A 72,089-nucleotide genomic window follows, 5' to 3' on the forward strand; every position below is an offset into this window, starting at 1 on the left:
ATGCCACTGTGCCACCAGTCTTCTCCAAAATAAATGTTGCCGTTTTGTTCTAGGGGAAGGGATCAGGGGATAAGAAACTATGGGTCACTGTGCATGAAGTGTGCATATGAATGCGCCAAGGTCAATCGCATGCAATTTTAAAGAATAACGAGTACAAGCCCAGTTCCATACGACTATCAGCAGCACATTGTGGCAGATGAGTTCGTATCTCAACGGTACGCAGAATATTCGGCCACACAATGTTTCTCTTCTTGAAATCATCGTCTACCTCCATCTTTGGCATCACTCTCCATTCCGGATCATTAGAATTAAGGTCAGATAAGAGTATTTTTTTAAAAATATGAAAATGTTCATGATCCAGGCATTTAAGAGCTAGGGGAAGCAGCCATCAAAAGATAAACAGTTTTGGCTTTTCCAAAAAGAAAATCAGCAACGTCAGGTTACTGGTTTTCATTGCCTTTCCCTTTAATTTTGAAATTCAGTGAGCTTAAATCAACTCTGTGCTGCCTAAAGGACAACATAACAAGTGCCAAAAATTTCTGCTCCTGAGGTTTCGGAAAATGTTTTCATTCTGTTCTTGTCTGTTTGGTCCTCATAGAGATATCGTGATGATATCAAGTTCTTTTTTAATAAAGAAGCATCCATATTGTTTTACATATATATCTTTATTGCAATCAGCGAATAGTTACATGGATGCTTGATTCAATACCCATAACAGCAACGATGCTGGAGGTTTAAGTAAAAGACAAAGTCAAAATAACCAAGTTATAAGCGATTGTACAGAAAGCAACTCTTGATGCAACCTAATGTTTTTGGAACATTCTTTTGGCAGTAGTCACATACGACTTCTGGAAATGCTTCGATTTTCAACTTGAACAATTATTTAATATTTCAGCGACCATCATTCACAATTAGACAAGCCTACCAAAAACAAAAAAGATATTTTTCCAAATTAAAAAGAGATTTTAATTTGGAAAAAAATATGGTCACCAGAATGATTCGTGAGACTTTCTTTAAAATGCCGACACCTGTTTATTCGAAGAACAATAATTATATCAGCCAGGTCAGGTGTGTTGGGGAGTTGTTATACCATATATGTACTAATTGTATAGCCGGCTTAAGTCGCCTTCCATAAATCGTCCGTTTTTCAACATGTTTTCTCTGCGAAATGCTTTCTTTTAGACCGGGAACGTCATAAACTGGTTCTCATTACACTCCATCGATCTGACGCTTTGGTCAAAAGAGCGGCTAGCCGGAGCCAGAGGCGATGTCTGTGTGACCTAACAGAGCCGATCCGACGGGTCAAGATGATTTATGTCCTCCGTCTTGCCTTCTTTGTGTGTTCTTCCGAGTTTATTTCTTCTAATGGCCCAGGGAGCACTCCAATATCTCTCGAATTCCTCAACGTACTTGCAGGGCTTGGCGACCCCTAGCAAAGTTGACAAGGGGCCTCCTCTCTCCCTACATCCACGATGAAATTCTAAACAACTATTAGATGTTGTTGTCAATGGTAACAGCCTCGGTTACCTCCTTCCAGGACCGCCTATAGCGAATGGTCCGCGAACAGAGCAGTCGGCGAAGCCGTAAACTTGGAGGGTTCGAGTCACAAAAAAGATACCGCCCCTTTTCTGTCAGGTTTGGACACGGGTCACATGACTAGACAGCATCACTAGACCCTGTGTCATTGGTTCCAGCTTTTGTCGCCGTCTTAAGTAATCTCTCAGTCTGAGCCACGTTTTCAACAGGGTATTGAAGTTCTTTAATCCCAGATAAATAGCAACTCCAGACGGCGATCGGTGGTGACAGGTGGCGAAGGCAGGTTACCGACACGTAGATGTCACGGCTATTGATAGGACCCTACTTACATATCTGCTGCGCACAGCGGAAATCCCTTTCTTTCTTCCTCCTCTTTTTGGAGAGTTACGATCCGCTGCCTATAAGGGTTAAGTTTGTCCACTGCAGCCGTCTTCATCTATCTAATGTGTCCCCTTATTTATGAAGTGTCGCTTTCCCGTTCTTTGATTTCCACACATAAGCAAGCCTTCTCATTCTTTCTTTGTTGGAATTTCCTTTGACTACACCCTTCTCAAAGATAGATAATCATACCCACCTCTCTTTCCTTTTCTTTTACCTGACATTTTCATACGGAGGACAACTCTGCAAGGGCAACAACAAAGAACATTGGCCATCGTATCATCATTTTTGCTACTAGTTTTCTAAAAACACAGACCACTACTCAATCGATACTCCACATATGATTACAACACGACTTAAGAGCATTTGTTTTCACTTAAATGACTGCCAGAGCTCGCGAGGATCCCCTATTGTAAAACTGAATCGAAATCATCTGGTAATACCAGCAAGAAAAAAAAATTAGTCCTATTCTTTGTTGTGGAAATCGCTTTGGAAAAATAACAATCTAGGTTGGAATCCTTTTTAATATTTTCTGTTTAGTAAACAAAGCATTTATTTTTCGCCTTTTTCACCTTTTCTGATTATGTTGTTATGAAGTTAAACTGCTTATATCTATTTAGGATATAAGAGCTTTAACTATACTGCTATTTATTTATTTTTACTGTAAACTAAACTTATATAATATTATAGCTTATACATCGTGAAAATAATTCAGAAAAACTTATGATAAATGTTTCCTGTATATTATATATAAAAAAGGTTTTAATTTTTGTTAGGTGCTTCAATTTTTTGTCCACTGCTGTATAAATAGATTATTGTAATAGTAACAAAACAGTTTCAGCCCACTTAGCTCAACTAGAAGTAGCTTTGTGGATTTAAAAATAAAAAATAGAAAAAGAAAACGTTTGCCAGACTTCAATCAAGGATTTATATTCAAGGTTTTGTAACTCGTCTATCCTGTCATAAAAATGGTTCGTTGGAAAATATTCTAAATATACATTTGGAATATTTATAATCTAAATATTTATTTATTTTGTTCATTAATCTACGGCTGTAGAATTTCCAGAGTGGTTGTCCAATCTCCCTTTTGGCATACCCGGAAATCCGTGAATGGGAATTTACAACTGAATTAAATCTCGTATTCCATTGTACAGCTCTGATGGCTGACTAGATGACAGGCCAACTTGTTCATCCCATTTTGAAAGAGGAACTGAGGAAGTATATGACAGTAATATCTATTCTCGATAAATAGAAAAAGGTCTTTCATCATAGGTGTACACCTTTCTTTAAGATTATGAAAGAGACACATTACTGTTGCAAAAAAATATAGTCCATTTGCTTCAGCTCTGGTCATCCGGTTTCCAAAGAACGTGGATTGAATATCACATTTTTTTTTTAGCGTGAAGTTTATTAAAGAGTCCTTATCAATGACGTAAAATGGTATGGTGTAAGTTGTCAAGATTTGTATGGCAAGTGGCAGATAACACGCACCTGGAATAACACCGTCCACTTTTTATTTTTATCTACCCCTCTCCCATTAGTATTGAGCAAGCTCAGTGCTGATGGAATCTTCCTCTTGCTCAGACTACACGCATCAGGGGGCACAAATTCAAAGCTGTGCGGAAGTTTGCCTTTTAGCCTGTTGGTGATTTGATTGCTGGAACAAACTTTCATTTGTTGTACTGGAAGTTGGTGGCTTAAATAAATTCAGGAAGAACTAGACAAACTTTTGGAGTGAATGGATAAGTGAAATGGAAGTGTCTGTTTTTTTGACTGATGCTGTATAAGTCTGCTTTCTTGTATAATTTGCCACTGCTAATATTGCATTCCAATTTCAATAGTCAGTTTTACCAGTCTAATAGGTTTCCATAAGGACTTATTGATGCATGGTTTACGAACAGCGTCCATGGAAACGCCCACAATGTGCTTAGATTCCTCATGGTTTGTTTACCTTTTCCGCAATTATGTATTCTAAAAATATTGAACTTCCAGGCACAGATTTTGATGATGGAATGTTCTTTAAAATACCACTGAAATATTATAAATATTAACTCGCGATTAACTTCTCTACTTTACTTCATAAGTGACTGTCGCAGAAGATATGTTCCAAACATGTAAGTTTGAAAACCTCTCTTCTTTTGATTACATACATCATAAAGTAGGTTGTATGCAAATGAATACCTTCGAGACCAAATACGTCATGTTGAAGTCATTTATAGAAGTCATATGTGCTGCTTACTTACACGCACAAGACAATTTTTATTTTCAATTTAAGGGGTAGATAAAAAAAGTGGAGGATGTTATTCCAGGTGCATCTGCCACTTGACCATACAAATTGCTTGACAACTTATACCATACCATTTTAGGTCTTTGGTAAGGATTCTTGAATAAACTTCATGCTAAAAGAATTTGATATTCAATCCTCGTCCCTTAGAAATCTGATGACCAAAGCTGAAGGAAATAATGGACTAATAATGCGTAATCCTGTAAGAGAGTCCATCGTAAAAGAACATATCTGATGCGCCTGAAAGTTTGTTATTAATATACTAAATTCAAATGCCATTTCATGTGGAGTATAAGGGATTTATTCGTTAGGATAAAATTGGCAAATTTACCCTACATTTTGCTTTAACGAATTTTTATAAATATAAGATGTAGAGGGAGCCATGTTTGTGAGCGTAATAACTATGGTAGTATTTCTTCTGACAATTAAATCCATTTGTCATAAAATTACATTTGTTTATTCTTTGTAACAGAATTTAGTAGAGTACAAAGGGCATCTTGGCATATATATGGAGAAAGCTGTCCCACTTGCAATTAAGTAAAAAGTAACAGAGATTCTCTGCAGTAAAACTACCTTAATCGAATCCACTTTAAATCCATCGAACTTTTTTTTCTTCTTTAGTTTTATTCATGGTTTGATTTTTTCTCTTCCAACGGACATCTTGAAAGTTTCTTCTTCACAATGTTCAGTGAACCATTTAATACCTCTTCACGAAGACCTTCTTTGATTCTTGATGACGCTGTATTTTCTATCTTTTTTGGAAAATATACCTCCATGAGAACTTTGTTTAATGTTCCATTTTGGAAGACTTGGATGGGTGTTAATGAAAGGCCATAATTTCTTTCCTTTGACATTTTTTTGAACTTAGATGGCCAGCCAACTAAGTTCAAAGAAGCTATACGGAGCCATCACTTACAAAACCCGTTTACCTCTGCTTCGTTCTTGACGGTAAGGCATTATATTGAAACCATTCAAAGACCAGTGCTTCTGCCATTTTATGCTCCATCCCAAAAGTTATTTTCCAGCAGGCAATGCCTGCCCACACATGGCCCTCATATCCAGACAGTACTTGCGTGATGGACTTGCTTCCTTGGCCTGCATCTTCTATATCTGTCTCCCAACGAACGCGTTTGGGATGTATTGGGACTTTCAACCTCTGCTTCTTAGATCACATACCATCGTTGCTCAACTTACAGCCTAAACGCAAGTTCTTAATGGTTCACCAAGATGACAATCGCACATTATTACCGCGACTTCTGTACTGTTCTGCCACTCTTCGTGGAGGCCAAACTTTGTAATGATGTTCACCACATTTTCCTAAGTAAATACTGCTGAATTGACACACAAACTTAACCATTTCCAATCTACATTGATATCAGTCACTCTACTTATTTTGAGCTCAATGCATGCACTCCTTAACAAAAAAAAAAGAAAAAGAAAAAATGGTAAGCTACTTATTTTTTAATACACAACATATTATATTTAATCACTCAGTTTCCCAATCCAAATTATAGATAAAGTATTTGTCTGTTAGGCGCCAAAGCAACTAAGCCTATGAAGCGTCATTATATGTATCGTGTCTATAAGTTGCGTGTATTCTGTGGTCGATTTGCCTGTTTTCTGACGAACAACCCTAGTTTCAAAGCCCAAAATCGGTGTTATCCTCATCCGAGACCAGCTAATTCAGCCACGTTCTAAAAAAAAGCCCATAGAAATTCCTTCCGTCATTGACGGGATTCGAACCCTTATATATTATGTTATTTTATTTTTACTGCTATCCCTGTGCTTTATCAAAAATTTCGCGATCCACAGGTTGAGAAAAGCTGCCATTAACGAGAATCTTACAACTGCATTTGCAATTGTTGCAGTCCTCCACTTTTCCTAAAAGAGCGCCAAGTCCGATGATTTTGCGTCCTTTGTTGTAAACTAAAAATTCCACGATCTGTTTAGAATTGTTTCAGGAGTTTGAAAAATGTTCTGTCAAGTGTTTTTAGGTATTTTGCAACACGATGTCACTGTTTGTTGTAAACTCCAACTTTTCGAATTTTATTGGAATGCGACGTGCTTGTCTGCTAGGGCCCTTGTGGGTAGCACAGTTGGTAGAATTGCCGTCCTCCCGATACTTGGCCCATAAAAATTCTTCACGTTTTCAATGACGTGAAGAATTTTTATGGGCCTTTTTCACAAGATGGCTGAGTTAGTCGGTCCCAGGCGTGGGTAGCATGGTTTGCTTTCCCGGAAACTAGTAGTTGTTGGTGACGCTATTGTCAGGGAAACGGGGAACATGCTTTGTAAAAAAGGATAGGTGGAACAGGACCAGGGTATGTCTGCCAGGGGCAAAGGTTGATGATGTTGTAGAGCGGATATCATCTTTTAAGGGCACAAAGGGTGATATAGTTGTACACGTTAGCACTAATGACATTAAGAGTAGGAGACCGGCAGAATTGCTTAACAAGTACAGGTCACTGTTGAAAAAAAGCCGTGAATTAGGGTTGAATTTGAAAGTGTCTGCAATTCTGCCCAGACACGATAGGAGGGAGTATATGATGAGAGCCTTGTCGATCAATTCAGTCCTGGAGAGATTGTGCAAGGCTCAAGGGGTAGAATTTTTTTCAGCCTGGTCTGTGCTTGTTAACAGGAGAGACATCTTATACAGAGATGGGATACACTTAAATAGAAAGGGTGCAAGAATGTTTGCTGATGCTATCGAGGCAGTGTTAGGTGGGTCGGAAAACTGCTAGCTTGGGGGGGAATCACTTTCTCCTCTGCCAGTAGCCACTGGCAGAGGAGAAAGTGATTCTTGCACTGCTTCTATTGGAATGAGCAGAAGCCTGGAAAACAAGATGCAGGATATTTCAGAGACTGCTGGGAATCATTGGGGTACAAGTAAACACATGGGTTGTGTTAGGGTAGCTAAGAATAGAAACAGGTGCAGGTATACTTGCGTGTACACCAATGCTAGGAGTTTAGTAAATAAATTTGATGAATTTGAGGTATTGCTCAAAACATCAAAGGCAGATATTGTTGGGATATCAGAGACGTGGTGTCACACAGATATAAGGGATGCAGAACTGGAATTTGGGGAGTACAACGTCTACAGAAAGGATAGACAGGATAGGAAGGGAGGAGGGGTTATGCTATTAGTTAAGAAACACATAAAATCCAAGGAGGTGAAGCCAGTCGACATCGCTGGACAGTGCAGTGTCGAGTCAGTTTGGTGTGACATAAGCATTGGGAGATCAAAATTGAGAGTAGAATTGTCTATAGGCCTAATGACTTTAATGAGTATAATACTGATTTACTGGCCCAGGAGTGGGCCAGTAAATCAGAGAGTTTTATAATGGGAGATTTTAATTTCCCAGATATTGACTGGAATTTGTGGGTTGGTCACTTACACACTAGCAAGGCTTTTGTGGATTTATTGGATGACTCTTTTCTACATCAGCATGTTCGGGAGGCAACTAGAAGGAGTATACTCTTGATCTGATTATCAGTTGTGATTCTTCATGCATTAAGAATCTGCAGATAAAGGAACCACTAGGAGGCAGTGATCACAGTGTGCTGAAGTGGGATTTACTCAAAGAGGTAACTACCATCAGGGGTAAAGGGAAGGGTTTTGCTTTCGTAAAGGCGACTACAGTGGTCTGAGACAGTATTTAAATTCTATACAGTGGGACCAACTGGTGATGTTACCAACAGCAAATTCAAAATTGGAGGCATTGAAAGAATTAATCTCGGAAGCTTGAATTAATCTAGGCTTTACATACCAACTAAGAAATATTGTTCAAGGTTTAGGCCTAAATGGATGTCAGATGAACTCATGTGATTCGTAGCAGAGAAGAAAAATGCATGGGATACATATAAATTAATGGGTGACATGGAAGCCTATGATAGATATAAGCTGGTCTATAACCAAGTCACAAAGGAGATTAGGCAGGCAAAGGCAGATTACGAGAAATCCTTGGCAAAGGATGCAAAGAGAAACAACAAAGAGTTCTTTACCTATGTAAACTCTAGAAGGAAGGGATGAATCAGATTGGTCCACTGGATATTGATGGTTCAACAGTTGAGGATCCTGCTCAGGTGACTAACAAATTAAACGAGTGTTTTGCATCTACATTCACACATGAGGAGTTATTCAGCAAGGGGAATGCCAGAGGTGAAGTAAACTCTGGCAGTGAGCTAGATGAATTTGTAATAACTGAGAGTAAAGTGGAGGAGAAATTGTTGAAGATAAACATAAAAAAGGCACCCGGGGTGGACGGGATCTATCCAGTTATATTAAAGGAGGCAGCAAAGGAAGTAAGCAATCCTTAGCCATAATTATGAGAGCTTCTTTGGACTCAGGGGAGGAACCCATAGACTGGAGACGTGCAAATGTGACCCCAATTCACAGAGGAGGATCAAAGGCTGACACAAGTAATTATACTGTAGACCTGTGAGTGTAACTTCTGTTCCAGGAAAATTAATGGAGGCACTGGTGAAAGAAGCACTGCAGGATCATCTAGACAAGACTTCAGTTATAGCTCGGACACAGCATGGTTTTGTTAAGGGAAAGTCTTGTCTGACCAATTTGATTGGATACTATGATGTGGTCACAAAGGAACTGGATGCAGGGAATAACTTTGATATTATATATTTGGATCTTAGAAAGGCTTTTGATACTGTTGCACATGAAAGACTGCTGCACAAATTGGAGCAGTGTGGCATTGGAGGCAAATTGTTGCTATGGATAAAGGGATGGTTGAGTGGGAGACAACAGAGAGTGGTAATCAATGGATACTGCTCATCGTGGACTAATGTTATTAGTGGAGTCCCTCAGGGTTCAGTGTTGGGTCCGTTGTTGTTTTCTGTATTTATAAATGATATTGATGATAGTATGTCAAGCTTAATGTCTAAGTTTGCAGACGATACAAATGTTGGCAGGGTTGTTAAGGACACTAATGACAGTACGCTGCTGCAACAGAATCTGGAAAAGTTGAGCACATGGGCTGAGAGGTGGCAAATAAAGTTTAACATTGACAAATGTAAAGTACTACATATGGGAAGCAGCAACCCCAGAGTGACGTATCAACTCTGTGGTACTACACTGACAGTGGTAGAGAATGAAAAGGACCTGAGCAGGCAGATATGAAGTTTTCTGAGCAGTGCAGACGGTCTGCAAGAGTAGCTCATAGTGTCTTGTCAATGATATACAGGAATTTTTCTAGCAGGGATAAGGAGGTGATTATCCCCTTGTATAAGGCAATGGTCAGGCCACACCTTGAGTACTGTGTACAGGTCTGGAGGCCTCATTTTTAGAAGGATGTATAGCTGCTGGAACGAGTACGGAGAAAGGCAACAAGATTAGTGAATGGAACAAAGGGTTGCTCTTACGAAGAAAGGCTTAAATTTTGCAAATTACAGTGTCGGGACTAGGCACCGGCGAGGTGATCTGATAGAGGTGTATAAAGCCTTGAATGGTCTGAGCATGCTCAATGCGGATGGGTTTCTTCCTCTTGCTAAGAATAATCATTTGAGAGGGCATAAATTCAAATTTAGGAAAGACAGTTGTATGTGCGGAAGTTTGCCTTTAGCCAGCGGGTGGTTGGTTGATGGAACAGACTTCCATCCTTTGTTGTGTAAGCTAAATAAATTTAAGGCTGAGCTGGACATATACTTGGAACGAACGGAGGGGTGAAATGGGAGCGTGTTTTTTTTTTCTTTTTTCTTTTTTTTTTTTTTTTTTAGGATATTAAATTTAAACAGTCTACTAGAATCAATTAAAAATATCTATCCCACGTAAATCCGAGCACACTGTATAAATACAAGTATATATACACGAGAGTGTGGACGCTGCTCTTCGTGGACTAATGTTATTGGTGGAGTCCCACAGTTCGGTGTTGGGTCCACTGTTGTTTTGTATATTTATCAATGATATTGATGAAGGTATATCGGGCTTAATGTCGAAGTTTGCAGATGATACAAAGGTTGGAAGGGTTGTTAATGACAGTAATGGCAGTACGCTGCTGCAACAGGATTTAGAAAATTTGGGCAGACGGACTGAGAAGTAGCAACTGAAGTTTAACATTGAAAAATGCAAAGTACTGCATATTATGGGTAGAAAAGTACTGCATATTATGGGTACAACCAAACAGGCTATCAGGTCATGGGGTGTTGTCAATGATATACAGGAATTTTGCTAGTACGGAAAAGGTTATCCCTTTGTATAAGGCAATGGTCAGGCCACGCCTTGAGTACTGCGTACAGGTCTGGAGGCCTCATTTTAGGAAGGATGTAGATTTACTTGAGCGTGTACAGAGAAGGGCAACAAGATTGGTGAGGGGAACGAAGGGATCCTCTTACCAAGAGAGGCTTAAGTTCTGCCAATTGCAGCGGCTAGAGACTAGGCACTTGCGAGGTGATTTGATTGAGGTGTATAAGGCCTTGAATGGTGGCTGAATTCTGATAGGATTCTTCCTCTTGCCTAGATTAATCGGCTGAGGGGACATAAATTCAAATTGAGGAAAGACAGATGTAGAATAGATGTGCGGAAATTTGCCTTTAGCCAGTGGGTGGTTAATTGCTGGAACAAACTGCCATCTGTCGTTGTGGAAGTTGGTAGCTTGAATAAATTCAAGAAAGAACTAGACAAATTATTGGAGCAGATCAGCTTCATAAGTTGATCTGCTTACTTTCTTGCATCACATGCCTCCATTACTACTACTACTGCTATATACACATGTAACATTTTATTACATTCTTTATTTAGAGTTTATTTTATATGGTGCATCGACTAGACTCTGGAGAATCCATATGAAGGTAGAGTGTGAGAGTTGTTGTTACAATTGTTTTTATAATAATCGATGAACCGCGGTTTGTTTAATAGAAGTGGTACAGTACCGCAGCAACTCGTTGTGAAATGCGGCAATTGCACTATGGCATTACAGAAAAAATCTTCATTTTTTACTCTTACTTTCCCAAGAGAGGAAGAGTGCTCAATTACATGATTTACAATTGGTAATTTGTGGTAGCTTAGAGGTTCAATTTTGCAATGTGCTCGATCTTATGTTCAATTACGTTACCATGATGTCATATCAGGTTCATTTTGAACCTGATATGACATCATGAACCTGATGTCATATCAGGTTCATTTTTTGTCAGCATAAAACACGAAGGTTCAGCAGATATGATGACCAAAATAAGCCTAGCTTCAACAGAAGATTTTTATAATTACCATTAGGAATTTATTTTCTAGTTATTGAACTTTCTACTATATTATAGTTTTGTTCTTAAATTTAAGGAATTAGAAAAAATAAATTTAATAATTTATTTTTTCTAATTTTGATTTTTAAAGTAATTATTCTATTTTTAAAATTAACAAAGTTTTCTAACCTCTATGATTGTATTTTTCACGATATTTCAAGTCTGCTATCAACAGTGCTTTTTTTTTTTTTTTTTGAAGTGCATTCATTTTTAGAATGAAATGAAATTTTTCGAATTCTTCGTTTTTTCCAAATTTTTCAAACTTCATTTTTCCCTTCGTTTTGTTCCAATTTAAGCTCAAAGAGCTTAAATTGGCCATCTAGCTCGGCATGGCAACTGCATTGTAACTGATTTACAAAGGAAGTAGTCTTATGACGAGGCAACTTCAGAACTTCCGTTTCAGTTAACACTTCGTATTCTATTGGAACATAAAATCTATACATAAAGCATAAAGAAACAGCGTAATTATGGTAATAATATTAATAATAATATTAATTAATATTTATGGTATAAAAATACTGGTGGACACCAACAATACGAATAGCATAGAGTTGGATCAGCCCCTGCAGACGATTGGGTCTACTGTTCTTTTGATGGTAGTAATGTTGATCATTATGTTACAGAACAAGTTTTAGATGATGAATGATTTGATTAAACAAATGATTGAATAAATAAATGAATTTCCTTTTAAACTCACTACAACCAAACCACGGCTGGCCCTCGTGGTAGCACAGTTGGTAAAATTGCGGTTCTTTCCATACCAGGTGGAAAAGGCTTGAGTTCGAGTCCCGTCGATGATGTGAGGAATTTTTATGGGCCTTTTTCACATAGTGGCTGAGCCAGTCAGTCTTAGGCAAGCCTAGCATGGTTTTTTTCTCCCGGAAACTCGTGTTTTTCGTCTATAAAACAAAAAATCGACCACAGAACAAATTTACAGACAGTATACATGGAGCATATGGCCTTAGTCGCTGATGCTCCTAAAACACCACCACAACAACAACCACGGCTAGAAGAGTTTAAACTCCTACTCGTAACTTCTGTGGCAGCCAAGTATATCACTGCTACAGTTTGACTGTGTATTATTTGTGGTTGCGTACTTTTTGTACTTTGCAGTACTGTGGTGGTCACTCCTGCTGAGGAATCTGGAAACTGAATTCACAACTTCATCTTAAAATAAATGTTTGTTGAGGTTCCGAGGCGACTATAATCAGATGAGCTTATACGAGAATTACAATGATTTACAATAATTCCACCAGATTTTATAGCAGCACGTAGATTCTAGCATGTGAACTGAACATCCATATTGGGTCGATCGTATCTGCATGGCACTGGGGAACTGGTTTAGTTGAAATGGATGTATCGAGTATTAGTGTTCGTTTAGGGCTGTTCAGTTCGAAAGCGCTACTAATAGGATTTTACTTTTTATATAATATGAATGAAAAGTAGAAATATTAATTGGAAAAATTTTAATGGTCCGATTTTAATTAAATTTGAGATATCTCGACAATCTTTTTAAATTAGCCAAATATAAAATTTCATGAAATTCTGTCCACTAGGAGTCGAGTTATTACATGCGGGCGGACGGACAGACAAGTTAAGGAATATAGGGGCGTTACTCGTGTATCTAACGCGTCTAAAAAGTAAAATTTTGTAATTAAATTCTTAAGAACAAGGAATTAAGCTTAAATTTTCTCAGTGATCGTAGCGCCTTCTTGGAACGTAACCTGTTTACTGAAGTTTTCCGTTTTTCACTTAGTGTGTATTGTTTATTTCAGTTTACATTTCTTAATTTTTTATTTTATTTAAATTTTCATCTTTAGTGAACTGTTCCTTAAGTGTCTTTTCCACTCATTAAGTTTCACTAAACATTTCCTCAGTCCCTTTTAATATTTTAAAATAAGCCGCGTGATTTAATGTTTAACCAGTAGGTGGTGTTGGAGCTTAGTTCAGGTCTAATGCTTATAAAGAAATTTATGAGGCAGTATTTTTCTTTTTATCTATAATTCCAGGATTCTTGATTGATATTCCATAAGTCTTCACGTCCTCTTATGCCATCATTAGCACTGTTCATAATTTTGTAGTCATTTTCTGTCTCCTCTTTTGGTTAAATCAGATGATATTTGAGGGTGGTAGGATCACCTTTCCTGCCTCTTGAAACGTAGAATAATGTTTGTGATCCACTGAGTTTTTTTTTTTTTTTTTTTGGCAAGAAAGCGTACCTTTGAATAGGTAGATTGCTCTGAGTTAAGACAAATTGTTTTTGAATGAGCGCAGCGAATTTTGTGATATTCGTAATCAAGTGGTCTACGTTGAATGAACAAATAAAAAACATTTCTTGATTACATTTCAATTACGAATTCTTCATTACTGCTCATTTTATTACCGAGTTTTCTTCGATAACAAACTAGACTAGAAACTTTGATCAATGTTTTGAGTGTTGATGAAAGCATTGAGGTGTTTAAGGCTTCCAGTCGATTGAGAAAGCTCAATGCTGATGGGATTTTTCCTCTTGCTCAGACCAGGGGACACAATTCAAATTGAAGTATGGCGGTTGCAGAATAGATGTGCAGAAGTTCGCCTTTAGCGAGCTGGTGGTTGATTGCTGGAACAAACTTCCATTTATTGTTGTGGAAGTTGATAGCTTGAATAAATTCGAGTAAGAACTGGACAAACTATTGGAGGGAATGAATGGTTTTTGGGAGGGTGTCCTGTGGTTTTTTTTTTTTTTTTTTTGGCTACTAAGCTTGCTTTCTTTCATCATTTGCTCCTACTAATACTAAATTGCTAATTTTCATATGAAGAAATGAAAAAAAAAAAAGAAAAACTCTCTTTACGCAGTCGGCAGGATTCGAACCTGCGCGGGTATAACCCAATGGATTTCAAGTCCATCGCCTTAACCACTCGGCCACGACTGCCCGTGTGGTACCCAGCTTAAAAATTTGTATAAGATTGTTTACCGGTTAATTCAACAACTTGAACGTGAATGATAACTGTTCTTTCATTTTATTTGTTTATTTTTTATTGTTCACTGGTTTTGAATACAGATAATAATAAATCGGGGTGGGATTCTTCCCGATTTATTATTATGAATGCAAGAAGCATGAGTTGCATCAAGGATATCCAGTCGGACGAAACTAACAGCCGAAGGTCGCTGAAGAGATTTAAGTCAATACAGAAGGAGAGACCTACAAATATCTGGAGATGATGCAAGCCCACCAGTCAGAACACAAGGAGATAAAGGCCCGCCTGACTAAGAAATGCCATCAGAGACTGAGAAGCTTGCTAAAATCAAAGCTGAATAGCGGGGACATGGTCACAGCCATAAACACTAATGCAGTCCCAGTACTAACTTACTCCTTCGGGATCATAGAGTGGACCATCACCGAGCTAGAGGAGATTATGAAATTTACCAAGATAATGATGATCAAAATGGGCAGTCGTGGCCGAGTGGTTAAGGCGATGGACTTGAAATCCATTGGGTTATACCCGTGTTCGAATCCTGCCGACTGCGAAAGAAAGGTTTTTCTTTCACCCCAGGGGCTCACAGCAGGTGAGTATGGACTTGGAACACTCAGGGTCCTGAGCTGGATATCATCATTCTTCTCTTTCTTGGTGATTCCTTTCTATTTCTCTCTTTCTCAGGGTAACTCAGGAATTTTTTTTGTTTTGGTTGGTGCAGCATAAGCCTCAGGCTCCCTTGCACCTTATGGCTAATAATAATAATAAGAGGCGCCAACGCCACCGAAAGCCGGCCATCGAGAGACTGATCATAGCCCGTAAAGAAGGAGGGAGGGAATTGACTGACCTCACTAAACAAGAGAAGAAGGCGATTAGGAACCTGCGGGATTACTTCCAGGAAAATAGCGCACCAATCTACATAGACAAACGGCACACAATATCCAATATTAACAAAGAGACCACACTCACACTGACAGAAAAAAAAAAACAAAGTGAGAAAAATGGGCGAAGAAGACACTCCGTGGCAGACACTACAGTGACCTCCATCAAGACTACAAGAGAGAGTTCCTCGCCTAACAGTAGTATTGTAATAACAATAATAATAGTAACGGGACACAATCAACCACCCCATGACTTGGTACATAGAATAGATGGCTTCCAACGCTTGGCTCACAAACGGAAGGCTCTTCCCCGAGACCGAAAGATTCATGCTCGCCATTCAAGACCAGATAATGAATACCAGGAAATACATCGCTAAGGAGTAGGAGTAACAGATGGCACATGTCGTCTGCAACCTGGCCCCAGATACAATCCAGCACATAACTTCAGGATGCAGGGTGATCACCCAGACGGAGATACTCACAGACACGACTAGGTGGTCATGATAATACACCAGAAGCTAGTGCAAAAATACCAGCTGATCAGGGAAAGTGTACCGTATTACAAGAACGAACCTCAGCCCGTGCCATAATAGCGGACAAGACGATTACGCGCAACAGACCAGACAGAAAAAGATGGCTACCTAGCTGATCGACATAGCGGTGTCCAACACCAGCAACCTCCAGTAACCGTACGAGAAAAAGATTAGGAAATATATATAACTTAGACAGGAAGTTAAAGAGATGTGTGCATATCAAACAAGTAATGGCCATCCCGATCATCGTGTCAAACACCGGCATTGGTGCTAAAGAACCTAGCAGCGATAGGTCTCCCAGAGAACATTAAATGGAACTCCAGAAAGCTGCGATCCTGGACAAGAGAAAGTTCCTCGACCAACAGTAATAACAATAATAATAGTAACTGGACACAATCAACCGCCCCATGACTTGGTACCCGTCATGGGACGGAAAAATCCCATAAAGGAGAAACATTAAAAAAAAATTTTTTTTTTATAATAATAATAATAAATAGGCCTGCTGATAGTTGTAATCCAGTGCCAAGAAAAATACTAATTCTGGATAAGAGCTCTCCTCCTACTTGAATAATTAAATGAGACCAACCCAGATGAAACAAATACAACTGGTTAAATGACCTCTGATTTTTTAATTCTGCGCTTGTGTTTTTGAAACGAAATTGCACGCCTACATCAGTACAGAGTTATTTTTCATTACATAAGTGAATTTGTATTTACTCGAACTGGATCCAGTTTGAGACTGCCCATAAAAAGGCGATTGACAGAACTGTATTCATTCAACTTTAATTATAACCGTTGACTGCATTTAGCAAATCCGAATTTTCTTTTCCACTTGATTTTTTTCCTAATCTTTCATACTTTGGTTTTGCCGCTCTTATTTGCGTGGCTTATTATTTCAAACCCCTTATGTATTGCGATCCACTATACTGTATTTAAAAAGCATCTTCTTTTTTAAATTATCGAACTTCCTTAATGAATGAATTCTGTAACTCTTGAGAACGGAATACTTATTTATATAACATTTTGAATCAAAATCAGCTACGTTATATTATTTATTTATTTATTTATTATTCAATTTATTACATATGCTTCACCCCTGAACAGCCTTCAGCTAGGAGGGTGTCTATATACATTTGTACATTATAACTTAGACAGCAAACATAGAAATCGTACATAAATTACGCATATTATTATTATTTCTATTTTATAGAAATATTAGTTTCTATATAATATTATAAACATTAGTTTTTATATTCCAAAAAATAACATCTAAAGTGAGCAAATAAAGCAGATACAAAATATCCACTTTTATTTTGGATATACCAAAATATCTAAATTATATCCACTTTTATAATTAATAATCTGTTCGGTTGTCAGAGAATCTCGTTATTGAAAAACCTGTAGGTGGATAATAATATTTTTATGTCTTTGTTCATTATAATTGAATTTATTCTGAAACTTCCAGAGATAATAATTATATGAAACAACTGTAAGCAGCATTTCAATTAAAATCTAATTATTAGATTATGCTGCTATTGGGCAGTTAATCAATAGAACTGCTGATCTAATGGCATCTCTCAAAATATATTCACAATAGGAGACATCCCACAAGGAAGTGTTCTGTTCCCTTTTGCTGTCACCCTAGATCATTGTCCTACAACTTAATTTCTTATGCTTATCACAGGAAGATGTTTGTCACCCTCTGGATAGTTGGAGTACTGTGCAAATCTCCAAGTAAGTATTCCCCTCCCCCCCCTTAAACGCCTCAATCAGATCAGCTTACAGGTGTCTGGTCTCAATACGCTGCAATTTGCAGAACTGAAGCCTTTCTTGGTAAAACCACCTAGAGCTGTATGCTGTAGTCAAAGATGTGGCCTTGTTCAATGGGATAATCACTTCCTTATCCCTGCTAGCAAAGTTCCTGTATATTACTGAAAAAAAAAAAAAAAAAAAAAAAAAACCATGAGCTGTCATGGTACCTGTCTGCACTGCTCAGAGAACTTCATATCTAATTGTACAATTACCCCACGTCTTTTTCATTTTCCACTATGCTGAGTGCAGTACCACACAGTTGGTACGTTAATCTGGAATTACTCCTACCCATATTCAGTCATTACATTTGTCAATGTTAAATTTTAACTGCCATTTTTCAGCGCATATGCCCAGTTTTTCTAGATCTTTTTTGCAGTAGCTTATCTTGATTACTGTGGTTAACCACCCTACACATTTGCTTCATCACCTGCAAATTTATATATTAAGCCTGATATACCTTCATCAATATCATTTATAAATATCGAAAACAACAATAGGTCCAGCATCGAACCCTTGGGAACTGAACTCCACTAATAACATTTGTCCATGAAGAATAGTGTCCATTGATAACCAATCTGTCTTCAACAACTAAACCATCCCTTTATCCATAGCAGTAACTTGCTCTTAATGCCACACTGCTCCAATTTGTACAGTAGTCTTTTATGTGCAATGTATCAAAGGCTTTCCTGAAATCCAAGTATATGATACCAGAATTATTTTTGCAACCAGTTCCTTTGTTAGTGCGTCACAATATCCAATCAGATTGGGCAGACAAGATCGCCCTTTAACAAATCCATGTTGTAACTGTAATATAATTGCATTCCTGTCTAGGTGGTCTTGTATTACTTCTATCTCCCTTTGATCTCCTTTGTGAATTGAGGATACATTCGCATATCTCCAATCCGCGGGAATCTCGTCTGAATATAAAGATGCTCTCATAATTATGGCTAACGGTTTGCTTACCACCATTGCTACCTGCCTTAATATAATTAGTTGTTGTTGTTGTTGTTGTTGTTTAATGGCACAAGGGCTGCCAAGACCATATTGTGCCAATATAATTAGATACATCCTATTCATCCCGACGCCTTTTTTATGTTTAGCTCCTACAATTTCTCTCCCACTCTCCTTAAAGTTATCGCAAAATCATTTAGCTTCCTGACAGTTTGATAAAGTTCTGTCATTTCTTTCCTAAAGAATTCCTCAAGTGTGAATGTAGATGTAAAATATTCATCAGTTTGCCAGCAACCTGAGCAAGGTATGAAAAGTCTAGTAGCTTCCAAGATTAATTCCATAAATGCTTCCCATTCAGAATTTGCTGTTGGTAACGTAGTCAGATGGTCCCACTGTGTAGAATTTAAAAACTGACTGAGACCACTGTAATCATCCTTACGAAAGCTAAAGCCCTTTCCTTTACCCTTGACAGTAGTTATGACTTTAAGTAAATCTCATATGAGTACATTGAGATCACTGCCAGCTAGTGGGTCTTTTACCTGCAGATTTTTAATGTATGAAGAATCGCTGCTGATAACCAGATCAAGAGCTTTGATTCCTCTTGTTGCCTCTCTGACATGCTTCTGTACAAAACAGTCATCCAATAAATTCAAAAAATCTTCTTTCTGTATGAGTGACCAACCATAAGATCCAGTCAAAATCTGGAAAGTTAAAATTATCCATTATAAGGCATTCTGGTTTACTCACTCCTTCTGTTTCTCAGTATAGTTGTTTGTTATACTCATAACAGTCATTAGGCCTAACTTCCTACTCTCATTTTCGTTTTCCTAGTGCTTGTGTCACACCAGATTGACTCAAAATTGCACTGATCACCACTTCGATTGGATGCACTGAATTAGATTTAATATGCTTTTGTATCCTCATGTATTCATATACAAATTACATACAAATTCGTACTTAAGCACATTTGTATCCTTGCGTTTGACCAATCGGTTATTGCAACCATTTCTTGGAGTCAAATGAGATAAACAGCTGAAATTTTTCCTACGATTTACATATGAAAACCTTATCTGCCCAATGGAGAGTTAAGAAAAAAATTTTTGGCATACGCCACCCAAAACTGGCCACTCCATACATAATTAGCTGTGTTTTTCCAGTAACCCTTCACAACCAACCCTCTATGGTCCCCAGCATCAGACACGAGCATTCTTAACGTGGAACGGTGGATCATCTGACGGTTGGACCGTATCCATTCATAATGTCCAGCAGCATGTTGTATACCTCCCTGGATTGGACTTCCTGTCAAATTGTCCTCACCAGGGTGAATACCATCAACCTACTAAGTCTAGCAGAATAGACGTGTCAACTATTTTTTTTCTTAGAATGAGATGTTCACAGTATCATCTCATTCTAACTGCAGTCGTGGCCGAGTGGTTAAGGCGATGGACTCGAAATCCATTGGGTTATACCCGCGCAGGTTCGAATCCTGTCGACTGCGATTGTTTTGATTTTCAAGATTAACAATTATTTTTTTTTTAATCAGATATTTGTGACTGTTACAAGTTGGATTTTATTCATATTGTATGTAAAATCTACAGCTAAAAATAAGAAAAAAATTCCTCTAAAGATATACCTCAAAAGGTTTAATTTCCGTGTTATTAAATACTAATCATAAAAAATAAAATATAAAAATAAGCTAAAATTTGCTGTTGGTCATCTTAACTGATGGTGCTGAGGACTTTGAAATAGGTTGACAATTACTGATAGCCTGCACCTAGAGTAACCTAGACTTGGACGTTTTCACCTGTCCTTGGGAATTTGTCCGTTTTTATGTTAGAATGACGTAAATTATCTGTTATGTAGATGGTGGGGTTTCCAGACGTCCACTGGGATCCCCTAAATACAATAAACGAATGTAAAGGCGTATGTGAAATGAATAAAATTTCTGTTCAAGTAATGTCCTCCATACATTTACGAGATCTGATAACTGTCTAGTACTTGTAGTAGGAGATAGATGACCAGCACGAAATATTTGCTGCTCAACGTTTGAAATTGATCGAAATCTCCATCCACCAGCGTTTACATGTAATGGGTTTCAGCGTATAACTGTTTCTCTGTCTTTCCTTCACAGCCGCAAATATTTTATTGATTGGTACTCGTCGAGTTGGAAATTTTTTTGTTGTCTGCCAATACCTTTTATTGAATTCTTATGAATCTCACCAAAATTAAAATGATATCAGTTAGTAGTGTCTTCCTTAATATCAGTTTAACAAATGTCCTTACTTAAACAATGAGGCAGTCGTCATGGAAGTTGAAGCTTAAATAACCTACATGTTGACCCTTCTAGAGTATACTGTGCCACAGTGGTTACTCACGATCCGGTAATTGGTATCACTAATTTTGTCGAGCAGGTATACCTTGCTCGACAAAATTAACAGAACACAGAAAATCTGGTGTAACTCGTTCAGTTTACGATGAAGTGGGACAAAATTTGGTATGGTGGTGTACCATAGAACAGCGATGAAATAAGGAGAAAGCGAGAAACTTCGGACAGGTATAAGGGACATTTATTGGGTGTGAAGAAGAATTACCGAAATGATCATATTACAAAAGTCAAAACAAAATACTCCAAAAATATGGTCACATGACATCGGTACGGTGTATGATCCCCTCCCATGGCTAAACAGGCCTGACAGCGGTGAACCATGCTTGATATAAGGGTGTCTATAAGATTCTCTGGCAACAAATTCCATTCTTTTACCAGCGCAGACCTTAGCTCACCAAGTGATCGAGGAGTTGAGTGTCGGCGTGCAATGCGACGCCCAAGGGCACATACATGTTCAATCGGATTTAAGTCTTTGGAAATCTTCAGCTTCAAGATATTACTCCACTACTTGAGTTCTATGTGCAGTTGCGTTGTCGTGCGTGAAAAGAAAATCTGGGCCAACCGCACCCCTGAAAAGTCACATATGGAGTTCGAGGATCTGTTCCGGGTACCTCTGCGCAGTTACGATACCCCTATCAAAAACCTGAAGAGGGGTGTGGCCGTTAATCATTATTCCGTCCAACAAGAGTGTTCCGCCTTCACTGTAAGTGTCTCTTTCTCTGATGTTGGAGGGATGGTACCGCATCCTTCGTTGTCTTCAAATAAAATGTCTAGAATCTGTTTGTAGGCTAAAAAGGGACTCATCAGAGAAAATAACTGTATCCCATTTGTCAGGGATCCATGTCACATGTTCATGGCACCAGTTTCGACGAGCACTGTGGTTTCGCATTAATGGGATGGTATATAGTATAGTATCTTCTGTACGGCGGCTCCAAACCACTTGTTCCTTGCGTAGGGTCCACTTGAATTGAGCCTTCTTAACTCGTTCGAAATGTTTTCACCTGAGGCCACAGCAACCCCAGGAGACAGTTTTTGACAGGACATCGTAGTGTTCCTTCTTGCTGTTAGAGATATGTCTGGTTGAGTGACCTTGGCGCGCTCTACTTGTAAGGGTTCCTGTCTCCCGAAACTTCTTCCATAGTGCCGAGACGATTCTGCGTGATATATTAAGCCAACGTGATATGAAAATTTACCGATCCCAACACCCAAAATTTTAATCTTAAATAACTTACGCATCTATATTCCCTTCTGCCAAACCCAATCCTACTGTTTCCTTCTTTTTTTTTTCCTAGGTGGCTGGACCTGCCAGAGTACTACAAAAAATTACTGGTACCTGACCTACCTCCCCGGGGTATAGTGTTGCAAACGGTGGGCCGCCAGGGGCCGAACGGCTAAAAGTTCAGACGAACAATGGTACACAACACTACACTCTACAATATCCATACACTTTTAAATCTCTGGCCTGTACAGTGTTCTGTGTCACGCAAAAATCTATGCTACGCGGAGATAAAGGAATTTCTGGTGCCACTGGACCCTAAACACACTATAGTACACTCCGCCTGCGACTGCACGGCTTCAAGTCGTCCAACGGCCCTCCATCTCAAAGAATAATCCAAACGATGATGAATTGCAATCCTGACTACTGGAGATGCTGCTATCCCACAGAGCAAGCCAAAAAAAGGCAATGAAGTGATATGATCGCAACACATCTTTTTATAGGTATACATAATTTGCATAACGTGCAGCTTGGAAGGTGGTAGATCGATTTCTATTGGGCCTGACGTAGCCCAGTGGTCAGGAACGAGAGTGCATAGCACGCGTTCCTTGAGTGGACCGGGGTTCAAGCCCGGTCCACTCAATTAATTTAACTAAATTAATTTTACTCGTAATTTGCATGCCAGGATGCTTATTATATCAAATATTCCTCATCGGCGACACTGTTCACAATAAAATATTCATTAATTTTGTCGAGTAGTGTAGTAAAACAACACTCTTCGTGTTGATTGTGGTACATATTGTTTTTTTTTTTTTTCTTTTTTTACCCTCTTTTGCCGGATGAGGTGGATCAGCACCAATATAACATTTAACACCATTTATACTGTTGCAATGCAGAGTATTGTAGAATTTTCTAAGTTTTTGAATTTCTCTCTTCATACTCCTGGACGGTCATGTAAAGTAAGAGGAATTTACTAGACACTCAAGAACATTCTAATATTTTGTAGTATTATGTGGATTCTAATACGCGACGTGTGTAACTAGGACCGGCACTATCGAGAGAAAAGTGTATTCGATTTCCTTCCTCACGAATGGTTAGCTGAGGCCGATGTCAGTAATTATGAAAGCAGCAAAAATCATCAAACAGAACATTACAGAGGATGATTGATTTATTAGGAAGCACAGTTCTTCGACTAGACTATCGCAAAAGTACAGGTTTTAAACACCGTAATAAAAACGGGAAATGAGTTTTGGACACGCATTCTCCAGTGATCGCCTTCAGCTAAGATACATACCTGGACAAAAGTAACTCTGTAGATCAAAGGGCTGTTATTACGCCATCTGCGATGCTGCGAGCTACCAATAGTACGTTGTTGTGATTCTTTTAATTTCTGTGGTGGTGTAGCATAAGTCTTGGATTTAAAGTAATCCTAAAAGAGAAAATGTCAGGTACACTGGCTTCAAGTCGTGTCACGTAACCATGCCGCTATTCCTTCGTGTTATTAACTCCTAGCTAAGGAGTTGCGAAAGGAGCCTTTAGCGAAATGGATAATAATGTTTACACATTAATGTAGAAACCTCCTTGTACAAAATAAAATTTTGTACAAGGAGGTTTTGTACATTAATCAACATGGTGGCGTCCAAAAATAGTACAAACTCCTTGTACAAAATTACACTAAAATGCATGTACAAAATTACATTTTGTACATGCATTTTAGTGTTAATTAATAAATACCGCCTTGTATAAAATTATATTTTATGTACAAATTATATTTTGTACAAGATGGTGTTAATACCTTATTAATGTTCCTTGTACAAAATTATATTTACATTGATATGCACCTTTTGTACAAATAGATCATTTTTGAATTGATAATTTTGTATTAAGGTACACGGTAGTAGAGTATATTTTGTACCTTCTTGCACAAAATATAATATTTTACTAGGAAGTTTTGTACATTAATTCCGCATTGTATAGTCCAAAACACAATTCCCAAGAATCTTTGACATTAACTGAGTCCAGCACCTAAATTTCATAATGGAAAATCAACTTCATTAAAAAATAATAAATAAAGCAAAAGGTGTCTTAGCAGATTCCGTATTTATCAAAAAAAAAAAAAAACTATCAAAGTCTTCTTGCTTTTTCTATTTATAACAATTCTTTTGAAACAAAATGTTATCAAATTAAAAGAAAGGAGCAAACCGAATAGCATGGTTGTGACTTCACCAAACCTTTTCAAGTTGGAAGATTTCAATATTAGCAGTAGATCCACGCCCTCGTCTCTTTGATTGGCTACTGCGTGATGCAACTGCTACGTCACACAGTAGGATCATTATGGGCGCATCCAATGAGCAGTTAGCAAACCTCTAACCGCAGGGTTCTCTACAATTCTCACAAATAGCTTTAAAGTATTCCTGAACAGGATTGGCTGTCGAATGGCGTCTGAGAGTCTAGCTGTTGTGATGGAGAGTTGTAGCAGAATGCTAAGCCTAAACCAAGGTCGGTGGTAGAAATGTAAACTAAACTTTTTTCATTGTTTTTTTTTTGATTTTTCTCTCTGAATATTTTTGCATTATTCAGAACGTGTAAAAGGGATAAATTTATTATGTAAAGTTTCTAAATTTCTTATAACACATGTTAGTAATTTCAACTAAATGCAAGATCGTTCCTACACCTTTCGTTCCTTTGCACATTATGGCCATTTAGTTAAAATCACACATTTCACGAAGTATTAGAAACACATTAGAAGCTTAATCTTAATAATAATCATTAATTTTTCAAAGATAAGCACATTGTAAATGCGTTAACTTCGCTACTATAGGGAACAGTATATTTTACTCTTTTTAAATTGCATTTTAACAGAACTACGTGATGGGAAAGAAAAACTGCTAAATTTTATTCGCTTTTATATACACATTCTTTCGGTTTATATTTATAAATAAAAGTTTCTTGATATTGAAAAGCAAGAAGGTTGGACACTTAGAGACTGCTTTAGTGGAATGAGCTTTTATAACTAATATAAAAGGTTTTAAACTAGAATCTGTTGAAATAGAAATCCTTGAAAGTATACAAACTTGGAAATGAATTTTAGGTAATTAGCAATACTTATTCTTAAAAGATTATCGATTATCATAAGAGATGGCAATCGTAAGATTCTTAGTAAAATTATCATGGCAAAAATACAATAGTCAAAAAAACAAAAAGTAGCTTAAATTACTAGAAGGAAAAGTTATCTGTATTCTTTAATACAACATACGTTTTTGATAACCTTTCCTGAACTTTTAACGTATTTTTTTTTAAGATTTCGCGTACAGTTTTGTTGCCATCCTGAACGTTTTGTTGCCAACCTGAACGTTTTGTTGCCATCCTGAACGTTTTGTTGCCAATTTTTGTTGCCAACCTGAACGTTTTGTCGCCAATTTGGTACTGCTTTCTGATTCATGGCTGACTTATATAAAACTTTGACAATAGGTAAAGAAACTACACTCTGATATCGTGGGACAGGTGGTTTGAAAGGGGACTTCAAATATCATTCTTTATGTCATTTTGTTTCCACTTTTGTTATCTCATTTTGTTTCCATTATCAATGTAAATGTTATGTAGTTCTGTAGTGAACATTTTTCCTAAAACAGTTACGAGACACATTCTTTTAGTGGGATAAATCCAACGTATATTAGAATTTAATCTGAGTTGCATATAAATTAAATGGAAAACCCAAAAAGCATTGTCTTTGTATTTTAAACATTCTGCGCTCATATACTTACGTTACGGATTGTTTTTTTTACTTCTTTATCTACTAAATCGTTCTTATTCAGCCAAGATGTGAAAAATTATACTTGTATGATGACAAATCACCCCTTTCTTTTGAATTCGGACTGAGCAATGACCGAAAATGCAATCTCTCTCTCTTTTTGGTGTTGTACACACAAACAGCTTTGTTCTATGAGAACAGGAGATGCTCAGCCAAAGTAAACTAAGGCGGTATCTGATTAAATTAGCTAAGAGAACGTCTAGAATTTTTCTTCGTCTTTTCTTGTGGGTCGATGTGCGCAATAGAGTCGAAACTGCATGAACTGGGAGATTCATTGCTTTTGTTACACTAAAAAGATACATTAAACTGGTAGCCAGAGGACAAGAACGCTATAGAATCATTTGCAAGAAGACGTGATACCACCCAGGGGAATCGTACCAAGAGGAGGTATAGAGTCGACGTACACATTAAGTTCGGAAATATAATCTTGGCGGATGTTTCATCGTTGGCATCAAAGTGGGAAGACTTCTTGCTATCTGAAGGGTCTGCAGCATCCAGCCATATCTATATTCAAGTTGTGTCATTTCTCGTGCTCAGATAAGTAACTCTAACGGCCAATATGGGAACCCTATAAAATTTTATAACCATAAAAGACAGTTGCTGGAGAATTCAAATCTAAACTGTACCCACAGCGCTGCATTCTTTAGAATTTATACAAGCTTGGTGATTTCCCTCGAGGGTGGAGTTTTTCGGTAAATAAGCATTAAAATATGTGTATTACATATTTTTTTAAATATAGTAATGAGTGGCAGTATAGAATTACTCATCCTGAGTGTCCAAACCCAATTTTACCTCAAAATACGACAACGTTCTTGTATTTTCTTTCTTGTAAATTCTATGTGGCAATCCAGAGTATAAACAGAAAATGTGTTTATATATAATCGTTATTCTAGATTTATAATCTAACATTTAAGATTGATAATTATAAAGATCCCTTGGTTATTTTATAATATAATGCGAGTGAAAGACTTATGCTAGTTATCTATCCGATTTAACTAATACTTTGCTTTTATTTTTTATAAATTTCGAGTAACTGACTAAAATATTAAAAACTTTGTATATGCATTTATAATAATAGATATTTATGATAAAAATATGAGATCTTTTATTTCGGATTTTGGTTTTCTCATCGGAAGCTGAAATTGGACGCCTATTCGTTATTGAACGGACTGTTAATTAGATACTTTTTGAATTACTGCTGTCTAATTATTGCATTCTGGTGTCTTCCAAGATATATTTATAAACCTATATGCTAAGCCAAATTCCGATAACCAATTTTTCGCTCTGCACTAGCACTCGGATTGTAAAAACAAGTTGTATCTGTTTATTTTCAATAAACTCTGGATATTTATAGAATTACAACGTGAGCAGTCTCTCTTCGTCTTAGAAAATTATAGAAATTATTATTATTATTTATTTTTCCTTTAAAACTTTCTAAAAGAATTATTCTCTAAGAGACTAAGACACAAAGTTCCTTCACGTGGAAATGCTTTCTTTTCACTACAAAAGCACTTTTCGCATTTGAAGCCGATTTTAGGAAGGTTGAATGCAAATTACCAATGAAGATATACTACTAAAAATAACGTTACCATGGGAATAAACTTACCCGCAATATTTGGTTAATAAAGGAACTGTAATCTGGCTTACCCATTTCTTTGTTATTCGAAGTACGCCATCTTCGTCAGCTTGGCAATCGCCATTTTGCCTACTGTGGTGATGATGCCGCGCTCTACTTACCGAATCTCACAGGGAGAAGTGGGGATCGAGAATTAGAGAGAGACAGAGAGTGTGTGAGTAATAGTAGATGCGTCCAAACGGAAAAAAATTTACTGAAATCCAAATATTCTTCGAAAGCGCAGATTTGTTTTCAGTAAATCCATCTTTTGGAGATAAACATTGAGAAATAAATGATTAAAAATTCATTAGAATTTTTAAGGACATCTGTACCGATTTTTTTCTAACAAATGTTTATGAAGCAAGAGAACGTCCCTCCATTGTTCGTTATTTATATCTGCAACGTAGTAAATTGGAAGTATACAATTAAGGGACAATTAGGTGACCAAAATAAAATATTAATCAGAAACTTTAACTTCAGGGTTCTTTTCAAATTTTCTTTTATGATAACCCCAAATGCGAAAGGTTTAAGCGAACCTGTAGCATTTAGCAGAGGCTGAGAAGACAAGAAGCTACTTGATATTCTATAGATTGTAATTTTTGGGATATGGAGTGGATTTGGACACGAGTTTATCGAATAAACGAAAAGTTTCCCATTTTCTTCTGACCTTAAGTAATTTCTATGCAAAGCGAAAGATGTGAGATTGCTAGCATTTTCTTGTTGGCTATGAAAACAGTTATGGTTCCACTTTATGAATCAGTTCCAGCTACATATATACGAATCTGTAAATAAAAAGGGACCACGGATCTCAAACGTCAAGCGAAAAGTAATTAAACTAAACATAACTTCGTTTAGACTACTAAAAATCACGCTCTTTCGTAACAAACTAGTTGTCATAGAAACAAATGAGAAAGTTATACGTGGATTACCAAAATAAAAATTAAAATACGCGAGAGAGAAAGTTGTCCGTTGATCATTGTTTCGAAATTGTCCAATTCTGGTGATAAAATTTCATTTCCAAGTTACGTATTAATGTAGGAAGAAAATCTTATTACCTTGAATTAATCGAAAATCTTATAGAAGCGTTTCACAATGACCTTTGCGTCCAGTAGCTGCCTCCAAATAGGACACGAAAAAAACAGTTCTTTAAAGATACAACAAACAGAGACCAAAAAATCAGTTCGAATGAAGCAAATAATGTGACGTTGTACTTTGCTAACTAGACATTCCTGTAAACACGTCACTACGCACGCTGTTATACGTATAAATACAAATCTTGGGGAGGAGTTAGGGGGTAGGAAAGGGGAAGACATTTGTTAGGAAGTAACGATTGTTTCTGTCTCGGGTATGGTTCATGCAAATAGCCTACCCAACAATAAAGCTGAGTTAAGTGCTTTCATGTGGCGTATATAGGACTCGTTAGTGGAATATAACTGGAGTCACGTGACCTTATATCGTAAGTAACAGCTCGTGTGTGTGTATGTGTGTGCAGTAAATGTCCCTCACGTGAAGGAGCCCTAACAGAACGTAATGCTCTTCTGCAACACAATCGTTTATCTCCACATGGGATGCTAATGGCAATTAAATTTTCGCCTTTTTGCATCTATGGCCCTTCTGCTGTGTTCGCGGACGAAATAAAACGTCTAAGACCCCATTATAAGATTTTATTAAGGTGTTTGAGATCCGGTGTCGGTGAGTATGAAATGAGCGAATGTGGCCTAGAACAATTGCTTTACGACGCCATTTCACCTGTCGTTGGCTAGTTGACTTATCACTTGATTGGCTAGCAACCTTTGCCAGAGCTGTGAAAATAACTATGAAAAGGCCGATGTATGTTGTCTACATGTTTCAAAGTCTTAGAGTATACAGCCACGTTTGTACAGTCGGTAACTTACCCCGCTGCACAGTGCACCCTGTTTTCGCCAGCTTATATACATCATGGCGCATTGCACAGCTTCACACCTTTGGCAATTTCGAAATAGTGGGATAAACGCCTTAATGACTGCAGGAAAAAGAGCAGCGACTAATTGCAGTTGCATTGGCCCGCATGATTTCCCTTTGTTCGATAATTTCATCAGCTGGGTGGCTTTCGGCAATGTAAGTCCTTTTTTTCACACCGTTATTGTCTTAATCATCAGTGCAACCATTTTGTTTTGCCAACAGACATTAGCGCATGCGTATTCACTCTTATTTTTTAATCAATCTGGAGTAAATACTTGCCCCAGCAAGCAATATCGGTTTATAAATCATCCGAAGAGAATTTCTATTCGTTTACTGAGACACTTTAACCTGGGAATCGTGTTAAATTCGATAAAACATCAACCGAGTTCACTTTTAGAAATTTTCTTATCGTAAGTGAATGCATTCTGTTCATTGGAACTGCGTTCTGACCGTTCATCTATGTTTTATTTATAAAGTAGACCAAAATACTCCTCAAACATTTTCTCCTGGCCCAAAGACATTTCGGTTATACGACATTACTCTAAAACAAAATGTTGTTATAGCCAGAGAAATGCGTTTTAGCTCTCACATTCTTGTTAGCGATGAAAGCATTTTATTCCTGTCACGGCTTCGAGACCCGCTCTGTCCGGTCCTCATATAAGTAATGGGGTTACTTGTGGGTCTGCAAACTGTAGGAGGAATGTGTTCGGCGCCAAGCTTCATCATAAGAACTAAAATAATGATAGGCTTAGCTCACGTGCCGTGTCTGTCACTATTAATTTATCTTCTGTCTGTGAAATGTCTCGTGTATGAAAGGCTGGGGGAAAGATTATCTGAGAGGCGTTGTTAGGAACACTAAAAAGACTAGAGAACGTAGAAAATGGTGGAGGAGAGGCAAAAGGAATAAGAATACTCAACGTAATTATTATTTGAAGAGCATTCTTCAAGTCAGTTGAATACAAGAATACGAACATTGCCAACACTGATACAAATCCGGGAAGATTTGTAACGGTTTCAACCATTGAGATTCTCTGTTCTTATTTTACTGAATTAAACTGCAGATTTTTTATTATTTTATTTATTTATTTTTAACATTTGAAAGGTCCAGAAAGTTAGAGAACTTTCAAAGGTTTAATTATTATCACTTAGCTGCGGTTATCATCGTGATTTTGGACAACACCAGGTACATTCATTATTGGAGAAAACGCACGGATGAGATTTAAAAAAAGTAGTTAATAAACAATAATTCTTGTAATGTTTTTATTAGTAATTACTTGTATATTGAATGGTCCTTGAAAATGTAGAATGACCTTATGTCAGAGATAAGAACACAGCTTTGTTCTTTTCAAGCTCATAACGATGAATTGCAAATGTCTCTTCTACATTGAACAAAATTAACAATTAATACACACTTCCCATGTCAAAAATTGTGTTTGGTGGTAGATAATTTCTAGCGGTTTGTGGTTGTTAAGCGCCAAAGAACCAAGGTTGAGACTACAGTATATTGAGAGTGTTTTGTGGAGGCTGTTTTTGCTGGATGAAATGCTCGGTGTCCGCAAGATGAAACCTTGTCATCCTCTCTTAGGACAGACTAATTCATCCACGTTGAAATAAAAAACCAAGATAAAGAATTAGGTAATTTCAAACTGGGAACACCGATGATACATAGAGATGAGACAACGATGTTATCCTAAAACTACTTCACTCCAATTAGTAGTCAAGACTTCCTTATGCATTAAAAAAACTATTATATGTAGCAGGCTGTATGAAATATATTTATTTTAATATAGTAAAAATTAAAAATTATTAAGTTTCTTTATATATTTTTTAAAATTCAATTATATACATATATGAAATTTTTTAAATAGTTTTTCCTCTACTCGTCTTCAACGGTTTTTCAAATTCAAACTAGATATTCAAGTGTTATATTTCATTATATAAATATATTATGTATTTATTATGTATTTATAAATAGGAAAAATATAAGCATTTTGATATATTCGTGGTGCAAACATGTAAAGAATATTTGGTGAGTTTCGTAAAAGCCTCAGTTCGTGTTTCAGTTGGTTATATACAAAAATATTTGAATTGGTGGTGGTTTCCAGTGATAAAATTGCATTTCTGTAGATAAGCTCAGAATAATGACACAAGCAGATTCGAAATCTCTTCTATATATTTCATAAAAAATACATTAAAATATGCACTAAGAAACTGCAGTTGTTCATAACAGGTTAAAAGAGAAATTGCTCTTTTTTTTGATATCTTAGAAAGAAAATAATCATCTTAGAAACCAAACTCTTCTTCTTACAGACTGTGTTAATTAAACAAAATTTTGATTACTACCATCAGTTATTCTGATTTTGTTTGGATATTGGTAACAACTAAAATTTATTATTATGATTTACTACAAAAGCAGATAGTTTCATATAAACTCTAATACGCTTCAATAAACACGGTGTGGGTTGTGGTATACCTATGTCAAGATCACTCCTGATTCCTCCATTTCAACTACCACTGCTTCAAGAAGTTTCCAGAGTTCGCAATCTCGCTCTGTAAATAAATAAAAATGCAAAATAACTGATATGAAACGTAATACTTCAGTTTTAGTAACTCTGCTAAGAATTTCGACGTTAAAAACTATTTTTAATGGTATTAATTTATCAAAAGAAGCAAATAGGCTTGCTAGTGAATGCATAAATAATTACGGAGTATTAGTTTTGCGTCAAGGAAGAATTGAAAATTGAAGGGTGTGTGTTAAATTTCCCGAGGTATTACTTTATCATATAATACTTCGCTAGGTTTTATACCAGCCAGCATAAATTTCTGATATTATCAATACTAGAACACTAGTTTTCGCAACAAACTTGCAGTTTATCTGATGGGGCTTCTAGGAGAGTGAGTCAAATCTGCAGCATTCTAATTCAGTTCCTGTCTGTTTTTCATGTTGCTCTCGGATCCTTTGACTAATTTCCGTTCAGCGCTTAACATATGTGGTAGTACATTTATTTTTTATGTACGATTCAAAAGAAATTTCTACGCACGGTATAGTTTTCTTTTTGTTTGGTTTTGAACAATATATATGCACATGAAAAACCAGACTAAAGTGATTATCATGTTTCATAACAACGTGAATTGTGATTTTCTACTTTTTCTTTAGGCCGGTCACGCTCAACTCTTTGGACTGAAAAGCTCCAAACAGGGCTCTTCCTTGGAGCTACTGAACTTGAGAAGTTGGTAAGTGGAACGTTTAAATTCTATAACGTTAAATATTCGGATGTATCTTAGGAATATAGTTGAAACTCTAGAGAACAATTTAGGATAATTTTTAAACTGAAATTAGTTCACTAGGTCGGGTGTCTCTTTCTCTACACTCTTTGTATGGTATTTAAGACGAGTATCTTAAGCAGAAATTTGAAGAATCTTTGATTATTCAACCATTATAGTGCGTCTAACGTATTCTAGTATTTATTATCATATCGGATAATAATTTAGTCTGTGATATGTTTGATGCGAATTAATTTTGAAAGTAATATAAGAAGACAGGACATTGATCAACATTTCACTTGTATAACCATGATTTTAGCGGCTATTGGCTTTGAATTAAATGAGCATGTGTGCACTCTCAGTGTATTGGAGACAAAGCGGACCAAATGAACTGGAGGGAAGTGGGAACTAAAAGTTCTCGCATATAATTTGGCAGTTCTGGAAGAGAAATAGTTTTGTGAACATCTAAAGTACGTTGTACCCTTACTTCAAAGGTGGGATGAAATGGAACAATGATAACATTACATTTAAACTGCTATAATTTTTGAGTTTTGTATTTTTTTTGTTTTCGCACATGCATAGTACAGAGATGCTCTATTACTTGATAGTGCTTGTTATATATTATTTCCATTAAGCAGATAACAAACTCTCGAATTCGAGAACTACTTAACGCATCGTTGGTTAGTATTAAAACGCATTATTTCAATAAATCTTGGACAGATACAATATTTCTAACGCAAAGTATTGGTTGTTATGCTTCAAGATGTTTCATGTTTCATCTCGAATTCGAGTTGACATTTTTGTAACTTTTTTATTATAGCTTTCTTTATTTAGGATTTTTAAAAATTAAATTTTTAAAAATCATAAATATAAACGGTTTTTAAACATAAATATAAACGGTTATTTGAATATATACATATACTGTATATAAATATAAACGATTAATTTATATATATATACAGTATATGTATATATTCAAATTCCATTACTGACTTAGGAAAATATGAAGAAAGTAAACATATATCGCTGTTCAACAAGCATGTATCTAAACCGTATAGATTATAAGGCCTGGGTAACATAAATAGCATTAAATTTCTCCCTTGGAACAATGCCTTTTATTTAGGTAGTGCAATATCTATGCAACTCGTGGTGAAGGGCCTCTTCAATATAATCGATGAATTTAGTAGAAAACCCATTGCTAACAAAATGAGGCTTTTGTCCTACCTGTTCGATAATTACCCATTCTGTTTAAGTTCCTTCAATCTATTAAATCTATCGAATCGCACTAAGTTTAGACTATATTTTGAGCTTTTAGGACTCTTGATTATTGTTTTCCGTATTATTACTTCATAATTTTCCGTAACAGTATTATTACGAGGTCAGTAGCAAATAAATTAAAAAAGTAATTTCAAATGTATACCCGTAACATTATTAATGGAAAAATTTTTTGATTCGTTTAGTTTCTACCGGCCACGTCCATTTGAAAATACTGGATATTTCTACAATTGTTGACAAAGTTTTCTCTTAATTGGCAATGTGAAATTTTTTTTCTACGATTTTTGACAACATTTTCTCTTAATTGGCAATGTTGAATATTTTTTCTACGATTTTTGACATTTTCTCTTAATTGGCAACGTGAAATACATTTAAAAAATCATGTAATGTCATGTAATTGGCAACGTGAAATACATTTAAAAAATCATGTAATGTCCATTAACATTTAAGCTTTGGATAAGCGATGTACACGCACTGACTAGAATTAATTTAAGTTTAAAAATTACAAAAAGGTGTTTTCAAAAATCCTGAAATAATTTACAATTTTAGAATTTTATTTAAATTATTCTTACAATCTAAGATTTTATTATAAATCTATTAAGATTTAATTGAATTAATTTTACTCGGCATTTAAAACTGACACTTAAGATTCTACACAATTTCATTTTAATGACACTACGATTACTAACAAATATTGCTAGTGAGAAACAACATTTGCTTCATTTTTACTCGAATATTTTATGTTTCAGTTTGAACAACAATATTCAAATCTATATTTCAGCATTTTTCAAACTTTATAATAAAATTTTATAGCCCTATTGCAATAATACTTTAATCTTTTGAACAAATCCATATGATGGAATCACTTAAATTTTTTCCTAAAGTGCACAAAAACAGTAAACCCTAGTTGTTGCACACGTGAATCAAAAATTCTTCAGAGAATTCTGACTAAAAACTTCTTACGATCTTTACTTTTTCACTATAGAGAATTGCTGTTTTTTACAGTGAAATACCGAGGAAAATCGTGGTGAAAGCGTCGCAGTGAGAAATCAGTGCAATTATGAAAAAAAAATGTTTCCTAGGAATGAAACTTTTTGTTCCTATGACATCTATTTTCGAGCAAAAGAGCAATTAGTGCAAGGACAATGGCCCGAAGTGATTCCTAGGACTACTGGAGGCTAGTCAAAGTTCTGGATAAGCCATTGTGGTAGAAAACACCATACAATCCTTGCATAACAGCAACATTTATTCTAATGCACGATGTTCTGGATGCTGTCCATCCAAGCCTGCGAACCCCTAGGAGTGCCTACTGTTCTAGAACATCCGACAGCTGTCGAATGACATAAAGCTTTTGTATTTACTCTACGCTCTCTGTTTTTCAATATATTTATGAGGTAATTAATAATACTTCAAGCTGGATCGAGCTGAAGCTTTTGAAGTGCTTAGATGCAAACAGCAAAATACTAATTATCACTACAGACATTTACTTATTGAAAATAGTTATTTGTGACTCGTATTCAAGTTCACACAAAATAAGATAACGCCCTTGTAGTCAAATTTGGGAACTCGTCTAACGTATGTGGTTATTCTGGAGTAGGTGCTATATGGCCTACTCAGAGTATTATTTAAAGAGTACAATACCGTGGCAACTCGTTAACAAGGCGGCTGGGTACAGGCAACTATTTAGAAGTTACAATTTGTTGAACACAGTGATCGATTCTGGTGTATTAATTGGGCTGTACAAATAAACAGAATTTTATTTGTACATTTGAAACATGGTTATTATGACTATAGATTTAATAGCTGAACCATATGTTTAAAATTATCGAAATATCCTTTTACTTCATTGTTTAATTAATAAATATTTTTAGTATATTCCAGTTGAAGCTTAGGGTTACGTTTTTCCAGTATTATAATATAAATCTTACGTATTTTTTTTTTTGTGTTGAGGTTGCACATATATGCTTAAATTCTTTTTACCATTAATACATCGTTCTTGGTAGTTTGCTGATGCTAAAACTCCTCTAGTTTTATGGCTGTCATAAAGTACGAAATATAAATAAATAAATAATAAAAATTGGCCCTCTCCTGGCTGTAGACTTCGCAGTGTAAGACAGAATCACAGAAGATGATCCTCAACATGTTTAATTCGACAGAATTGGCAACTGCAGCATTATATTAACTGCGGTCAAGACATTTTTGTAATAAAATATTAGGGATAGGGAGGACGAAGTAATTTATTTATAGAAATATAGTTAGTGAAAATGAGATTTATTATTATTATTATCTGAACTAGTAGTAGCAAACGCTGTAGTGTGGGAATTCTTTTGCCCCATCTTAAAGTCATCTGATTAAGATTTTATCTTTACGAAATGAAATACGAGGTGTACGTATTTAACGGTCTGTGGCCATCTGATCATTTGTATTCTGGACCAGTAGGCAGAAAAAACATTGATGGATATTACAGAGAGACGCTTATGTATAGAGAGAGGAACAAAATCTCTCTCGCTTCCTTTTTTATTTTTAAGGAGGTGGCTGGCTCAGTTGCACGTGACTTTTGGAAGTCATTATTTGTGTCCATGTTCCACTAGCCTAATCAGTCGTTATCAGAGAACTCGCTATTTTTACAGCTCTCCGGCCAGCAGTTTCTTAGACATTTCCAAAGCTACCGATTTCTACAGCGGTGTTTATCAAACGCTCTTGACAGGTGACGGGTCTTTGAGATGGCCTTTTTCGTTTTTGGGGGGTGGAGTAAAAGCTGGGGTGATGATGATGATGTTTCAATCTTTTCTGGCTTGTCAACAGCATACGGGCGAAGTACTATCGGCCACCTTCGCTGAATACGTGACATGCCTGTTTCGCTTTTCCAATCAGCAGTCGCCATCCACGAACACTGCCCCAGCGGCATGCTGATGCAGTTGAAGAAAGGGCGTGTCTTTCCAAATTCACCGCAGACCTCGAGGAGGAACCCAGCTTATGCTGAGGAGCACAACCGAGTCTCAGAAAAAGAACTTATGCGAAGATTATGCTCAGACATTCGTCCCTCAGATACTGTTTTCCGTTATCGATTGCTGCTTGCTTTCTCTGTTATGCCGCCATTCTGTCTATTCTGTGCAAGACGTACTCACCTTCTCTGATTCTGCTATTAAAGTCCAACAGGTAAGCGTAACTGGAGCATAACGAATTGTTTTAATAGTTGGGCCATAGTAAAAATTATTCGTAAGTTATTAATATACAAACTGCAAAGGATAGCCTTTCAAGTTATGATCCAAATTATTATTGGTCTTTATAATGTATTTCATAATCATCTATATCAATAGTTGGTGTTGATCTCCTCTGATATTCGTTCTTTATTTCTGAGTGCATTGGATAGAACTGAACTTTCGTTTTGAAGCTATAATAACTATGTTATGACCATTGTGTACATTCTGTGTATTTAGGAAGTTCTGTGATAATAAGCATTTTTTGCTGATTGTAAAATCCAAACAGGATCAGTACATTTGAAGATGGCAAAAAACTATTTCTCTATATCAGGTTGTTAGTAACTTTTTCCAGTACTAAGCATTCTCCATACATCTTAAGAAAACACATGGGCTCTCCACTATCTTGAAGCATAGACTCTTGAAGATGCTAAGAATAGAGCGTTTAACCTTACTTACTTTTAGTAATGACTGGATAACTAATTAAAATATGAGCTGCCGTTGTTTAAAACTACTCTAGAAAAGCTTTGTTACAATCACTGGATTTTCTTAAATTTTGTTTTGTTTGTTTCTTGAACGGATTCGTTTTATTTTCTTCAGCAATTAAATATCTCCTTAATAAACGGGAATCATGAGGTAATTCGTGATTTTTTTTATCTCTGTTTTTGAAATATGGATCTTCAGTGAAACTGAATCTCACGTAAAATGATTTCTAGAAATTCTTTCTGTACTTTATCACTTTAAGCCAAAAATCTTTGCGTTCTTTAAATAAATATTTATCAAATAGTTATATTATTTAAAACATTATACATAAATGCGTCTGAGATATATAAATAAAGGATTTCTAGAGACAAAAGCATGCCATAGATGAACGTAGATGCTATTTCCCCATCTTAACAAATAAATAAATAATTTTTGACACCATCTACTGCCTTAGAAGATGTACAAGTTCTAGCAAGTACCTTGACACCATCTAGTTTTCAAAAATTTGAAAGTTGTAGCAGATACGTCCAAAATCTTACTGCAGTTCCTTGAAAATGAGTACAAGTTATTAAAAAATGAATTTATCTGAGCCCAAATGAAAATGTAAATCTTTTAATACGAGGAAACGTAAAACTTGTTCTTTAGTATACGCAGAATGAAAATTTAATAAATGTCTTACAATTATCTACATTTAGAAACTACATAGGACACCGGACACACGTGTTTAGTTCAGGCTCACGTGATCTTAAATACGATTAATGATAATATTCTTGTCAAACAGCTAGTTGTGATCTCCTCTGACCTATGTGGTCATATTGGATTATAAACAGAAAATTTAGTATGTGTTTGATTTGTATTTAAAACTTTAAATTTAAATTAAAAAGCAAAAATTCATTTCACTTTTATAAAGTGAGTAGCTAATCCACACTGAGTGCAACACCAAGCAAACTCGTAGTAAATAAATAAATAAATTTTCTTGTTTATACTCCGGGATGCCACGCGGTCAGAGGAGTTCACATGATAGAGAGAATACAAGAAACAGCACCGTATATAGCAGTCACGGGCTTGAACTCCGGTCACTCAAGGCACGTGCACTAATGCGCCCCCGCACTTGACCACTCGGCTACGGCGGCCTATCGGAGTTCGAGAAAAGGGTAGTCAGTCTCTGGCTGCCTTTATTTGAAAAGCGAAAAGTAACGGACTGAACTTTTATTCTGCATGTCCAAACATTGCTGGGAGAAGATTTTCATCCAGCTATTGTTAATAATAAACTTTGACAGGACTGTCTAGCTTAATAACCCTTACACTAGACAGTTTTCATTTATATCAGGCTCTGACATCGCCACTAAAAATCACTCTTTTGATTTTTATTCGAATTCCAACGTGGGTTCAGTAACTACTTAACGCTCTTTGTAAATTACTAAGGTTTCTTATTCCTGAGTCCTTCTTGAAACCACCTATTGCAGCCTTTCTCTATACTAGGAAGAAGAATCCCATGCTGACCACGAAGATTGAAAATTGTATGATGTTTTTCTATAAATTGCTTGTATTTTTCAAATTGGCTGAGTTATTGTCTCTCGGTAGAGTATGTTGTAAAGCCAATTTGTCCAGGAATAAAATCCCGGCTTTTTTGTCTGCGATAATATGAACGGGTTTGAATGGTCTCCTGTCAGGACTTCGATACTCAAAAAATAGAAGGTTCTCCAAACTATCAGATGTGTTTGCTTTTTCTTTTCTTTTTACTAGTTCGAATCCATAAAATACGATAATAATCTTGTGTCTTGTAAATTCCCCGTGATTCACATGGCTGTCCTTCAATATAAGATTTTTTCCCACTTCTTCTCCACTGAATTCTCACTCTAACCTATCCTAATAAACCATCGGCTTCTAATGGACTGGTCCCAAGTAAGGTGAAGGCACAGTCTAATATAGGACAGAAAGAGAAACGCGGAGAAACGATTCAAAAAGATGTAGCCACCTGAAAATTGGCGCATCCACAGTTCGGATTATGGTGATTAGAACTGAAGGTATACCAGTGGTTTCTATTAAAATGAGAACTCTTTAATATCGTGAGAAAGGCTTACAGGTACGCATGATTATTCCTTGGTTAAAGATATTTAACTTCACGTAAATTGTGAGCTAAAACTGTTAGTTTATTGGGAATTGAGCCTTGTCCCCCACACACGTAGTTAACAACTGTTGGTATTTACAGAATTAAGTGAGCATTCTGCTTAATAGTCAAATGTCATAGTTTGTTAGCATAACCGGAAGGGTAGTATTAGAAGATGATTTAAGTATATCTGTTTCTAAAAATGGAAATTTAGCTTCAGCATCTTAGATTGTGTTTAAAAATCGGCGCCTTTTCCATTATTCCTAGATGTTTGTATTTACAAATAAATTTATAAGAAAGGAAATTCAAAATTTCTTGCTTAGACACCTTTATAGTATATGTAAACCTGGATTATATATAGATCGCAACAACAAATTATCTCGCTGAGCAAAATAAACTATTTAAAATGTTAGGCCTAACATTTTGAATTTTCCATTTTGCATAAAGTTTCCATTTTGTATTGTTTTTTTTGCCCAAGAGGCCCTTGGCCTAAAAAAATCCCAACAACAAGTTCCTGCTTCCAGTTCCGGAAACAACACTACAAGTAATTCAAAAATTCGCAAACTCAAAAGTGAAACAGCTAGCATAAATTGCTTAAAACAAAGCTCGTCCATCGAGGAGACGAAAATCAGAAGTTGGTTCACAACAGAAAATCGCCACTCACAGTTTGACTGCAGCTAGGAGGCGGTTAACCACCCACAGCTCAATACTGGATTGGTTACAACGTCCAACCGGCAACCAATGATATCGGTGCACGCAATCTGACGCCTGCCCCTATACGTAAAATCCGGCGAAAAGGGAGAAGGCGGTTATTAGCATGACTGCAAAATGAGGAGAGAAATTTTCGGATGGTGATCTTCGTTACTTTTAAAAATAGAACGTTCTCCAAACGATCAAATGCTTTTTTCTTCTCTTTTCGCTTCTTACTTGTATAAGAAACGCATTTCTTATAAGAGGGGAAAGGGAAGGAAAAGTGTTAAAGGGAAAATTAAAATCAGGTAAAGATTTAGGGTAAATGCGCATACTTCTCCATTGGAGCAGTGCTTTTTATTTAAGTGCAATACCGAGTCAACTTGTGGTGATGGTGCCTCCACAGCATTCGAAGCCTAGTTGAGTTATTTATTTCTAAGATACGAAATTTTAAAATATTAAATATTAATGATGCATCACATACGGGGATTATTATTATTATTAATTAACAAATTCTGAGTTTTATGCGCATAACTTTATAACCGGGCATTTCAAGGTAGATTATAATTTTATATAATTTTTTATCCTCAGTAATTTCATAATAATTATATGTTTGTTGTAGAATAAAATATTGTTTGCATGATACGTGTTATAAAATTATACACTGTATAAAAAAAACTGCGTGTTTTAAGATTTGCAAAATATTTTTCGAGTGATCAAGAAAAATTTATGTTCACACAAACAAACAGCTTTGATATCATCGTCTTGGAAGATTCCCCGTTCCTGCAGGGAAAAAGGCAACATCGCAGGAGGCACATGGTCTCCTAAGAGCTGCCGATAGACTCCACCAGTGAAACGTTGGTCCATGCACCAGGTGTCCTAGTTCTAGTCAGCAAAGCATGCCCCATTTAAGCAACCACCGCCACCTGCTTGGTCAGTGGGCACCATTCACGATGGGTCCATGGACTCGTGTTTCTTGCACCACACACGAAGGCGTCCGTCCGCGTGTTGCACAAGGTATTTATCCTCATCCGACCAACACACTAGTTTCCAGTCCTCCATGTTGTTGACACCACAGCATTCGCTATCGACGATGACCAGGCGGTGAGGATAGGGTGTTTTCTTGGGTCATCTTCTGTGGAACCCCATACGTCTGAGTATGTGGCGCATCATTTGGGATAGCGTTCTTGCCTTCTCCATATTGTAGTGCGATGTCAGCTGTCGCACAGTAAACTGCCGTTCAGCCAGTACAAAGCGCTGCACCCTTCGCTCAGTACAAACATCCACCTTGCCTAATCCTTTACAGTTCTCTTGGCGGGAGGTGGTTTGACCCGTTCGACACGATTCTTTGTAACCACAGCGGACCGCGAGCAACCGACAAGATTTGCCATTTCTGATGTGGAGGCCACCGACGCACGAGCTTCCACAATTATGCTCTTTTGAAACTCCGCAATATCTTTACTACGTCTCATGACTGCTACTTTATCACTTTGACTTGCACTACCAGATGCAAATTGCCACTGCTCTAAAGTATGAAGCTGTTCGGCTTTTTACACTGAGAGCTATTCAGGACGACTGATGGGTTGCAGATGGGTTGGCCATCATTCAATAACTACTTAGTGTATATTAATAGCGCTATTTTATTATTATTCGTTTTGAATGTTAATGTTCATTATTTTAGTCAATGCACTTCGCCTTCTTTAATTGTAGCATGTAGATAAATAAATAGCCATCTTCTATTGTATATATACAGGAAGTTCAAGTGAAATAAATAGGGAAAGTTAAGGTTTATTTGTGAAACAAGATTGACTGATTATTAGCCTAGTGGTCAGGCGCGCGGGTGCATGAGTACACGTGCCTTGAGTGACCGGGGTTCAAGCCTGTGACTGTTGAATACGGTGCTGTTTCTTGTATTCCGTCTATCTTGTAAACTCCTCTGACTGTTTGGTCGTCCCGGAGTATAAACAGAAAATTTATTTATAGAGAATGATACTGGATGTGATGTCTGCTTGCTTTGATCTGTAAAATACCTCTATAATTATTCATAACACTTTACCTTTTATGTTCGTGGAGCAGATCAGAACTGCACGTTTCGGTCACTAGATTGGGGGGGGGGGGCAATGAAAATTTTGAACTCGAAATCTCTCACTTTAACTGCAGATAGCATAACATATGCCTCTGAATACAATAATATTATTTCTTCTGAATTCCGAAATCTTTCAATGTCGGAATTCAAAAGAAAGAAGATGCAGGAAGAGTGTGGTGTCAAAAAAAAAAAAACAAAAAAACCCATCATGTGGTGGCTGCACCACATCGGATTTTTCCTTAATAATAATTCTTTTAACAGTGGTGCAAGTGATACGAGGATGTTCAGCTCAGAGAGGCCGAACCATTTAGCAGAGCAAGCCTTGGAAACGGCTGTTTTGATCAGTTCAACCATTTCATCAATCTGAACATATTCTTAATAGGTTCTGTTTCTATTAAAGGAATACTAATTTATAATTGATGCACAACTCGAATTATGTGGGGGGAGGAGGAGACAATTAGAAACAATATTACGTGGATACCCAAGGGCGTGTTTACAATATCAGACATAATATAAACAAAAATTGGCTTCTGGTGTAAGTCTGTATTTGTGTCCGTACTTTTTTGAGCTCAGCTTTAGTTCATTTTCCTGCTCAGATGACTTTTAAGTTTCTATCGTCTTTTAAATTCAAACTCGTGATCCGATTTAACGTCTCAGAGCTCTTCGCCGAATTACATAATCTCAAAATTATTCATAAAAGCATTATACAGAAATACACTAGCACAAATATTCTCAAGATCTAGGGAGGAAATCAACTTTAAAAGATTTAGGAGTTCTATTCTTCTCTAATTGCAGTGGCATCATGCCAACATCCTTATCCTTAGAGATTATCAAGTATTTAACATGATCCGATGCACTACACAATCTTTAAACCCACGGATTTCTATATTTATGTTAAAATCATATAATCGGATTCCTGCATAAAATACACTCAGATTTATTTTATTATTATTATTGGTTTATCTAGTTTTCGTATAGAAGTAGGTAGGGGTAGAGGTAAGAAAAGATTAAACTTGCCTTATTAACCTTTACTAATTTAAATATAATTTGGAAAAGCAGCATAGTCAGCACGAAGTATGGCTCCTTTTGTGGTCCTTGGCATTGACCATACAGCGCCTAATATCCTCTTGAGGACTGTCCATCTGCATTTCAGTTAAACTAGCACAGAACGCAGATGGACTTTCCTCAAAACTGCTATGATTTTGGGTAATTGAGGCATGGCTCTAAATTACTGTCTTGTCATGGTCAAAACATGTTCAATAGCAACGAATCACAAGACTTAGAATGCCAGGAAAGCATACCAACATTGCAGAGAAACCATTTGACAACCAACTTGAAACTAAACAAGCTAATCTTTGCAATAATCTGTAATACTAGCTTTAACTACCTCAGTTATATCTTCAATATATTGATAATATACTCTTCTAAATGCGAATCTTCTCCTCCCCAGGACGTGATGTGAATTTACGTTCTGTATACGGTGAATTTTAATCTATAATAGAACTTGCCCAATGTTTTTATATGCACAGAACAAGAAAAAATTAAAAGGCTTTTCTCTATTTCATTCAAATTTTCTCTGTTCGATAAGAATAGATAAAATTTAAACAGGCTTAGAGAAATTAATAGCCCAGACGGTCTTAAAACAAGTATTAGCATAGACAATTTAAAGCGATTAATAGCTCAGATAGGCTTAAACCAATTAAGAGCTCAAATTTCTATACGGTAAATGTACACTTGAAGATTATTTATTTATTAGCAGTATGGGACTGCCCTGTTGGAATAAAGTATTGTGTACCTGGATTTATTTCTACGCTTATAAGGAAGTTACCAGTTCTGCTATTTCACAGGAAACGATCTGAAATGTAAGGGAAGCTTTATCAGAATCCCCAGAACAAAGAAACGTTTTTAGATCATCTGCATACGAGATAAATTTGCTGTTGGATTTGTGTAATGCAGATGTTGAGAACTTTTTTAATTGGTTGGTGACATATTACGAATGCTGGGAGTACCAGTATGATCCGGAGACGCCTTGATTCGTCCCAGGAACGAACTTTTTGATATCCCCTCGTAAAGTGTATTCGTGTCTAACGGCACCAGAAGTTTTTCCCCCATCTCGGCGTTGCTTTCATTGTGGGTGTACCAGTTCAGTGCAAAGGCCAGAGATTTAAAAGTGTATGGATTTTGTAAGTGTAATGTTATGTATCGTTGTTCTTCTGGTCATTTAGCCGCTAGACCCCTGCTGGGACCCAACGTTGCCCTCGTATTGTGTGAGCTGAAAACGTTTTCTTGATCGTTAAATTACCAAAGTTTAAAAATTGAAATGGTTTCTTCAAGTAACGCTTCCATGCGCTGTTTTTTAGTCGGCTGTCTGGGAAACGCTTTAGAAACGACTTCATTTGTCCACGTAGTCCACCTAAAGTAACTGATATCATTTTAATCGACTAACGCCACCCATTAAGCGAATCTATTATCCCATTATCCCAAGTCTGAGCGCTGTCACAGTTACTGGAGTTATGTTAGATCCCCAGTTATGATTATCACAAAATCATGTGAGCAGGGATTTTGTAGTCTGGGATAAGAAAGTTAAACGCAGCCTAATAAAACCAAATATCACCCCTAAAAATGTCTAAATAGGCCCCCAAACAAATTCCTCCTCACGCAGTTGCTTTTTCAAGTCATCCCCTCCACAGCCTGCGCTGGAGATAAAGTAGACTCACCGCTTTATATATAACTTGTCTTTCACTGTAAATGGACCTTTAAAATGTTTCTTTACTTTCTGATTTTACTAGAAGGGAACGTTTGTTTTAATAGGGTTTATTTTACACCTTCTTTTAGGTAAGCTTAAATTACATTTTATATTCTTACTCAGAATTTTAAATGTATACGAACTGATTTCGATAGCGAAGAGTGGAGGGTACCTTGGATGGAAGGGTCAAGCAGCAGTTTGTGCTACAACGATTGATAATGGAAGTGCTAAAGATTTTCGCATAAATTTAACAACCCTGCATCTTATGACTGAACAAATGGGTAAGGAGAAAGAAGCTCTTAGCAACAGAAAGCCTAAAGCATAAGAAGATAGCTGGGAGACCTTGAACAAGGAGATCCTCTGCACAACTACTGTTCAGTAAGTCCTCCAGCGAAGAAAACGTTGGTGAGCGGGGTCTTTCGAAAGAGGGATGCACTGAGGAAAAAGCACCCAGACCTCGACAGAGAGGGGACTGGATGTTTGTTAAATTGTTATAACAAAAGGAGACGGCCCCAAAACCAACCAAGCATCCGGGTCCGATAGATAATATCATTACTTGGTCTTTGGACGAGACACTGGAATGTTCAAATTAACTACTTTACGAATCTTGTAGAGATGATAGTTAACTACTTTGTAGGGATTAAATTAACTGTTTTACTTTTGTAGGGGTGATAATCCGAAATTAACGTTGCCAAGTAGGGCGCGATTTTTCATTCTTGCCTCGGGTACTAAAATGGCTCAGCGTAGTACGCAGTAATGGATAAGGTAGTGCGTATCACTGCTTTTAGGAATCTCTTAGATAGTGTAGTAGTATTCATAATTAATTAATTAAATTTATTAATATTTATTGTTAATCGATAGTATTCAATCGGATATCATGCCCCAGACTAGAGCAGCGAAGCAACGGGCACAAAGTAGCAGGAGTGCTATGACTAGGGGCAGAACCGAAGGGGGAGGGAGATTCTCAGATGCCCTCGAAGGTATTAAAGTGGGGGAACCCATCAAGTTCTCAGCTCCCCAACTCAACGCCAGAGCTCACTCTTGTGCATCAGGCAATTTCCAAGGCAGAATGCGCTGGTCCCACAGGAGACAGTTATTGGCGGTGACTCCATTCTCAGGGACACGAGGAACATATTATGCAAAAAGGATAGGTAGAATAGGAGCAGGGTATGTCTGCCAGGGGCAAAAGTTGATGATGTTGTAGAAAGTGTTTGCAATTCTGCCCAGACACGATAGGAGGGAGTATATGATGAGAGCCTTGTCGATCAATTCGGCCCTGGAGAGATTGTGCAAGGCTCAAGGGGTAGAATTGTTTTCAGCCTGGTCTGTGCTTGTTAACAGGAGAGACTGCTTCTACAGGGATGGGATACACTTAAATAGAAAGGGTGCAAGAATGTTTGCTGATGCTATCGAGGCAGTGTTAGGTGGGTCGGAAAACTGCTAGATTGGGGGGGATACAAGGACTAATAGATTAACAGTAGCCACTGGCAGAGGTGAAAGTGATTCTTGCGCTGCTTCTATTAGAATGAAGGGTGGAGTGCTGGGGGTTTCAGGGACTGATGGCAGTCATTATGAAACAAACAAATACATCGGTTGTGTTCGGATAATTAAGAGCAGAAACAGGTGCATGTATACTTGCGTGTGCACCAATGCTAAGAGTTTGGTAAATAAATTTGATGAATTTGAGGTATTGCTCAAAACATCAAAGGCAGATATCGTTGGGATATCAGAGACGTGGTGCCACACAGATATAAGGAATGCAGAACTGGAATTTGGAGAGTACAATGTGTACAGAAAGGATAGGAAGGGAGGAGGGGTTATGCTGTTAGTTAAAAAAAAAAAAAATCTAAGGAAGTGCATCCAGTTGATATGGGTTGACAGTGCAATGTTGAGTCTGTTTGGTGTGACGTAAACACTGGGAAAGCAAAAATGAGGGTAGAAGTGTGTTATAGGCCTAATGACTCTGAGTACAATGAACAGCTATACAGAGAAATAGAATGAACCACTAAATCAGATTGTCTTATGATGAGGGATTTTAACTTCCCAAATATTGACTTGTACTTGTGGGTTGGTCCTCACAGACTAGCAAGGCTTTTGTGGATTTATTGGATGACTGTTTTCTACAGCAACATGTTCGAGAGGCGACAAGAGAGAGTGATATTCTTGATCTGGTTATCAACAGGGATTATTCGTACATTAAGAATTTGCAGATAAAGGAACCACTAGGTGGCAGTAACCAAGATATCATTACCAACAGTGGTAAAGGGAAGGGTTATTGCTTTTGTAAATGTGACTACAGTGGTCCTAGACAGTTTTTAAATTCTATACGGTGGGACCAACTGATGTCACCAAGAGCAAATTTAAAATGGAAAGCATTCAAAGAATTAATCTTGGAAGCTACTAGGCTTTTCATACCAACTAAGAAATATTGTTCAAGGTTTAGGCCTAAATGGATGTCAGATGAACTAATGAGACATATGACAGAGAAGTAAAATGCGTGGGATACATATAAATTATCAGATGACACAGAAGCCTATGGTAGATAAAGCTAGTCTATAATAAAGTCACAAAGAAGGTTAGGCAAGCGAAGGCAGATTACGAAAAATCTTTGGCAAAGGATGCAAAGAAAAACAGCAAAGAGTTCTTTACTTATGTAAACTCTAAAAAGAAGGGGATGAATCAGATTGGTCCACTGGATATCGATGGTTCAACTGTTGATGATCCTGCTCAGGTGGCTAACAAACTAAATGAGTAGTTTGCATCTACATTCACACATGAGGAAGTCTGTAGGGAAGTGGAAGCCAGAAGCTTAACAAACTCTAGCATGGAGCTAAATGATTTTGTAATAACTGAGAGCAATGTGGAGGAGAAATTGTTGAAGTTAAACATAAAAAAGGCACCTGGGATGGATGGGATCTATCCAGTTATAGTAAAGGAGGCAGCAAAGCAACTAAGCAAACCCTTAGCCATAATTATGAGAGCTTCCTTGGACTAAGGGGAGGTTCCCACGAACTGGAGATGTGCAAATGTACCACCAATTCACAAAGGGGATCAAAGGGTGACAAGAGTAATTACAGACCTGTTAGTTTAACTTCTCTTGGGAAGAAAATAATGGAGTCACTGGTTAAAGAAGCATTGCAGGATCATTTAGAAAAGACTGCAGTAATAATTCAGATATGATTCAGATATTCAGAATGATTGTAACATGGGTTTGTCATGTCTGACAAATTTGATTGGATACTATGACGTGGTTACAAAGGAACTGAATGCAAAAAAATATATAATTTTGATATCATATACTTGTATTTCAGGAAAGCTTTTGACACTGTTGCGCATGGAAGACTACTGTACAAATTGGAGTAGAATGGTATTAAGGGCAAGTTGCTACAAGTTGCTACAGGGTGGTTGAGTGGGAGAAGACAGAGTGGTAATCAATGGATGCTGCTGTTCGTGGACTAATGTTATTAGTGGAGTCCCACAGGGTTCGGTGTTGGGTCCTCTGTTGTTTTGTATATTTATCAATGATATTGATGAATGTATATCAGGCTCGATGTCCAAGTGTACAGATAATATAGAGATTGGATATTTGTGTCATCTGTTAGTCGGGTTGTTAATGACAGTAATGGCAGTGTGCTACTGCAACAGGATCTAGAAAATTTGGGCAGATGGCCTGAGAAGTGGCAATTGAAGTTTAACATTGACAAATGCAAAGTACTGCATATGGGTAGAAGCAACCCAAGAGAAACGTACCAACTATGTGGTGGTACTACACTTAGGTTGGTAGAAAATGAAAAAGACCTGGGAGTAATTGTGCAGTCAGATATGAAATTTTCTGAGCAATGCAGACAGGCTGCCAGGGCAGGTCATGGGTTTTGTCAATGATACACAGGAATTTTGCTAGCAGGGAAAAAGAGACGATTATCCCTTTGTATAAGGCAATGGTCAGGCCACATCTAGAATACTGTATACAGGTCTGGAGGCCTCATTTTAGGAGGAAGGATGTTGCTTGGGCGAGTACAGAGAAGGGCAACAAAATTGGTGAGGGGGAATGAAGGGGTCCTCTTACCAAAAAAGGCTTAAGTTCTGGAAATTGCAACGTCTAGAGATTAGGCACGTGCGAGGTGATCTTAGTGAGGTGTATAAGCAGGCTCAATTCTGATGGATCCTTCTTCTTGCTCAGAATTGCTCAGAATGCTCAGTACAAAGTTGATGAACCTTGCTTATATTGAAGAACCTGAGTGGGCATAAATTCATATTGAGCAAAGACAGTTGTAGAATAGATGTGCGGAAACTTACCAGCGGTTACTTTATTGCTGGAACAAACTTCCATATGTCGTTGTGGAAGTTAATAGCTTAAAGAAATTCAAGGAGGAACTGAACAAACCTTTAGAGGGAATGGATGTGTGAACTTGATGTTTTTTTTTTTTTTTTTTGGCTAATGCTATATAAGCTCATATGTTTGCTTTCTTGTTCAAAGTTACACCATATGCATGCATTGAATGTGATCGTCGGATGGTTGTGATCTGATGTCTTGATGAACCTACACAGCTCTTATACCTAATGATTGTAACATTAATTGATAAGAGAGGAACTTGGTCAGAACACAACGCGCTGTTCCTCATTTTAAAATCAAGTGGTTGACGCCGTTTCCTCGAAAAATGCTGTTGAATTCAAGCGCTTTAGATTTTAATAAAAAAAAAATTGCCATTAAAATAAACTTAAATGGAGGTCTAATATTCAAAGATTGCAAGATTTCTACTCTTGTACAGTAAACCGGACTTGCTAAATCCAGACTTACATCGCCGAAAGGCATTTGTAAATAATATTTAATTTGGTTATTTTGCAGATTTCACTATATTGTAATAGTCCCGTATATACCTTCTTCACTTAATCTGTTCAAGGTTTCTTTCAATCCAAATATTTTTTTCTTATCTTTCTAATATTTGGCAAAGAATTAACGAAGAACAAACGTTGATCGGTTATCCTAAGGCTATTTGTTAGGAAATTCAATGATCTGTATTTATTTTCTCTGCAAAAATCTAATATCAGTGCTCACACAGATTGGAATTAGTTAAGAGTGAAACTTCAAAATACATTTTGAGTACGAGTTTACTTCAATTAGAAATTCAAAAGTGAATCGCGCAGAGGGAGACAGGAAATGCAAAGTTAGTCATCCTGCTTATGCACATACATATTTAACAGTGGCTCTATATTCAGTCAATTGTTATTTTTAGGTCACAGTACCTTCACGAGAAAAGAACCCAGAATATGATAAAAGTCAAATATCATTCAACAACAGTGAATATACTCGCATCCTGTTTCTTCGAGATAAAAGGGAACTGCACTTGCCAGTTAGGAAGCCAACGAGCCATGACCTGATGCGCGTCTTCAGCTGAGAATCCCCCTTTCTTCTCCTTCATTTGCATAACCAGAATTTCCGGTTAGAAGTCTGTAAGCAAATCAACCTATGGTCAAACCAACTTCGAGATGTCAGTGTGTGTGAAAGAGAAAGATATCACACATCTTGTTTTTTGTAAAGGGACTGTAGCCGGAGGGAGGTCATAAATTATTCAGCTAAATCGAATAAATTACTAAAAATAGGGATAATTACCCAAAGTTGATGAACTTTGCTTATATTGAAGAAACGCGAGTCTAAGCAAAACAGCAGGGATGAAAAACGAAACCTTTTGCAAGATTTTTTCTGTTAAAATTCAGTGCAATGTTTTTAAAATTAATAAATATAAACTCATAAAATAAAATAGCTTTAATTGAATATTATATATATTTTTTATAAATGTAAAATAATCGAAACAAATATTTTGTAATATTATCTTTGCTTTTATTTTGGACATACAGTTTTCGCATTCTTTAAGGCAAGGGAAAAGTCAAAGATGGAAAAATAATTGGTGCGGGTCAAAGATATTTGACATGGAAGTACATTATGACCTAACAGCACCCTGTATGAACTTATAGGCGAATTACACCGTTTCTGGTTTATGCAAATTAGCTCGTGGTTACCTTGAAAATGAGTGTTCAGCAAAGATGGCTGTAGATCTTAATAAGAGCTTATAATTACAGTTGTAACACACTCCTAGGACAGCAACAGTTGTACAACACTCACAACAGGTTTTCATCTATCAATGAGGGCATTCAAGAGTCCTGGTAGTGTTGAATCTTCGCACTCTTTCAGGAGAGTAGCCCGGAACTCATGGAAGATTCTTGGGGGAGGGGAATTGGGAGATATAACGCATAACAGGCTGTAACTTGCAAGGGAGAAAAGCAGCAACAGCATCTGTGGTTGCAGCGAGAGTCTTACGAACCCAAAATCAATTTTTTTGTTATTTCTACTCGAAACCTAAGGATTGCATATAGCAATGGCTTGATTATACATAACCAATTGATGACATCACAATAACGAGGAAGCTAGCCACTTAGTCATTCTAAATAATTTAATACAGTACTAGAAGAGGGGTGGTTACGGTACTGGGGTAACACAGGATCACGAAAACGAGTCGCTCAGCGATCTAATTGGCTGATCCGTTTAAATAACAAGTTGTACTTCCACTCGGCACTCATGATTGCATTGGAGAATAAAAAGGTCTTCTTTAATATGTTTTGTTTTTCTCAGCTTAATTTTAATATATACGGTGTTTATTTTGGACCTCTTCTGTTATAAAATTTGAAAATAAAAAATTTATATATAAATACTAATTAATTAAAACAAAAAAAATTCAATGAGGACAAACCCGATAATTTATGTATATATTTCAAGTTTCACTTAGCTCGGGTATAATCTTACCTGAATTTAGCTTTCATTAGCTTTCTTTATTTCATTTTAATAAGCCATTTGAGATTATAAGTCATCCAGTTCGCCTTACCTGAAATAAACGTATTGAGAAACCATTAGAAATGTTTATAATTTGTTATTTACATTAAAATTCTATTCAAGAGTAATCATTATTATTATTTTGTTTCATTCTTTCTTTCAAATAAACGCAAGTGTCAGAAAAAATGTCCCGGAACTGTTAAGCCTAACGGAACATACATCTTTGAAAATTTTCATGTACAACGTGCTGTTTGTTAATGGCAGAGCAGGCTGTAAGTTGGAAGTAAATATAAGCAGGGTATAGAACCATTGAAGTGGTCAATGTGACACTTGATATTACTAGTTGCACAAAAAAAAGAGATAGTGACTGAACATTGGTAAGTAAGTTCGTCAGAAGAATGGACTTTTAAGATGTCCAAACCATGAGTAAGAGAGAGGTACTCAACTGGAACGGGATTGCATTGTCTGGTTCTGTGAGGCTGAATAGCCCGATCTCCAAGTTGCTGTTCGTTTTAGATGGATTTGGTGGATGTTGGTAGCAGTGGATAGCAGAACATACCCACATCTGGCGCCCGAGTTCTGCAGCATCCAGACAAACTGCGAATGAGTGATTTTCCTCCCTATGGAGAAAATGAAATCCTGCCTTCGCCATTCGTCTACCATTAGTAGACGAGTGGCGAAGGCAGGATGCCATTAACATTGCGCACTGCCTCGACTGCCCTCAAGATGCACAGCAACTTCAGTGGAGCAGAGATAGAGCAGCAATGAAGAAAAGAGATGAATCGGCTGTAGAGATCAGTCATCAAGGTTTTGTTTGTCGAGTGATGGCAGAAGTATCCCTGGTGGTGATGCCCTGGTGAAAGCGGTGTTCCTGCCTGTATTCAACAAAGACATACAAATCAATCACCAGGAATCATGGTATGGGTTACCATCTCGTATAACAGCCGTTCCTATTCGTTTTCGTTCAGTATCATCTCGAGTCTTCTCTACATTTAATTCGGCTATGGCTGTCCCTTTCTTATTTTTCAAACAGTTGCATTGCGCTTTATTCCTTTGTCCAACCGGACAGTTCTCAGCCCTATTGCGCTAATGTTGGGTTTCTCTGTAATACCGATATGCAATCCTGGACTGCTGGATCACGTGATTTTACTTCTATTGAATAGGTCTGGAACATAATGGGACAAAAACAACTTGGAGTATGAATTACTTAGAATCATAGCCCTCTTTTTAGAGGAAAAATAATCAATTTTTGGACTCAGCTTCAAGATCCAGAACTGCTTCAATCTCTGCGAAATATCGGGGAAATGGGGTTCAGATATATATACGTACTAGTTTTTCGCATTAAATAAATATTTTGGTGCATTTTATTTATTCTTAGCTGTTTGTCTGTTTGTGTATAAAAACCGAAGTAGATCAATCTACAACTTTAGACTGGATAATTTTTTTTGACGCCCAGTGTATATTTGAGACCAGAATATTCATATCGCTGCCTCAATAAAGAAAATTTATGGAGGCAGCGATACAAATTTTCTGGGAAACATAAATAGCGAGAGTTTCCAAGCAATGCTGTGTAGTTTGGCGTTCAAATAATGAATTCGTGCTTCACACATGGGCTTCTCATTCATTTAGCCAAAATTATTCCAAAAGTGCCTTTGATCTGTTTAGTTGGATTTTGTTCATTCAAAATTCATGGCATCCGTATATCAATTGAAAAAATAGTAGTAATAGTATCAAAGAAATAAAAACTGCAAAAATACATAATTGGGGGATATGTGTACGTTCTCATTTGACCTGAATGGCAGTACCAGTTCGGCCAGTTCCTTGTAGCAAGCAACCAGAATTTTATTTGTGTCCACTCCTCCTTCAATGCAGCCGCAGTTCATCTGTAGAAGGGGGTGTATTGTCTGTGCCCTAAGCTGCCGTTCCAGTTCCTCCCAGAGGTATTTGATTGGATTCATTTTGGAATTCTAGGCGATCCAGGCAGTTGTTAGACTTGTTTTCCTCAAACCAGGTGTCTGCACTATTCGCTGATAGGACGGTATATTATCATGCTGGACTATGAAGGTAGAGAGGCATATCCTCGGAACTACCATAGAGTGGGCATGGAGTTATCTAAGATCTCAGTTTATGACTAAGCATTGATGGTTTAAGCACACCAGCCACCGATCCTAGTCTGAGCCACGAGCTGTTTCATAAATCATAACTCCTCCTCCTCCTCTTCCTCCTCCAAACTTCATTGTGGCCGTAATACACCACGCTAGCCGATGTCTTCCAGACATTCTCTACGTCCACACTTGGCCGTTTTATCTGAAGAATATGTAATGCAACTTGCAGTTCCAAAGAACCTGTTTTCAATGTTTCATAGTCCAAGAACAATGGGCTGGATATCCCCCATAAACGATATATGGTGTGATGTGGAACTCGTGAGTAGCGAGTCACCTATGAAAACCCAAGTCGCAGTTCCTCACGGACCACATCTAGAGTTCGAACATCACGTTTTCCAAGAATGTCACTCCGTTCGCTTTCAACACTCTGTAGAGCGTAGTAATTCCTATCCATCATTTTTGGGGAGAGTGGGGTACTCACTACTTACTTATCTTTGCTGTTGTATGAACGAGATACATGTAAGGAACAAGATTGATCGTGTTCTTTACATGCATCTCGTTCTCACTTCACTACCTTGAAGAGTGTCCGAATATGTTTGGTAGGTAGAGTGAGCAATGAGTAACGTATATAGCTTCAGGATGCAATTTGTGAGATTATTCCGAGTAAAAAGATGTTACACCAACATGGATCCGATTCTATACGGTTAAGAGATATCTCTATGGCATTTACAATGATAAAAAATAAGAATATGCAAATTAGATACACGCTTGTTTATTCTTATTTTGTTGTAAAGTTTAAAGATTTGTTATAAATTACATAAAGTTTGTGTAATATCATTTGATAAATTATAGCAGTCACAATTCATGTCAATAACAGTTATGATTAATATAAATATATTAAAAATATTAAAAAAAATACTAGCATCCTTCAAATAACAGTATCATCATTGGTTTTTAAGACTCCTTTATTAATGGAAGTGTCCACTCGGAATTGCCTTGATTCTTTTTCTGATTATTCTGTAAAAAACGAAAATATATATTTAGAAACTAATAATAATAATTAATAATAATTAAAGTAAGGTAAAGAGAGGGTGAAAAATACTTCTCGTGTACGGGATTTGAACCCAGACTGAAGCACCTCATTTTTATATTTTCTTCAAAATGTCATCATCTCTCTCTCTTTTTTTTTCTTCAATCGTTTCGAATCCGTGTCCGCACTACTACTTTCGAAATCCTAAACGAGCGTCGGATTTAAAGTCTCCGCTCACGATATTAAAAGCAGCTCCTTTGACCTACCCCGGAGCTCCCGTGCATTGTTTTCTCCCATGACAAGGTATTAGAGTGTTTTCTAAAAGCACCGAGAGGGTGCTCTAGTGCCGCGTGTGTCTGTGCAGACTCCATCGTTTCTGTGACACCGAAAACAAACGTCTCACATCATTGTGGAGGATGCTCCTGCATCCGTAAGTAGCTGGAAGCCCCTCATAAATCATGACCGGAGAGAAGTGATAAGCGGACATATACCAGCGTATATCTCGCCACACACACTGAAGACGCCATTTCAGTACTTTTACTAGCAGAGAAGAGAGTGGAGAAATGCAATCTTTGATTCTTCGTCCACCAGTCTAAGGTAAGTGTATAAAATGGGGAATCCACTTTTCTCTTCTGCTTTCTTAAACAGTGAATGATTTTAAGAGGTCAGAATGTTTTTTAAATAGGTCATCGAGAATGCGTAGCCAATCCACTGATAACTGACGACATCCTTGGCGCATTATAGGTGAAGAAGTAGTCGCGTTAATCAGGCAAGGGGATGGCCAGGGTGCATTAAACAATAAACAGTATTCTGGCATTGGCGGACTTCATTTAAGTGTCGTTTAAAAGCTCGCGAATCACGATCTATATCTACCAGCTAGTTCTGGTCATTGACACGATTTTAAGTCGATTGGAATCGAGGGGGCTGCATAGTTTACGATCGTGTTAAATTGATGTGTTGCTCTATTGGGTGAAAGCCAACACTCTTATTCTCATGGATCGGATGTAAAGTAACCTCTGTTTTGATTATTTAATAATTTCAGTAGTGTTCTGCTAAGCATCAAAGCTTGTCTGATTCATTTCCTTACTGTCCAGCATCGTGGAAGTATTGTATGCTTTAGTTTGAATAGAAGACACGAGATTGTCTTTCAGAGGACAAGATTATGATCAGCTGTTAAGCACTTAAAAGGAATTATATTGTAGACTTTCTTTATGGTTGGGTGAATATTTTTATTGGATTCGTTCAAAAGTATAAAGTTCATCGAAAAACTTACAAGATCTATCACGTGCTCCAGAGGAAGCAGTGGTGGATCCAAGGGAAGGAAGGAAGCGATTGTCTCGCTTGTTTTTTTTTTAAGATTTTATTTACAATAGCAGATGTGATGCGATTTTATTAACAATTAACAGTAATGATTCTTTGGCACAACTGGGAAAACTAAGGGCTACAATCCATCCTCTGATTTCTTCTTCATATTGAAGCGACGTAAATTATGAAGAATATTTTAATTAACAAATAATCGTACTCATTTCAGATAGCCCCTGGTCTGTAGCCGCGAAAGGAGTTGTGTAAAGCAATGTGCCTTCTGTATACAACAGAGAGTTCTTCTATTGTTCTTCGTTGGAATCATTCCACTTTCCATTTTAAGGTCCATGCTAATAGAGTTGTATGCTTAGTACGGTACCGAGGCGACTCCTGTGAAGCGCCTCCACAATATTAGATCGATGCACTTGGTAGTAAACTTAGTTACTCATATTTATGTGCAGAACTAAGGCTATTGCTGTAATCTAAGCAATTATTGCTTCCTTGGGTAAAAAAGGGCAATGCATGATGCGAACGATATCTATAAATACGGACCTTTGTCTGTAAATGGTTTATTTCAATATCCTGGGGCTAGTATCTAATGGCGAACAGACTGGTATTCCATAATTTGGCAATCCTTAGCGCTCCAATATGCATAGAGATATTGGTCTTTGTTGATATGATCATAATCGTTGTATTTTCCAACAGAGAATCTCCATCTGTCATGCATTGCGCTGCCCATATACTGCTTCTTTTAAGTCCTCAAGCAGAGACAGTTTCTTCTTGTGAAACCAATATCTCATTCGTTTTACCACTGCATACACCAACGGTATTTGCAGTGCGCATTCTCGTGACGAGCTTAGCAACGCAAACAGGAACCAACTAACCGTCTACCAACGCTACTGTACTGATCGGTACTTAATCGGATTTGCTAGCTAAGACCTCGTGATAATGTGCAGTAACAGGTCTCATTCTTTGAGGTATTCAAGTCGGCACCATAACAGAAATACGTAGGCCACGCTTGCAGCTTGTTCTACGTTAGAAGTGTAACTGGTCAACCAGTCTTGTTTTTGTCGAAGGCGCTTGACAAGTCGACTGGATTTTAATTTTTCAGCACACGCTGTCATGTCTCGGTTGAAATATTGCCTGACAAACGTTCTTCCTCTCATAAACTAGTGAATTAGACTTATTTTCAGTGATGAATATTTCATGTTTTTGTTGTTTTGTTTGTTACAGGACCTTCTTTCTTTTTTGGAGGTAGTAAATATCCCTGTAATTCTTTTGTGCGTTTCCAGTTATCATTGAGTTGCAATTCGAGCGTCAAGGACACCATCGATAACTTCCCTCCCACATAACTATGTCGATACCGACATCGACATAAATAGGCGTTGATGATGGCAAGACAGGCATGTGTGTACTTTGTTAGTTTCTCATCAAAAAAGGTGAGAGTATCCTCATACATAAGTAACCAATGAATCTATAACGAAACTACTTTTTTCATATTTGATGAAAGCTCCAATATACCTTCTATAATTGTTTGTAAATGCCGATGTTTTGTCCCCTACGTGTGGAAAAGAGAATCCGATGTACCCGGAAGAAAACATTTGCACCCTAAGACTAACTGAGTAAGAAAAGGAAAGTGTGAAAAAAAATTCCCTGACCTTTTAATTTAGACTCGTTAACTCTGATCTTGAATGAGTCAGCACTTCCCACTCATCGATGAATTATTTCTAGATATGTATACAGTAAATTCTCGATTATCTTGGGGCGGATTATCCAGGTTTTGGATTAACTAGGGTTTCTATTGTCCACCATGTTGAACAAAAGCTTCTGCTCATCAATGAACACGAAAAAGGTGTTCAAGTGTTAACTTTAACGAGTCTCTACTACATGGAACACCAAAGAGACGTTCATCGGCGGTTCACTTAGATATATACTTAAAGTTTTTGTAGATATATATTTAAAGTTTTTGTCAAATAATTTTAAGGGAAACTTGAAATAGATTGTACAGATGATCCAGATGTGTGCTATGCGCCAAAGCAACTAAGGCGTCAGTATATTTTGTCTGTAACTGCGTGTATTTTTTGGTCGGTTTGCTGTTTATTGGAAGAAAAACTCGAGTTTCTGAAAACTGTGCAGCCATTGTTCTGAGACTGCTAACTCAGCCACGGGGTAAAAATTCCTAGTAATATTGATGGGATTTGAACCCAGGCCTCTTCCATCTGGTATGGGCAAAACTACAAAGTTACTGATCAAGTCGACAAGAGGATTTCGTATCCAGAGACATACCATATGAGATTTTGTTTAAAAGAATCTTGTTGCTGTGTGGTGCTCATTGGCAGGAAGTCTAGAATCATTTGTTTGTCTTTCATCGACGACAAAGTTCGATAAATAATAGTAGATCCTGTTCTCCAGAAATTCAAGCACGAAGCAACAAATATTTCTACGATAATCCGCTAATTGCAGCACAAAGTCCATGGACCGTTTCATAGACCTTAACATACACTTTTAAGTTGTAATGCCCTTATTCCTGAAATATCGCTATCAAACTGACCAATATCTTGCAAATCGTAATTTTTAAATATAAAAACAAATAACCTTGTTTATGTCTTTTCAAAACCCGTTGGGGAAAGTGAGCGCAAGCGAAACAGAAGTTAAAACTCGATTCCATGAAATAATTATGTAGTTAGTTGGCATTTTATCTGGATAATTGGGGAAAGTTCAAGAGATATCATCAGATTTTTGATTCGCATCCTCTTCCTAAAGGGACGAATTGCGTAACCTTGTCTTACGGCATTAAAATAAGAAAAAAATCATCTATAATCCACGAAACATCAATTTGCACTTAATGCTTCTTCTTCTATAACTTCGGAAACTTCAAGGAACTAATTAAGACGTTTGCAGTATAAAAGGGTTTCATTACTCCAAATAATACGTCACTTTTTGATACTTCCTGAAGATTACGAAACCGGTGTTATAGCAATATCCCATAAATAGCAATTAATTGGGTTTCGTGGGTATAAAAACGTTGCTTGATTAACGAACTTCGAAGTTTTTTTTTTAATATTTGAACCCAAAAATACCTTGTTGATGTCAAGTGTCAACCTTGTTGATGTCAAGTGTCAATAAAAGCATTTAAGTGTATTGTATTACTTGAATTAGCGGTTCGAATGAAACGTAGCTGGAGTATTTATTGCTTAATTCTTTTCAGCCAAAATATCTAGATCTACATCGAATCCGATTTGGTTCAAAATTTAACACTACAGTATTTCATAATTTGATCAAATTACGAAAATTATGACATTTCTTTTGCATCTTGTTGATGCCTTAAGTTTATTTTATTCACAGGATAATTATAAAGTATTTTTATAGCTTTTACAACTTCAAATAATATTTTTTACACGAAAGGAAACAAATGACGACAATCAAGAGAAATAAAACGTTGTTTTTCATCAATTTGCGATTGTGTCCACCAGAGGCGCTGCTGTAGGAAAAAATGGCGGATTTAACAGAAGCAATGGAAAGCCTAATGTTCGAGAGGGGGAAAAATGAAAAGAAAACCATGGTTTTAAGTAACGAAACAGCAATACAAGTAAGGACACATATTTTCAAAAATCGGAACTACATCTTCCACACACAACGTTTTAGAATGTATGTTTGGAACTAAAACTCTACAAATGATAAGCTTTACAATTTCAGGTATGAAAATAAACCGAAAAGCATTCTTTATTGACACGTTCGCAATATTTGAAAATGAGGTACACGTGTTCTTTTCAGGGACGATATCCACGTTAGTGAGGGCCAACTCAATGTTAGCGTAGGGGTGGTAAGAAGTCTAACGAGTTTTCGAGCAGGTGTTGCTGCTGTAGGGTTACAACCCTTCAGCGATTTAAACCATATTGTGCCATTGTGTATTATGTCTGCACAAGTGTGTGCTCTCGGGTCGACTTCTTGTTTTGGGGTCTGAAAAACTCGGAATAATTCATTGGAGGAACTCCAACTCCATCCGCTTCTAACTGGATATCCACGACCAGCAAATATCAAACAATAAAAGATGAATTTCTTTTCATTACCGTTTCATCTGCTTTTCCTTTCTTGTATAAAAAAAAGTCTTTATAAATGTGTGAAGTCATAAAGTTACGCTGTGTTTACCCTGTATTAAACACAAGTAAATCCAGGGCAAGCAGTTTTAAATTATATGCACTAAATGCAAAAGCAACGCGACTATTTTATTTTCCTTGTACGTGTCTAAGTGGACAAGGAAAATGGGATAAGAAAATGTTGCTGTTGATGTCTGTTCAAATGGATTTTTAACATCCGTTTGAACAGACATCAACAGCAACACATTTTCTTATCACATAGAACAGCTAAAACTTACGATGAAAAGTACTCAGGGTACTTTCTGTTGCTGTGATCCTAACTTGTCGTAGATCAGTGGTTTGGTGCAAAGGCTTTGAGTGACCGTGGTTGTACATGCATGACTACTAAATATGGCTGTTTCTTGTACATATTCTCTCTCTCTCTGGTGGAGTTTTAAACGTTTCTCACTGTACGACTTCCCAGCCTACCAACCCTTCTTCTCAGGAGACTCGAATGGTGTCGAATGCGCCCTGGTGGAGATGTACTTGGATATTATCAGAGTCCTCTTCTGGGAAAACGTACAATCCAGTTACTCATCTCTAAAAGAAACTGAGTTACTCGTGTGGTCTTTTGACTTTCCATAATGGATTTACCTGTATTCTTTAACACTTTATTATTTAAAATTGGTCCATACAGACATTACATATCATGTTGCTGAGTAAAGTTTGTTTCTAGTGAGGGATATTGAATTTTGTTCAATTTTAATTTTAGTGAAGATTTTTAAATATGATAATTTTAATAAAAAAAGTTTAAATCTTTGTTTATTTTAAATAATGGAAAAATTCTATTGATTTAATTTTATTGCTTAATAAGTATAAATTTATTCAATATATAAAAAATAGTGGGCTTTAATTTTTTTTATCATTCATTCATGGATAATTTTGTGGTGAATTATTTATGCATCAAATTAATTATTTATGCATCAAAACTAAACGTTTTCTGTTCAATATATGTGTAATTTATTTATATATAATTGCAAATTATATTTATAATATTTCGAAGTGTGTGTCTATTTTTTCTACAAACTACATGCAGTGCATATTGTCCTTTTTTTTAGCTGTCCATCGTGCCTACAGGTGGCGCTACTCTGACAGTGAATGTTACTAAATGTGGTTTAAAGGCGGTATGGTAACAAAAATAAATAACCACCCACCGTCGTAAAAATGCTGTTATTTGGTGTATGAAAAACTCATAACAAGACTAGAGGCCTCTGAAGGATGGGCTAGTGAGATTAGATAGCTCATAAATGCTATATCTTGACACTTAGCTGGTTGGATAGCGTAGCTGAAGGAAACTCAAGAACTCATCTGTCTACAATGATTCACAGAACGCACATATATAAATGAAGACCGTTCTGTGGACAGTCTCGAGCATATCTTATCATCAATAAAAAATACTTCTTATTCTGTTTAGCAGGATGCCACTAATTGAATAACCGATTCTGCGCTAAATGAATTCTCTGTGATCACTAATGGTATTTTTTGAGCTTTAATTTGTAAAGAAATTAGTTTTTAATTTGCATTCTGAGGTTGCGTTTATCATAAAACCAAAGTGTCTGATAATGAAACTTGTCTGGAGTCTGATTTACCATGCCATCTACGAAATGGTTTAAAGGAGCTCAGCTGTAAAAAGAGTAGTTGATGTTAAGTATCTGGAATGCGAAAATACAAGGGTGGACAAATAATGGAAACACCTGATACGAAAGTTTATGTAATGGCTGTATGACGTATTTATGAACATTTAGTGATGAATTCTTTTTTGTTTCTTCCAGTAGTACTGTGAAGGAAAGACGATAAAAACTGATGTTTATTTAGAGGTGATATAAAAAGTTACACGAAGAAAAAGGCCGATCTGTCTAAATTCCAAAGAGATCAAATTCTTGGTCATGTTTAGCAGGGGCATTGGTGACTAAAACTGCTGATTTCTTTAATGTATCCAGCGTATCGAAACTGATGTCTGCAAACAAGTGATTCGTCTGAAAACTGGACATTTGATGATGGAAACATCATGTTTTCAGACGGATCATCATTCACACTTTTTCCGAAATCAGGGAGAGTTTATGTTTGTCGAATGACAAAGGAAGCGCATCATCCCGGCTGTCTTTTGCCAACTGTGAAACATGGAGAAGGTCCAACGATGGTTTCGGCAGCAATACCTTGGTATTCTTTAGGTCCTATCATCTTCCTGAACGGGCGAATTACTGCTGTTGATTACCTTGATATTCTGAGTGATCAGGATCATCACTTTGTGCAAACATTGTTTCTCACAAACGATGCCATGTTTCAAGATGATAATGCTCCCATATACACAGTCAGATGTGTTCAATCTTAGTTTGAGGAGCATGAAACTGAGGCTAAGCATCTCCCATGGCCTGCACAGTCACCAGACTTAAACGTTATTCAGTCACTGCGGCATTTTTGAAGAGAAGTGTGTGAGAAGCAGATTTCCTCTACCTTCTTCACTCCAGAAGCTTCAAATGATGCTCCAAGAAGTCCAATATCCCTCTTAAGACGGTTCAAAATTTATTTGAATATATCCCGCGTAGCATACGAGCTGTTTTAAAAGCAGAGGGTGGCTCAACATCATATTAGTGCATGCCTGTAACTCTTATCACAGATGTTTCCATTATTTTGTCCACTTCCTGTATTTAAGCCAGGTTATTTCACAAATACCTACTCTGTTTTTTTTTGTTTTAACTGATCATTAAATTTATTCCAGACTTCAGATAAATACGAATCTTAACTTTGGCGTTGTAATCTAGATTTATTTATTTTCCATCAAGATTTATTGATCCTTATTCCTACATACTCTTTCTCGATCGCTGCGATCTGTCTATGTCTCTCCTTATTCTTCCCCTAATCAGATTATTTCTGGGTTCGCCCCTATCAAGACCGAATATTTCTTCATATTCTGTTATACATAGCTTGGAACTCCAAAAGAACTCAATTTCAATATCTATTGAACCTCAGAGCTGTTACCACAGGTTAGCTATTTTACGTCAAGCACTAAAATACAGCTGTCGACTTTTAAGAGGGGGAAGTCTGATAAGAATTTAATGTGTGTTCATTAAAGCTGACTTTTTCCTGTAAAAAGTCAGTTTAATGAACACATCGTTTGAATTTAGAATCTGAATGTAAAAGAGTTTTTAACTTCCCAATTTCTAAAGAGAATTAGTCTTTGAAGATAGTAAAGCACTCAAAATCTACGTTGATATTATTATACGATATATTAATCCACTTGTTTATTAAGATTAAGTTTAAAAAATAATCTTCGTATAATGATCGTACCTTTGAGTTTTACTTTATGTAGGTTGTAGATGATTTATTGTATTATCAGGGACCAAATACGATTTTTAGTATGGAGCTTATAATCGATTTCATTCATGGGAGTGGTTGCTGTCGCTAACGACAGAATACAAGTTTTGTAACGAATTTATTTGTATTCAGACCAAGTACCAGAGAGTTTCTGATTGAAAACTGTTGATCTATAAATGTTTGTTTATAACAGGAATAAAATAAAACAATTTATGCAACTTAGAACAACATAAGTAAACTCTCGAGCTTACGAACAACATTTTGAAGAGTTGATCTGTTAGTTCAGTTGGGGTGGCGGTTTGATTGACACGTTTATCTGATAATTCGTTATCCTCAAGTGATTTACGTTCCTCTTTTGTAATTTGTGAAACCACCCACTTTCGATTATTTTGAGTGGGGAGTAATTCATGTGCTAAAGCTACTCTTACTTTTAATACTTTTTAATGCACATTTAGTCCTGTTCGTTTTCATGATCTCATTTCTGTTGTTGTTGTTGGGTTTAGACACACCAGCAGCTTAGGCCATATTGCTCCTTATATAATGTCTGTAAATTGCGTGTGTTCTGTGGTCGATTTGCTATTTTCTGGAATGAAGAATCAGAGTTTCCAGGAGAAAAAAATCATGCTACCCTCGCCTGAGACCCAATAACTGAGCAACGTTGGGAAAAATACCGATAAAAATTCCTTGCGTCATTGATGGGATTCGAACTCAGGTCTTTCCACCCGGTGTAGAGGGGACAGCGATTCTATCAACTGTGCTACCCAGGAGAACTCATTTCTGTAATTAGAGGAATAATGCGACTTACTCTTTGATTCATGTGACGAACTGGCGCAAATTCTTCACCATAACCGGGTGCGAACTGACGTCTGGCTTTCACAAGAAACTGGAATAACGAAGATGGAGACTTCTGAGTTTTTCATCCTCAACATCTAGAACACGTAATTTCGGCCTTAGCTGCTTCGACGCTAATTTAAGAACAACTAACCAGCATTCGCACGTTCTCATTATGTTATTCTTTTTAATGACCACGGAGACGCCAGTCCATCAACAAGGGCATCTCTATGGTGCTGAATAGTTCTTAAGTTAACTCATTGTACGGGCTCTGTAAGATTCTGATACGCGGAAAACGATTTCTGCGCTGCGCAGGTTTGAGCTGATTATTAAATTGTATTTGTTTACCATCAGATATAATGACGGAACTTGTTTTGCCATATGGAAGCCCTCATTCACGAGCGCAGGTCTTCTCATAAAGTCGCCGATCTAACCATCGCTTTCTTTGAAATCCTATTCAAAGAACCGTGCGGACCAATCGGGTGACATTGGCCTCAATTGCTTCTAAAGGGAAGAGTTATTTTTGTCACTCTTCTGCTTTAGAAAGTGCGACACTTCCGAAGTGTAGCTTACGGTACAGTTGGTGATCTTCGTGCGGCTGTGAACACTTGTCAAATTTCTCCAGCCTGAATACGCTCCTGAAAACCGCAAATATGATCTCACTTTCCATTTTTTTGTTGTTGTCATATCTGATGCTCTTTAGGCTTTCTGAAACCATCTGTTTTTATCACTTATATTCAGAGACCACCCGGAAGTGGAGCTGCTACAATCTCAGTCTGTCTGCTGTACGACTACTAACCCTAATATTCGTTAATCATAATTGCGCTTGCCGACTTTTCACAACGAGTTGACTCGGCGTTGCACTTTAAATAAACACCAGTTCCCCAAGAATAGGTGGAGTCGATCTGATAGCCGTTTACGGTACTGGCGTCTCCTTAGAGGGGTGAGGGGTCCATGCGTTGTTCAAAGTTATACTTCTTAAAGATCCATTCAAAAATCAGGTCATTAAAAGGCCTGGATAGAAAAGCACAGTCATGTTGTGGGACAATTCTTGCTCAATACTAACTGAAATGGGAAAATCTCCTTCAAGCTCAGTATGGGAGTCTCAAACCAGAATGATTTACTCAGCAAGGAACCAACTGCCTTAAGCAATTGTTGACCGCAAACTGAAATCCGTGAAGCTCTTTTGTGTGCAGTCATGGTGTACACGTATCCGCTTACTCACACACGCACACACTGGAGTCACAGAGACGGGTTAAACAGAGGCTATGAACAGAGAAACGTGGAGAAACATGCTGAGGAAAAGTTACTTCATGTAAAACGAAGACTGGGTTTCATTAAAATTCTCTTATTCCACGGCTCACAAAACTAAATTGGAAACAATAAAATTTCTGGCAGAACGAGATCTGAAATGCGGGGGTCAGCTGAACTCCGTACAATACCGCACATAGCCAAGAATCTGGCGAATGCAAAAGATGGAAAAAAAGAAAGAAGTTTTCTCGTTCGGCATCGTAAAGATGTAGGCGGTACCTCTGGGATTGTGCATTTCATCCACTTTGCACGGCATCAGAAATTCCTTTCGTCCGGGCAATAAGACGTCGACATTTGTTACGATCTGGGACGAAGGCTTCCAGTAAACTGGTGAGTTTCATCAAGCGTAAACAAGCTTTCCGTAATAAAACTGACGGAATGACCTTACAGCTCAGTCTGGGGAGTTGCAAGTTATATAATTTGTTCGATACTGCTGACGTGGGTCCACAACAGAAAAACACTCTCTCTCTCTCTCACACACACACACACACACACGCACAGACGGCATCCGTGTGTTCAAAGAGCTCGCTGGCTAAATGATCACACACACACACACACGTATTACTGCAATAGCACTCTAGACGTGTACTATATCTTGTCGCGATGGAGACACTGGAGTTGATGCACGCAGACGTGCCTTCAGTAATCTCCGTGCCTCTATCCTCCGGAGAGATTTGATTACTTCTCCGGGTTCAGTTAAGGAACGAGCGGCGAAGCGTTATGAGGTGGTTTATATAATATCACGCCGACATGCTTTTGGCTGAAAACTGGGCAGCAAGCCAGCAGATGAGGAGAAGAAGGTAAGTTGTCCTTCTACGGTCATTCGGGCCGGTCTCATTAGGCAGCCATGCATGTAAGTAGTGCATCTCCCGTTCTTAAGGTTACTGCTATTCAAATTCCTCCAGATGGATCGTTTTATTGTCGCGCGAGGTCCGCAGTTACAATAAAACCATCGGCTATTTGTACTCGGACTATAATTTTTATATTGCCGTTAACATTCGACGAAAGTATTGGCGCGTGCCTTCATGGTGTGCGGTGACTTGGGTGTATCCGATATCTCTCCTTCCTCGGCAAGCTTTGTGAACTTTGCATCTGCTACACGGGCAGATTATAAGGGCGAATGGAAGTTTAGACCCACCAAGGATTTCTTCCTCTTCATCCCACTTTTACTCTCCCCCTTCCTTTTCTCTTCCTAATTATCAACGATCCCTGAACGTTCATAGCGCAGTACGTACCATTATTCTTCTACGAATACCAACTTCATCAAATCCTCCACCCATCAACGACCAGAGTACAGCGGCCATCGCTACCTTCTGTCAAATAACGCGCAACCAGTCTAAGCGCATACGTTCGAAAGGGACGCCGACGTCTTAATATATTCAGCACCCCTTCAACTGGGCACTCGTTAAGACAGAGTATAACTTAAATGTTACTTTCCCTAATAATGTCGTTATGGTGCTGACAACTGGTGATATGTTTGGTGATCAAACACGTCCTTATAGTTTGCTTTGGCAATAACCATCCTTTTATAGGGCTGTAGAGGTAGCTTTAATTAGGCCGTATATCGGCAGGAAGGAAGGTTTGGAATGGAGTCTCTTTCGTGGCGGGCGCTCTTCTAAATGCATTTTCAATCCGTCTTCTCTTTCCTACTCGGAGAAGCTCGCCGATGGTGACTATGACCTCGCAATTATACGCTAGTATGCAGTATCTCTCTAAATAGGAATTAATTCACCCGTTTATGTTGCCTCCTGCGGATACATTACGATGGAATAAGAGTAAAACAGAGCTTTGTGTACCTAAGAGTTGTAAAAACAAGATGTTCTCGCTATGCAGTCTGATCTGTGGTTAGTCATGCCCAACCGTGAAGTCTGCGCATGTCACTTCAGACATGAATCTATCCTTGCGTAGCGATAGTACATAAAAGATATTTATCACACTTTATTTCTTTTGTTCCAACGTGTTGAGTATCAAATGTGGACTCGAAAATTCCTCACTTCTCCGTGTCATAAACAGCGATTACTTTTAAAATTGCTGGCTTCCATTTCCCCGCTGATAAAGCTATATAACTGTGGAATGTCTTCCATGAATTCTGAGCGTTGAATCAAATGTTGACCTCTATGTTCTCTAAAAGCCTCGTTTTATTTCTCCAGGTGCGTGTTTCATTAAGTTCTGCCAAAATTGAAACTACTGCGGGGGTCTAAAAATTAATCCGCCTCCATTGGTTGTAGATAAAAACGAGTGGTAAAGTCCAGTCTGATTGCCCTAAAACAGCACTCTCCAAAGCTTTGCTTATCAGTTCTGTACGTTCATTAACTCTTTGCCACCCATTCTCTTCACTCTAGCATTAATTCTCTACCGATAATGTGTCTTTATGTTCTTCTAACGAATAACATCACCCGAATTTGCTGCCAGTTGATTTGCATGGGGACTTTAAGATAACCGGACTTACTTTCTGATAGGCATATCTATACCGTGAGTTGGTGCACTGAGACTTAGGTTAGCCACTGTTTATGGTCTAGTTTATACGACCTTTAACCCAAACGGTGTTAAAATTGGTTAAAACTGAGCCCTTATCTTGCAGTCTATCTCTCTGTAGTACTGCAACTCGTGATGTTGCAACACAAATACTTACATCGTATGCGTAAATGTAGCAAGGGGAGGCTTTTAAGTACGCGATAAACGGGGTTTCACTAAATGTTGTTAATATCGAAATATAATGTCCCTTATATGGACTCTAAACTTGTATAGTAAGCTGTAAAAGCTTGTCATATCTCTACTGTGGTAAAGAACCACGTTTATGCGGTGGCAGCATGGAATCTCTTGCAGAAAAGGGGGAGGGGAAGAAGAGAAAGAATGGGAGAGATTTGCTGTCAAGTTGAAGCACTGAGAGCCATCGGATTGCTCAGTGAATTTATGCTGGAAGAAACATAAAGTTAGTCTTCTATGAAAAATTGACACATGAAAATGCAGACTGAAGCTAAGACTAATTATAAAGGATCTATGCTTGGAGAGGATCTAAGAAATTGCAGATTAATAGCGGGAATACTAAATATCATTAATCCAGTGTACAATCATTAATCCAGAATTATTTGGATTTAAAAGAAGAAATGTGAGGTGATGAACTAGCAATATGGAGTAGGACTGTAGTTCATATTTTGTTTGTTAAAAGAAGTGAAGTACAGTATTGGCTTTATGCGGATACAGTAATTCACAGTTTGAATTGACAGTGGTTCGAGCCATATGACTGCTAAATACAGCATTGTATTTGTGTGCTATATAGTTAAAACCCTTTGTGACTCTAAATGGCCTTTCTGCCTTTGAAGGAGACTAAGACGATCACTACCTTTGAAGGCAAAGTCGTCTTTTGAGAGATGCCGTTTTTTTAATTGATGAAAAATTCTTATAGTTGCCCGAGATGACACTGTTCCATCTAGAAGAAATCTCAGAGTGTAATCCTGTCACTTCCTTTGAATTCCACGGCCTGTTTCACCACACTGCTCCAAAAGAGCGGTTTTAAAATATTTTTATTTGAACACGTACAACTTGTGCAGTAATAAAAATTCCTTAAAAAAAACCTTGAAGTATCCTATAAAAAACTTTACCGTCATTATATATCTTCATAGACAGTGACACGAAATTTCTTTGGAGATGGGGAACATGATTGTTCCCAAACAATTCTTTGGAGTCTGGCTCCATCGCAATATGATGAACCATGTTTCATCCACGTGATGAAACAGGGCCCATCCTATAAAGAAAAACAAAAAAAAAAGATACATTAAAACAAACATAAAAATTGTTGTACAATCGTAAGAAATCTATATTATCTGTACATAAAATTTAAAGCCAATATCTTAATTTATACCGGTTATTAACTAGTCAAAATAAATGAATATGTACGTTTTCTATTTATACTCCGGGACGAACACACGGTCAGAGGAGTTCATAGGATACAGAGAATACGAGAAACAGCAACGTATTTAGCAGTCACGGGCTTGAAGTCCGTTCACTCAAAGAAAGTGAACTTATGCAACTTCTTGTTTGATTTCTATATACAAAACACTGCATATTAAATGAAACTCAAAGTGTTACCATATAGCGGTGTTCCTGAGTTCACTGCTACCAACTTCACTATGGAGAAAATCTCTTTGGGGAGAACATATTTAGCAATTTTACCTTTAATTATCTTCCACTCAGAAGAAGTAACTTCATATGTTTTCGTTAATAGTGATTACTAGATGGTGTAATAAATATATAATTCAGAAGCGCTAGGAATGTTTCGAACGTCTTGGGATTTTGTGTATCAACACACACACACAGAACCCGCTCAGCGTGATCAGACTTCCGAAAAACGTTCAGGAATGTCAGCCCCAATTGGTTTCAGCATATCAGACAATCATTCGGAGAGTAAACATTTATTCCCTTTATACTGCTGCAGAGGAACTGCAGAAAATAATTGGATTTCACATAAACTGCTTAAGGTTAAACGTGACACGAGTTTTAGATTTTAACTGAGAAACTAGAATCGGCATGCGAATTCATGATTCTGATCAGATCTGCTGTGGTATTGTCCGGAATGTTTGGTCATAGCAATGAGAACCCGCAAATATCTACCAGGGTAATAAATAAATAGAATTTCATTTTATACTCAGGGCAACTGTGATACCAAAGCATTTTATGAGAGAAATTTGTTGCATGTTCTCGGACTGTATTGACTTGAACACGCTATCGAGCAATTGCAGTGTGATCTGAAAATCAGAGAAATGTTTTAAATACTTAATAAGCCACGAATTCTAATTAAAAATAATTAAAATATTCGCCTGTTTTTGGAAACAGGCAAAGCAAATTCTAAATGTTTCCCAATCAATAAATTTAATCCGAATTCAATACACTTTCTTAGATGGCAATGAATCAAGATGGGTTAATATAAAATATTTTCCTTCTCTCACCAATGGCTTTTGATTATCATACATCATGGGAATATTCCACTTTTTTCATCAATGAACAGAGTAACGGACAGGCTCAGTCAAATATTCATACAAAAAACATATCACGCTTTACATTTCTGGAATTTGTCTTAAGAAGAAGGAAGTAAAATGAAAATAATACTAAAAAAAGTACGTGTTTATACAGTTCTGCGAACATTGATATATCGTGACCTGCGTAAATCCTACTTAGAGAGAATATTAAACAGTGAACCACCTAATATATCGACAATAAACTCTAGCATGATACTAATGTCTTGTTTATTCATAGTAGTGTTCAAATACGAAACAAAAATGTTATATATATATGCAGTAATGTTCGCAGTTGGAATAAGAACATAAAAACAGTAGCCGAGAACATTTCCTGCAGTTTTGCTCCGCTGCCTACTTATTGTTATCTGAAGTCGTGAAAGCCTTTAAACGCGTTGATAGTTGCATAAAACTGAATAGGTTATAAGCCTACAGCACATTTTACTGTTATAGATTTAACTTTATGTCTGACCTTAGTGCGTTTACGACTTGTTCAGCTTTGTTAGAGTAACAATTAACAAATAGACAAAACTTGCATGTCTGCTTGCACACGAAAACTATTTTCTCCATTCTCTCTCTCTTCGAGTACAAGGAAAAAAATATTACGTTAAATAATGATGTTACCGTTGTTTAATTATTTGTACGTTCTGAATTTTACGCAATATTGTGAATTATATATTGAAGCATGAGAGCATTTGCAAAGCATGATTTTAAAAATTAAAGAAATCGGAAAATAGAGTTAAATCCGAAATCATGCAGTACGCATGTCACGAAAGAAACACTTCATAATTACTAATCGTTTATAAATTAAATAAATCTA

General features: G+C 37.1%; 3 non-coding genes across 3 annotated transcripts; 2 read left to right on the forward strand and 1 right to left on the reverse strand.

Annotated features, from left to right (window-relative positions):
• Positions 1-14,276: 14,276 nt before the first annotated feature.
• On the reverse strand, positions 14,277-14,358 carry TRNAS-UGA (transfer RNA serine (anticodon UGA)). Its single transcript has one exon. It is a non-coding gene; the product is annotated as a tRNA-Ser (tRNA).
• A 518-nt stretch (positions 14,359-14,876) lies between these two features.
• TRNAS-UGA (transfer RNA serine (anticodon UGA)) lies at positions 14,877-14,954 on the forward strand. The gene has a single exon. It is a non-coding gene; the product is annotated as a tRNA-Ser (tRNA).
• Positions 14,955-19,994: 5,040 nt separating this feature from the next.
• Positions 19,995-20,076, forward strand: TRNAS-CGA (transfer RNA serine (anticodon CGA)). The gene has a single exon. It is a non-coding gene; the product is annotated as a tRNA-Ser (tRNA).
• The last annotated feature ends 52,013 nt before the right edge of the window (positions 20,077-72,089 follow it).

Source organism: Mastigoproctus giganteus, chromosome 1, assembly GCF_048544385.1.
Source record: "Mastigoproctus giganteus isolate SK-2022 chromosome 1, ASM4854438v1, whole genome shotgun sequence".
Lineage (NCBI taxonomy): Eukaryota > Metazoa > Arthropoda > Arachnida > Uropygi > Thelyphonidae > Mastigoproctus > Mastigoproctus giganteus.